Genomic DNA, 72,089 nt, shown 5'->3' with positions numbered 1-72,089 from the left:
AATAGGAATCATGTTTGGGAAAATGGCTTTTAGCAAAATTATGGAGAAGGTATCAACGCAATACGATTGGATTTTCAGAAAGATTTTTGATAAAGCCCCAAGCCTATTGTGCAAATTCGAATCCTATGGGACTGGGGCTAATATATGGTCATGGTTTTAGAATGGGAGAATTGGCAGGAAACAGAGAGTAGGAATAAAACCATGTTTTTTGAATGGAAGGCTTGGAGGATATAACAAGGATCGAGATTTGGCATCCAACTATTCCAAATACACATCATATCTTTGGTTGAGGGGCTCAATTCTAATATTCCCAAGACTGCTGACAGCTCTAAACGATGTCAGCTTGTGAGTGGATGTGGAGGATGTAAAAAAGGCTCCAAATTGATTGAGACAAGTGGAGTGACTGGGCAAATACCTGGCAGATGGAGAGCAATGGCAGAGATGAGAGGTTGTGTACATTGATGGGATCAATTGAATGGCAGCCTATCCTTTGAAAAGGGATTGGTTGAAATTTGTTGATATATAAATGAATTTAAGCTGCATTTTTGTTTATTTCTGCGCAGCATTCCGAGTCCATGTAGGGCAGTGAGTTGTGAACACGGAAGTCAATACTGGGAATGGCATTGGCACGCTGTATACAGTGTACGTAGACCCAGCAAGTAGGGAGCTGTAACATTGAAAAGAATCTGGATCTCCCTGTACACTAGTCTCTGAAAGCAATATTGCAGCAGCAGAAAGCAGGTAGGAAGATAAATGGTTTATTTAACTTCATTTCAGGGTGATTTAGAATACAGGAGTAAGTGTCATTTACTGCAACTGTACGGGGACTTGGTGGGACCCCATATCGAACATTGTGCAGTATTGTGTGCAGTTTTGGTGTCCATACCTAATAAAGGGCAAACCTGACATTGAGGGAGTGCAGTGAAGGATGACCAGACCGATCTCTGGGATGACAGTTAGTTGTGGGAGCAGAGTTTGGGGTGACTGGGCCTGTATTCCATGGGCTTTAGGAAAATGAGTGGAGATCTCAGTGAGATATATAAAACTCTGACAGGGTGTGACAGATTGGAAGCAGGGATGTTAGTTCATTTTCTAGAAAATGGTTCACGAATCACATTGCAGTCAAATCATACTTAATAAACACGTGTTATCAGAGAACTCCCTATATATTGATGGGCCGAAGGCACTATATTTCAATATTGTTTCAACATATTTTGGGATATGAACATTCTGTGGGGAAAACTGCATCGAGGAGATGTTCGGCCATGAAATAGCATGCGGAAAGCTCAATGTGCTACATGACTTCCCCCTCTCCCGATGTTTCTGTTCAGTCTGTGGGAAAGCTCTGTAAATGTTGTCATAAGCTCTCAGATGTTTGGAAGGATGTCTATGCAGGGTCGATAGAACTGTGTTTCTCACTCCCTTTTCTGATAACGAGGTTGATGCTAGATGTTCTGTCAGGTTTTATCCTTTAAGACCTCAGAGTAGTTTAATATTATTGGGTGTCTCACTTGGCCGATTCAGAGACCATGTTTGTGTGTCTGGAGTCACTTTTAGGCCAAGAAAGCACGGGAGTTCACTTGGGGAAGGAGACAGATGTTTACAATCAACATTGGACAGTATTACTGACACCAGATTTTAGGTATCGATATTTTATTAATTATTTTTAACTTCCAACAGCTGCCAGATCATTGGGTTGGACTGGATTCGTAAACCAATGAAATGTCCACTGCAGCACCATCTCCACATGGGGACCTATCAGAAACTACACTGACCCGATTATTTCGGTGCTACCTGACAGCTTTATCGAAAAGTATTCCCACCAATTTGACTGTCGAGATGGGACTGAGGGTGTGGTAATTGGTCAGATTGTAATTATTCTCCTATGCAGGGACTGGATATAGTTGAGTAATTTTCCTCATCGCCAGGGTCATATCAGAGTTGGAGCTGGAATGAAACGTAGGATGGCGTTTTTACAGGGGGCAGGGTGGGAAGAGGTGTAATCTAGGTAGCTGTGGGAGTCAGTCGGTTTATAGTATACGTCCGTGTTGAGTCGGTAATCCGAAATAGAGATGGAGAGGTCTCGGAAGGGGAGGGAGGAGTCTGAGACTCTCCAGATAAATTTGAGGTCTGGGTGGAAGGTGTTCATAAAGTGGATGAACTGTTCAATCTCCTCGTGGGAGCACGAGGTAGCGCCGATACAATCATCAATGTAGTGGAGGAAAAGGTGGGATTATATTCCCAATTCCTTCGCCTTCACCGCATCTGCTCCCAGGAGGACCAATTCCAATACCGAACAATCCACTGGCCTCCTCCTTCAAAGACCGCAATTTCCCCTCAGACGTGATTGATGATGCTCTCCACCGCATCTCCTCCACTTCCCGCTCCTCCGCCCTTGAACCCCGCCCCTCCAATCGCCACCAGGACAAAACCCCACTGGTCCTCACCTACCACTCCACCAACCTTCAGTAACATTGTATCATCCTTCGTCATTTCTGCCACTTCCAAACGGAACCCAACACCAAGGATATATTTCCCTCCCCACCCCTATCAGCGTTCCGGAAAGACCACTCCCTCCGTGACTCCCTTGTCAGATCCACACACTCCACCAACGCAACCTCAACTCCCAGCAACTTCCCCTGCAACTGCAAAAAATGAAAAACTTGCGACCACACCTCCCCCCTCACTTCCCTCCAAGGCCCCAAGGGATCCTTCAATATCCATCAGAAAGTCACCTGCACCTCCACACACATCATTTAGTGCATCCACTGCACCCGATGTGGCCTCCTATACATTGGGGAGACAGGCCACCTACTTGCAGAACGTTTCAGACAACACCTCTGGGACACCAGCACCAACCAACCCAACTCTCCCGTGGCTGAACACTTTAACTCCCCCTCCCACTCCGCCAAGGACATGCAGGTCCTTGGACTCCTCCATCACCAGACCATGGCAACACGACGCCTGGAGGAAGAGCGACTCACCTTCTGCCTAGGAACCCTCCAACCACAAGGGATGAATGCAGATTTCTCCAGCTTCCTCATTTCCCCTCCACCAACCTTTTCTCAGTCCAAACCCTTAGACTCAGCACCGCTTTCTTGACTTGCAATCTTCTTCTCGACCTCTCCGCTCCCACCCCCTCTCCGGCCTATCACCCTCACCTGAACCTCCTTCCACCTATCTCATTCCCAATGCCCCTCTCCCAAGTCCCTCCTCCCTACCTTTTATCTTAGCCTGCTTGGCACACCCTCCTCATTCCTGAACAAGGCCTTATGCCCAGAACGTTGATTCTTCTTCTTTGATGCTGCCTGACCTGCTGCGCTTTTCCAGCAACACATTTTAAAACAACTACCTCATTGTCCACTTTAATTTTAGGAATGTCCGATTCAGAATCCTCTGAAGTTGTTTTTTTCCTTCTGTGCCGTAATCATTAACACCTAGTTCTCTGGCTGTCCTTACCTGTCAAAGTACATTTTGAGCATATTCACATGACATACGCTGTGAGATTTCTGTTTTTTCTGGAGTCCTATCAAGTAGTTACTCTCACTCAATATCCGTTGTGTTTGATAAGGTCTACTAAACCTTGCTTTTCAAGGTTCACCTATAACTGGAAGTAACAGTAAAATCTTATCCCCGATAACAAAATTGCACTTTTTGAAATTTCCTGTCCGCTTCCTGTTTTATTGCATGTTGCATTTCTTTTAAATGCTGTCGAACCAACTCCCCAGCGCTATTAATCGTTCCTTAAATTTTGAGACCGAGTCCAAATGTGTGGCCTTTGAACTCTAATTTACTATTTTCTCCTTAATCAATTTTAATGGTCCCCTCACTTAATGCCCCCAAAATAATTCCAATAGAACAAATTTGCTCTGTTAATCGGGGGCATCCCTGATCACAATAAGTGCAAATGGAATTCCACGACGCTAATCATCTGGACAATCCTGATTATAAACCCTCAACATGGTCTTTAATGTTTAATGTCACCTTTCTCGTGCTCCCTGCAATTGTGGATAGTTTGCAGTAGATTTGAATTGCTTCATTCCTAAGACATTATCGTGATTAATTAGATGTGAACTTTGAACCTTGATCTCACTGTACCTTCATTGGTAGTCCGTATCTATTTTTTATAAAAGAGTAATTCCTTTGCAATTCTTTTAGCTGTGATACTGCACCTTGGGATGGCCTCTGGAAATCTAGTCGATGCATCCATTATTGTTAAAAAAAATACTGATGCCCACTCTTTTGATTGTGGTCTGGGACCGAGCCAATCAATTAGGACTCCTGTAAAAGGTTCCTCAAATGCCGGAATAGTTAAGAAAGGTGCAGGTTTTATTATCGCTTGTGTTTTTCCAATTACCTGACATGTAATTATGACATCTGGCAAAATTCAACTACATCCCGTTGCAGTCCAGGCCAGTAAAATGTCTCTGTATTCAGTCTGTTTTTTTTCCTCACTCCGAACTGACTTCTCGGTGGTAACTCATACACCATTCGCATCACCTCGTTTCTGTACCACATTGGCAATATGATTTGATGAATCTCTTCTCATTTCTCATCTCCTTGAATATATGATCGCCTCCATTTCCTCATTTGGACATTATCTTTAAGGTAATAAAGGTCAGGGATACAGTCAAAATTCCTAACGTATGTGCTTTTTGATACAACTGCTTTAAACTTTTATCTTTCTGATGTGACTCAATTAGTTTAGCTGAGCAAAAATAGTTACATGATCACCTATTTGCTCCTGTTTTGTCTCAACTTTCTGATGGAACAAAGTATCTGCTCATGCCACTTAAGCTTCCTTATCTTTACATTTTTGGTATTTTCTGTTTCAACTGGTAATATTGGGACTTTATTACCCATAATCAGGAAACTTTCCAGGATAAGATTCCTACATTGATTCATTTGTCTGCATATCCACTGGCTTTTCAACGAGAGTAGCAGTTATCCTACCACTGAATCAGCTATATTTTCCGCAAGGACAAATTGTATTCCTGGAGCTGAGAGTTTGTCCAATACCTCTACCACAATTTCTCCACACTTTTCTGGACACGCTATGCTCACTTTACATGATTTTGCACCTTTTGTCTCATGGTGAATTGCCTTTCACTGTACCTTTTCTGGAAATATTCCTTCAGGAGTATATATCTCCTTATCTATTCACAGAGGATCCGGTGTCTCTTAATATTGCATTCTCTTTAACTGCCCTATGTGAATAAACTTTCCCTTTGCAGGTATATTTTATAAGCAGATCTGGTACTCCCTCCGTAACAAACCTCCAATCAGATTATACACTCTGATGCAGCTTTCTAGTTTCCACTGTGCATTCTGTTACCGCTCCATCAAAACTCCCAGATTTATTTCTTTTTCCTACGTCTGTGTTTTTTTCTGAATCCACCAAAACAGTGATTTCACGTGACCTAATTTGTTGCAATGAAAACACCGGAGGCTTTTAAAAAATCTTCTCTGCCTCCTTCAAGTATTGCCTTCACCGAGATCTACGTCTCCCTTTCTACGTGGGGATTTCTCTTTGCCCCAATTTCTATCCATCATCGACTGAAATTGACTCTGGAAGCCAAAACAAGTTTTATAACAATAATCACCAGTCATAATCATCAGCCACTTCAGCTGCCAGCCTTGCCTTTATTACTCTAGTATTTTCCAAATGAGTTTGCACTATGTGAATGCTTAAACCCCTTCAAAGTAATTGTCTCTCTCAGAGCATTGTAGGTTTGCTCTCTTTTTAAAGCTCTTATCCATCCATAAAAATTACTTTGTTTGATTCTTTCAAACTCAATATGGGTTCGAACAGGATCCTTCCTTAAATTCCTCACGTTGTCTGTAGGCTTTTGGCACGTGCTCATATGTACATTTTCCCCTTCTCATACTCCCCGGATCCCTCCTCTGATAGTGTTGTACATACCTCACTAGCTCTACCTACAAGTTTTGTTTGGGTCAACAAAACCTACATGGTCACTGCCCACTGAAATTCTTTCGCCACTTCCCTCCTCATTAATCTAGGCAAGCTGTGAATATACTGAAACACATTTCTCACCAGGCTTTGGACGACCATGGGTTTACCCATCTTCAGTCTGTTCCTCATGAAGCTTACCTTCAACCTTCATCCTTATCCTTTTCAGCTGACTTTCCATTCTAAGTGTCCACCTCGGAAGCTCAAATGCTCCCTCTTTTTCTTTCTCTCCTGCTGAAGCTATTTATTTTTTTCTCTTTCCTCCGTTAAACCTATTCGTTATCTTTCTTCCTCTTCTTTTTATAGTCGTAGCTCAAACTGCTTCACCTCTGCTTCCAACTCAAGCTGCCTCTTTTGCGATTGAAGTTTAGTCATCTCCACAGATCCTGATGGAGTTTCCAGCAAATTGGAATGCTGAGCTACTGCTGCATTCATCTCATCTTTCCTCACACCAGATGGTAGCTTTTACTCCCTTTGTCTACTAACTCCTGTGGCTTGGACTTATGTGCATTTTGTAAAACCCCCAAGGTCACTTTCTCCACCTCCAAAACAAGCTTTGTTCCTGCAGGAACCATTGCTATCTGAAGGTCTGTTTACTCACCTAATCAACACATGAAGTAAGAGACAATATCACCTGCCACTCGCTGTCTAAATTCCGCGAAGGCCCCTAATCTGTTATGGACCAGACCCGAACCCTCAAAACATTTTAAGCAGGTAGCCGGACGATAAATTTGCTACTTGTTGAAGGTTCGTGTATAGCTGATATTCCCAGAGAGAATTAGCTGGTCAGACTGCCGAGTTTTCAACAAATGACATTTATTTGCCAAATTCCCAAATTAAACATAAGGAACCGAAAATAGAATACCTGAATAACGTATCGTATCCGAACCTGACAGGCTATCCCGATTTAAAGATGCTGTTCCAATATACTTGCAACAATCCCAATAAACAAAACCCCTTAGCACCAAGAATAAAACTGACACAACTGCTTACAGGTTATAATGTCGGAAGGGCAGAAGGAGGCAGAGAGCGTCCAGTGACCCTGACTCAACAAACCCCTGAACTGATCCAACCTGTCCACCTAGGGAGCAGGACAGGTCCTCCTGATTATACAGGGTACTTTTTAGAGACTTGAAAGGCTTCTGGATGAGGTATTATCTGTTAGGTATTAACAAAAGGACCCCAAAGAACCTTTCAAAATTCTGACATATTGGAATCTTGGGTCCTTTAGACCCTCTTTCAAAAGAACCAAGGACAACATAACCCTGTAAAAGGACTGGCTTTGTGAGAACATGCCACATTTGGCTTTGGACTGAATTCCAAAACTGTAAGTCTTACCGCTTTGAAGCCAATGTAATGTATTAAGGTGTTTGTTAGTTTACATAAAACAGTGCTCAATCATATTGTGTGTTGAAGATTCAGCATTGTCACGAGTGGAATGTCCAGACATATCCACACTTCCTGTGTATGGTCAGGGCAAATATATCCACTGAGAATCTGTTGCTTGGCGCCTGTTCTAGTAAAGGAGAGACCAGCATGGAAACCACATCTAGATTGTGATTTTTTTTTGTGGATGGTCATGGTGGAGCGTTCAGGTGGTTACAGCATTGCAAATGAATAACACAGCAGAATCATCTAACCCGCGATAAGAAAACGTCAATAATTCTCCCTCACAATTAACTTCACGAGAGCAAATGGAAATGGGAGATTTGACCATTAGCCAGCGATGTCAACATTCAATTCAATCCAGTTGTTATTTTGAACTGAAGGTCGTATTCCAAAAGGAGTAATCTGGGTCTGTTTGTTCAATGACTGTGATTGATGTCACTCTCCATGGATCCTAATTATGTCACTGGATGGTTTTCCTCTTCTATTTGTACGGGGCTTCCTCCAATGCTTTATGCCATTATTGATGCAGATGTATCACCAGCAACACTGACAAGGATCAGCAGTTGCAGCGACAGGGAAAGGAGAGATCAGAATCTGAGAACCATAGACTGGAAAGTTCCAACAATGGGCCAGAATCTGAGAACAGTAGATGGAATGTTTCAACAGTGGATCAGAATCTGAGAGCATTAGACTGGAATATGCCAACAATGGATCAGAATCTGAGAGCATTAGACTGGAATATGCCAACAATGGATCAGAATCTGAGAACAGTCGACTGGAATGACGCAACAATGGACAGGAGTTTATCCTGGGGTCTTTTGTATCTTTCCTGGTATTGGCACATATTACCAGATCGGATATTAGGTGTACTGCTGATTATTCAGGCTGGTTACTATCCCATTCTGGCTATTGTTGGTGTTCCTGGTAAGTCTCCCCATCACTATCGATTTATTAATCCCATGGTGAACTTCTGTGCTATTTCTGTTATCTATATTTAGTAAATACTGAAACTATTGTCTTCAGTTTCAAATGCAAATGCATTCATTACCCACAAATTTCAGAACCACCCACACACTCGCACACATAAACATCTGAAAACAAGACTGTTCACAATCACAATGTACCTATTTTTCCCGAATCGATTTATGTCTTGGTATTCTCTCCATCAGCAAAGCTACCCACTCCCAGCTCCATGGTATCGCCAGACCCCATCTTGACGTCAGTGCGAGTGCTAAATAAACCATTATCTATAGCTTGGTAAAAGTTAGACTTTATGGTTCCTGTTCTCTTCTAATCACTCTTTCCGTTACAAATGTTTCCATCAAAATCTTGTTCTTGTCTGTAAAGTAAATTCATGACAGGGACACGGTGTCAGAGTAGTAATGTCGCTGGCCACGTAATTCAGTGGCCCAGGTAACTACACTGTGGACACTGTTTCAAATCCTATCACAGATGATGACAGAACTTAAATGCAAATGACAGGAACTGGAAATAAAAGTGAATTTTACTAGTATAATCCCACCAGCACTTTGTCAATAAGTTTATCTATTTCACTGTTGTCCTTTGGTGATTAAATCTCACATTATTGCCTGGTCTGAATTAAGACTGACGTCAGACCCAATACCTTAAGGAATGGCCTCACAGTAAAAGGCATTTAGTTAGGTCCACAAATGCTGCTCTGTCAGTGATGCAGACATCCCATGAAAGGTAGAGGAAAAAAATGCCTCTAGAGATCAGAAACAAAAGGAACGAGTAAATGCCAGAGAAACTGAACAGATTTGGCAGCCTCAGGTCTAGAGAAAAATAGAAGTGAAGTTTTGCGTCCAATCACCATATATCAGACTGAATGCAGCTGGGAAATAGTGTGTTTGATGTTGATGACAGGGATGGCTGTTGTGAAAGGGAGAAGGAGTGAGTGGAATAGATAGAGAAAGAGAGAGGTAGAGAGAAAGAAACAAACAGAGGGACTGTTGATGATTAGCTGGAGTCGAAATAATAGTCCAGACTAATCTTATTTATTTTTCTCATGTTCCCATATTACTGAAATGCATGCCCATGTGAGGTGTACATCAAAGTCCCAGTTTGAAGTGAGCTATGTCCCTTTGTCTCTCTTCCTTGAGTGTCATCATCTTCCTTTATTCAGTAATGGGATGTTGGGCCAGTAATTAATTCGTTTCCTGATTGTCCTTGAGAAGGTGTTGGTGAGCCGCCTCCCTGACCCACTGCAGCCTGTGAGCTGTAAGTAGTCAGTGTTGAGGTCCGCCCGGTTTCATTTCTTTGAAAATTTTAGTGAGTGATATAACGGAGCGGCTGGCTTGGCCATTTCAAACTACAGCTGTGTGTTAACCACAGTGCTGTGGTCTGGAGTTGCATGTAAGTCCGACCTGGTGAAGACAGTACATTTCCTACTCTGAAGTGCATTGGTGTTCCACGTAGGACAAACACAATGGTTTCATTAGATTCTCAATTCCTGATATTTTATTGAATGCAAATTCCAACATTTGCCGTGGTGGGATTCGAAACCGGGGTCTCGGTTATCACCTGAGTCTCTGGGTTATTATTCCAGAGAAAATACAGCTAGGCCATCACCTCCGCAGCATCTGCAACCATCTCCAATGGCAATAATGGTGTTGTTGTTGGCGTGGCTGTGCTTAAAGCATGGCGTTTTTCAAGGCAACAAAATGATTTGGCAAAACATACCATCCTTCCCAGTTTGTATTTATGTGAAGGTGAGATGATGGCAAGTGTTCTTGGTGAAAAGGAGGTGGGTGTCCTTGGTCATGAGCCACTGATAGAATTCATACGGAGCAGTAGTAAATGTATAGTGTCCTTCATTGCAAAATGATGGAAGTATAAGTATGAAGACACCTTACTGAATTTCTAAAGTGTTATTGAAACAGTACTTGGGACGCTGTGAACAGATTTTCTCTCCTTTATGAGGAATGATCTCCTTGCCACAATGAGACAGAATACAGTCAATGCGCCAGAGTAATCCCTGCGTTGAAGGTACCACAAGGAGAGTGTGAAGGAAATGAGTGTTTAATCTGTAATGCGAAAAAAGAATAAAATGTGATTGCAATAAAACTTGAGTGTTATGGACCAATATTCATTATTTTCAAAACTACGCATTGACACCATGAAATACTACGTGTTTCCCGCAATTTATGTTTTCTCATTTGGACAAATATATGAAAGGGAATGTTAAGAAGGACATGGGCCAAGTACAGGAAAATGGAGTTAGCATGGATGGACATTTTAGTCTGAATGGTCCAGTTTGGGCTAAAGGGCACGTTGAACTCTATGACTCTGTGATCGTTTACATGTCCCTGTGGAGCCCACATGTTGTTGAGAGACAGTTCCAGGCTCTGACCAAACTCTCTCCGTCTCAACGCAAGGTTGGAGTGAGACCCTGCACTGAGCATCATGTTGTTCACAAACTTCTCAGCAGCCACATTCTGACAGGGTTGGTCATTCTCAAAGGCTTCTGACATCCATACAGAAGACTAGCCCTGTCTTCTCGGAGATGGAAGATGCCTCCTTGAGATGTGCCACAAACCATCCGGTGTGCCTCCTTACCATCAGCAAACCATGTTAATGTAACACGTGTGAAACATTAGCAAAGGAGCCAGGAGGCACAACATGGAGCAATCTGTCTGTGCAGCCTCTGCTTCATTAGTTTGTAGTGTTGCAGCATCAATTACATCCTCCAGTTTCAGTGTAACTGTTTGGACGGGCTGAATGGCTTCTTCTGTTCATTTGTCAATGTCTCGGGTGGCTGAATGTCCTCTTCCTCGTTCCAGGGAAGAGGTCCACTATTGGGTGACGCGTGGCAGCTGCTTACCTGCGTGTTGTGCTGACTAGATTCCTTATCTTCCTGTGTAACATTAAACAAACAGGAGGCTGGAAGAAACAGCAAGCCAGGCCGCATCAGGAGGTGGAGAAGTCAACACTTCAAATATACCCGTTCTTCAGGACTGCGAGTGGGGGTAGGGGGAACTGCAGATAAAGAGGGGATTGAGTGGTTGGAGTGGGGAGAGCAGCAGGATGGTGAGGTAGCAGAAAGGTGGACACAAGTGGTGGGTGCAACCTGGTTGGTCGATGGGAGGGATGAATCCGGTTGGGAGCTAGAAGGTGGGTCATTTGGTGCAATGGAAGGGAGAAGGCGGGGCTGGAAAGGGAGTAGGGCCATGGTTGGGAAGGTTATTCCAAATTGGAGAACCCAATGTTGAGTCCTCCAGGTTGTAGGCTAACCAGGCAGAAGGTAAGATGTTGTTCATCCAATTTGCGGTCTGACTCACTGTGGCAACAGAGGAGGCCAAGGAGGTCATGTTGGAAAGGAATTGGGAAGGGGAATTGAAATGGGTGGTGCCTGGGAGTTCAGGTCGGCCGCTGTGGGCCCTGTCGTGATTCTCGGCGAAATGAGCCCTTAGTTTACGTTGCTCTCCCCGATGTAGAGAAGACCACACCAGGTGCACCTGATGGAGTAATCTAGGTTGAAGGAGAGGCATGTGACCTATGATTAACATGGAAGGACTGTTTGGGGCCTTGGATGAGATGAGGGAGGTGGTGTTCCAGCAGGTGATGCATTATTTTCATCTGCAGGGTCAGTTGCCAGTGAGGATTGGCGGGTTTGGTGGGGAGTGTGGGACGAACCAAAATTAGTGAAGTGATTGGTCCTTGTGGAAGATGTGTCAGGTGATGGGATCCAACCTCGTTAACTGTATCTGGTGCTACTGATGTGGTCTTCTCTATATCAGGGAGACCAAATGTAAACTAAATGGAATGCTTTGCTGAGCATCTCAGCTGGGCCTGTAAGGGCTGATTTGACCTCCCAATCACGTCCGATTTCAATTCCCCCTCCCCCTCCATTTCCGACATGGTCATCCTTGACCTCCTCCATTGCCACAACGAACCAAAGCACATCTGGAGGAACATTGAATATTCCACCGGTGCAGCCTACAGCCCGGGAGACTCAACATTGAGTTTTCCAATTTCTAATAACCTCCCTTCCAATACCCCGACTCCCTTCCCAGCCTCTCCTCCTTCCTTTCCTCTCATCAACCAATCTTCCAGCTGTCAACTGGATTCATTCCTCCCATTGACCAACCCGGTGGTACCCTCTACCTGTGTTTCCCACCTCACCACACCGCCTCCTCCTACTCTTGCACCTCGACTATTTATCTGTACACACCGTTACCCCCACCCCAGTCATGAAGAAAGCTTATGCCCAAGGAGTGGACTTCTTCTCCTGATGCTGCCTGGCCTATTGCGTTCTTCCAGTCTCCTGCATTCCAACATTTGTAGTTTTTTAAAAACTCTTCTTGTGCAATAGGTAAGAGATAGTAAATGGTCTGTGCCTCTTCTTATCCAATAGCTTCAATGGGCTGAATGGTGCTCTCACATTTCTGTGACACCAGATTGAGATACAGAATGAGCTGCTCTTTTTTAGTTCTTTGGAAATGTTCAGGGTCCAGTAGTACTGTTACATTAATGTTACCTAGACGTTAACAGCATGAGCTTGAACGTTGACCAGGTTTTGATGTTTTATGTGATATTTTCTGAGCTTCCTCACTTCTGATCTAATGATGGAGGGTAAGACGTTGATGAACCAGCTGAAGATGTTTGTGCCGAGGAAGCTACCTTGAAGATCGCCAACATAGATATCTAGGGACTGAGAGGATTGATCTGCACCAGCCACATGGTGTCCTGAATGGCCCAACCACTTGGTAGTTTACAACTGATTCCCATTAGGTTCAATGTTATTCAGTTTCCTTGACACATTCCTCAGTCACGCCCTGCCGTGATGTCAGGGCCAGTCACTCTGATACTGTGCTCATATCTTTTGTTCATGTCAAAGGTCAAGGTAAATCCGTGGGGACTGTTTCCTTCTCTCAGAGGGTAGTGACTATTCTGGCCTCTCTATCTCAGACAGCTACATCTCTGAAAGTTTGGGGAGCAGAATGGTGTTAATGGATCTTGACACATCAGGGAGTTAGGGCTACAAAGAATTGGGCAGAGAAGAGAAATTAATGCCGGGAGAGATCAGCCCTGACCTTATTGAAGGCTTTAGAGGCTATATAGCCTGGTGTTATTCCAGTGTACCCCATAGGCCAGTCATTTTGTTGCCTCTTCCATTTCCTGTGTTATTGACTTCAAGTAGCTGAATAGCCTGATCATGTTGCTGCATGATCTAGAATGGGTCTAGTTCTATTGACTTGAGGGCTGATTGGCCTCCTCCTGTAACTGTATATCATACTCCAGGGGCTGAAAAGCCTCATCCTGTTCTGGTGTAACTGAAATCCATATAGTCCAGATCTACCACCGTTGGAGAAAGTGAACACTGCAGATGCTGGAGATCAGAGTTGCAAAGTGTGGCACTGGAAGTGCCTAGCTGGTCAGGCAGCATTCAAGAAGCAGGAGTATCGAAATCTTGGACATTCCTGATGATAGGCATATGCCAAAACATCGATTTTCCTTCCCCTCCAATGCTGCCTGACCTGCTGTTCTTGTCCAGCACCTCACATTTGGACGTCTACTGGCCCGCCCTAGTCAACCTTCCTGGTCATGTCATCAAAGAGAATTAACAAATTCTTCAGGCATGAACTTCCACTCAAAAAGCCATGCTTACTATTCCTAATCAAACTGTTTTCCGAATGCATGTACATCTTATCCTTCAGAATCTTCTCAAGTAATTTACCTACCACAGATGTTAAGCTGACTGGTCTGTATTTCCCATGCTTAATTTTTTCAGTCCTTCTTGATTAAGTGCACATTTGCTATCCTTCAGTCTTCTGGGATCTCATCTGTGATAAGTGATGATCAAAATTATCAGCCACGGCCCCCGCAAATTCTTCTCTAGCCCCTTTCAGTGTTCTTGGATATATCTGGTAAGGACCATGAGATTTCTCCAACTTCAAAGATTCTAGTACATCAATTACCTCCTCTACTGTGATACAGACTGTCTCTAAGATATCACCACTAATTTCCCCAAATTCACATATATTCATATCTTTCTCCACTGTAAATATAGAGGAGAGATATTTGTTGAGGACATCGCCTATCTCTTATGGTACTACACATGCATGTCCACTTTGGTCTTTGAGGGGTCTTATTCTCTCTTTAGTTAATGATTTTCCTTTAATATACTTAAAGTGCCTCTTTTGATTCACCCTGATCTTCTCAGTCAAGGTTATCTCATACCCCCTTTTCGCACTCCTAATTTCCTTCTTCAGTAAACTCCGATATCCCCTGTACAGCTCCAGGGATTTCCGTGATCCAAGCTGCCTCTACCTGAGCCACGCCTCCACAATTTGTTTGGTCAAAGCCTTAACATTTCTTGTTATCCAGTGTTCCTCATTCCTGTCAACGTTCCTTTCATCCTCACAGGAACATATAGATCTTAAGCTCCCGCTTGCTGGAGGTCCCTTTTCTTGCAAACAGACTACTCTGATCAACTCCTGCAAACGCCTGTCTGAGTCTATCAAAATTAACCTTGCCCCAATTTCGAACTTGAATCTATGGACCAATTTCTTCCCTCTCCATAACTTTTTGCAAATTAACAGAACTATGGTCACTGGTCCCAAAGTGCACATCTACTGTCACCTCACTCACCTATCCTGATATATTTCGTAAGAGTAGGTCAAATATTGCCCCTTCCCGATTAGGACCCTCTATATACTGCTGGAGGAAACTTTCCTGACACATCCCATCAAATCGCTTAATGCTCTGGCAGTTCCAGTCTGTGTTATAAAAATTAAAACCCCTATTATGACAACCTGAATGTTCCCTGCAAGTCTCCCCAAACTCGCTAGATAGTTTTGTTACTGTAATTCCTGTCGACAGTTTGGGGGCCTATATTACAACCCCAATAAAGTCACCATCCGCTTCTTATTTCTTAGTTCCACCCACAAAGCATGACTGGATGATTCATCAGTTATTTTATCTCTGATCAGTGCTTTCTACACCCCTTGATTAGAAATGCTACTCACCTCCCACTTTCCACCATCTCTGTCCCTCCTAATGCATTTATCCGTTTACATTAAAGGTCAGTCCTACCCATCCCTCAGCCATGTTTCTGTAATAGCTAGACTATCCAGTGCCGAGTATCTATCCACACCCTGAATTCATTGGCCTTACCTGTCAGCTCTTTCACATTGAAATAAATGCAATTTAATCAACAGGCATTCCTTGCTCCCTATCGTGTTCCAGTCTGGTCTGTCTCCTCAACGTACTATTTCTGAATACTGTATTTCCTTCCAGCCTCACACTTGCCTCCCTGCTCTCGAGGGTCCCACCTCCTGCCAATCTCGTTTAAACACTCCCTTGTCGCACGAGCAAAACTGGCTGCCAAGATATTGGTCCCCCGTCCAGTGCATGTGCCACCAGTCCCTCTTGAACAGGTCAACTCTGTCACAGAAAAGCTCCTAATGATCAAAAAATATGAATCCTACCCCCTGCACCAATTCTTTAGTCACATACGTATCCGCCATATCTCCCTGTTCTTACCTACACTCGCTCATGACAATGGAAGTCATCAGGTGACTGTCAAGGTCCTGTTTTTTAACTTTTCTTCGAGCTCTCAGGAATCACTCTGAAGGACCACATTCCTATGTCTACCTGTGTCATTTGTGCCAACGTGCACAATGACTTCTAACAGTTCACACCACCCCCCACGCCCCCCAACTCCAGCAGACACTCAGAGACATCCTGGACACTGACAACTGAGAAGCAACACACCATCCTGGTTTGCCGTTTGAGGCCACAGAATCTCTTATATCGAAGACCCTGTTTACCTTTATCCTTTCCCATCGCTCCCCAGACCCAGTCGTAATGCAACTATGCTGGCTACTGCTGCTTTCCCCTAAACGGTCATTTCCTAACACCCATTTCCCAACACCACAATGTCAGTATCAAAAATGGTATACTTGTTTTCGAGAGGAATGCCACAGGGGATTCCTGCACTCTCTGCCTACTCCCTTCCCCATTCCTGGTTGTCGTCCAGCTACTTTCTGCCTGGAACACGACAGGAAGCAAGGAACACCTGTTGGATTAAATTGCGTTTATTTAAATGCAACACGGCTGACAGGTAACGATGACGAACTCATGAATTAGATCTTTACATGGGACTGGGATATGACAGTCTTTAAAGAAACACGGCTAAGGGAGGGACTTGGGTGTGACCACCTCACTAAAGCTCTTACCTCTGAAGTGCTCTGTATCTGGATGATCCGGAGAACAGCCAACTCCAGATCCTGAACACTGTCTCCCAGGAACTGCAGCTGGTTGCACTGCCCACACGTGTAGTCATCAGGGACAGTGGGAATCTCCCTGAGCTCCACATCCCGCAGGTGCAACGTGCAACTGCCCTAACTGCCATCTCAACAGCTGTCAAACTAGCGTTAAAAAGACTTTACGTGAGCTTATCTGTACCTTTTGCTGAGCCTATGCTCACCAAAGCCTCTGGAACCAAAGCATTACTACCTATTCTGCCACTAACAGCACGTCAATAGACCACTCCACATTTAGTTTTGGTTAAGACAGGAGGGAAACACTGCAGTGATGCATTGTTTGGGACTTAAGCACCCCTTGACACCAGACCCATACTTGGACTTGGAGAGTGTCTTGCTGAGGTTTTCTTTCTCGTCGTGGTGACTGCGCAGATGCAATGATTCACCCTGACAGCCAATCATCGTTGTCGCAGTCCTCTGATCTTTTCTGTCTATTAATACTGCATTTGTGAATTCCTTGAATCAATTGATTGCTTTCCAAACTGTGTCTCATTCTGGAGGGAGAGATGCTGGTGTTCCAGTGAATACAGGCTATTTGAAAAGGTTTACCATTCGTCATATGAGCGATATAATGCCCATCCGCTCGCTGACTCTATTTTTCCTTTCAATTAGGGTACATTTATTCTGATAACCTTCAATTCAATTTTCCAGCATTTTCCCTGTAACCCTTGTTTAAAACTCTGTCCATCTCAGCCTTGAACATATTTAGTGATCATTCCTCAACAGCTATCTCAATTTTCTACAATTGTTTCCCTCCCACTGATGTGAGACTTGGTGGTCTTTAATCCCATGGCTTTTTTTTCCAGCACTCTGTGTGGAAGTTAAACCTACATTAGATGTTATCATGTTCGATAATACCAACTTTGTGGCCAGAGGCAAAACTAAAAAAAAAAGAAACACAACGGTTAAGAACCTGTAATCTCCTCCCTCATCTTCCACATCAGTCTAAGATACAGTTCATCCGGATCAAGGGATTTGGCCACATTTTATCATACACCAACTTCCAATTCTTCCTCAGCTTCTGTGTCAATTTGCTCAAGATCACACTGTCAGGAACAGACATTGAATACAGTAACTGCTCCTCCAAATTGAAGACCAATATGTAATAGGTCTTTGACATATTCTCTGGCTCGATGCACAGGTTGCCTCCTCGGATCCTAATGCTCCCTATTCTTTCTCTAGTTATCCCTCTTACCCTTAATAAACCGATAAAATGTCTTTGGAGTCTTGAAAATACTGCCCACTAATATTTTTATCACCGCTGCACCCCCACCCTCTTTTTGCTCTTTTACTTACTTTCTTGAGTTTAGACCTTCACGTTCTCTCCTCTTCTGGGACCTCCATTGACCTGCTCCCTTTATGCCTGTTTTAAGCTTCTCTTTCATTGTTAATTCCATTCTGAATATGTGTAGATATCCCAGGCTCTCCGGGCTGGTTTTCCTACATTTCATCTTTGGTGTAACATGTTGTGGTGACACGCTCATCAATTCCATTGTGAGCATGTGATCCCACCCCCCCCCCCCCCCCCACTCACACCTATACGCTGTTCTGTTACAGTTTCACCCAGAAGTAACTGTACTGTGGCCAGATCCTGTCTTTCTCTTGGTAAGATCTGCCTCCATCATCCAAATTACTTTTAATTTTCAAACCTTTTTCTTTTGGTCTTTTCCTTAACAAGCTAAAAATGCTTGAGTCACGGTCACTGGTCCTGCAATGCTCTCCCAAACCTGCCTGGCACCTGACTGGCTTCGCTCCCCACAGTCACGCCTATGCACTGCCCCGCCCATCGTTGTATCTGCTCCATGTTGATATAAGAGTCTCTCTGGAATAAATGTCAAGTCATCTTCCCCTCTTTAAAAAAAATCACTGTCCTAATGAATATTTGGAATTGAAATGTCTAAATATAAAAATCCTATTATTGTTTTTACACACCTCAGTGAATTGGTTATATATCTGCTGCTGTATTTTCTTTTATCTGAGAGTCGGTAATATATCCCCAGCAGTGCATTTGTCATCGTTTTGATCCTAACCTCAACCCACAAAGCGTCATTTGAATACCCTTCCAAGATATGATGCTAGCTAACTGCAGTCATTGACTCCGTAATTAATAAGGCAACGCCACCTTCTCGTTTACCCTTCTCCTGTGCTGTCCATATTTCTTGTACCACAGAATATTGAGTTGTCAGCCCTGACCACCCTCAAACACATCTCTGTGATGGCAAAAATGTCACACTGCAAAAATGTCATCTCATTCGCTTATCACACCTGTCGGTCTGATAATATTCCCAACATTAAGGTAAAGGACATCCAGCCTGGAATATAGCACACGGAATACTCTGTACCTCGCATTCTTCAGTCATTTACTGTTTGTTATCAAACTTCCTTTCCATGAACTAAAACTGTTACTCTGGGACTGAATGAATAATTGTTGAATTGTAATTTCTTTTTTAATTTATGTGTTAATCAAATGCAATGTTCCAGAACTGAACAGTCAGCTCCAAATACCTTACTTTGCTTCGTGTGCAGAGGGGTCAGTAATGGAAAAAGTGAGGACTGCAGATGCTGGAGATCAGAGTCGAAAAGTAAGGTGCTGGTAAAGCGCAGCGAGTCAGGCAGCATCCGAGGAGCAGGAGAGTGAAAACTTTGAGCACAGACCCTTCATCAGGAAGACATTGGTGCATTCACATTTTTTCCATTCCATGGGAAATTTGGAACTGTACTTGCTCAGGAGGGCAGCACTGTATATAGCCCTGAAATGGAAAGCAGTCAGTCAGTTGTTTGGACAGGGGGTAGACAAAGTAAGGTGAGTACAGACTGATTGAAGTACAAACATAAGGATAGATAAGTCCCCTGGACCAGGCAGGAGGCACCCGAGGTTACCAGAGGAAGTGAGGGAAGAGATTGCTGCGCCTTTGGAGATGATCCTTGCGTCCCCACTGTCGACTGAAGTATTGCCTGATGATTGGAGGGTGGCAAAAGTTATTCCCTTGTTCAGGAAAGGCAATAGGGATAATCCTGCGAAATACTGGCCAGTCAGTCTTACTTCTGTATTGGGAAAAGTATTGGAGAGGATTCTGAGAAACAGAATTTATGATTACTTGGAAAGTGATAGTTTGATTAGAGATAGTCAGCATGGCGTTTTGAGGGACAATCATGCCTCAAGGAACTTATTGAATTCTTTCAGGATGGGATCAACCACATTGATGAAGGTAGAGCAGTGGATGTGATGTACATGGATTTTAGCAAGGTGGTTGATAAAGTTACCATAGGATCAGCCCATTCAGAAAGTAAGGAGGCATGGGGTACAAGGAAACGGAAACCTGTGTGTGTGGATACAAATTGTCTGACCTGTAGAAGACTGATGGTGGTAGAACATGGAAAGGATTCATCCTGGAGGTTGGTGACCAGTAGCGTTCTTCAGGAATCGGTTCTGGGACTGCTGTTCTTTGTGATTTTTACAAATGACTTGGATGATAAAGTGAAAGGGTGCTTTAGTAAGTTTTCCAATGTAATAAAGATGTTAGAGTTATGGATATTGTTAAGGGCTGTCTTAGGTTGTAATTGGACATTGACAGGATTGGCTGGTAAATGGAAGATGGAGTTCAACTTGGATAAGTGGAAAGCGATTCATTTTTTAAGGTCGAATTTGAATGCAGCATACAGGTTTAAAGGCAGGATTATTGGTAGACTGGAGAACCATAGGGATAGTGTGGTCCATATCATAGGATGCTCAATGTTGTCACCCATGCTGATAAGGTTGTTAAGATGTCTGGCGTTTAAATTAGCCAGGGATTGCGTTTAAGAGCCGCAATGTTACGCTGCAGCGCCAAGAATCTCTCTTGGGACTACACTTGGAATATTGTATTCAGTTCTAGTCGCCTCATTACTGCAAAGATGTTGAGACTTCGGAGAGGGTGCCGGGGAGATTTACCAGGATGCTTACGAGACTGGATGGCATGTCTTACAAAGGAGGATGTCAGAGGTAGGTTCTTTAAACAGAGAGTGGTGGGTGCTTGGAATGCACTGCCAGCAGCGTTAGTGGAGTCAGCTGCATTACGGATATTTAAGTGACTATTGGATAGACACATGAATGATAGTACAATGAAGGGTATGTCAGTTAATCTGAACTTCGAGTAGGATAAAAGTTCGGCAGGACGTCAAGGCTTGAAGGGTTTGCACTAAGCTGTACTGTTCTGTGTTTTATGTTTCACCCAGCCTCTGGATTCTTTTCAATTGTTGAATGTGTGAGGGAGTGATCTGAGTGAGATTCGGAAGCTGGGGAGGGGCGTTAGCCCAAAACTTCCAGTTATGTTGTTCATTGTTCCATTCACCTGAATGCCAGTGCAATATGTGACGTGTCCTACACCAAACAGGCTCCGTCAAGTTCAGTTATTAACGTAATTCTTGACTTGTCATTTGCTGCTGTTTTCTTCAGATACAATCTGTTGGGTGACCCATGTATTAATCCGATGTTTGCTATGTTTCGTGAATTGTGCAAAAATAAGACGTCAACTATGATTATTCGACTGAACTATAATCTCTGAAAAGAATTAGGCTGATTCTATATTTATGGAACAAAACTATAAACTCCTGTCAAGATTTTCTAACACAGAAATAAAGAATGTACATTTTATTTTGTATCAAACAAACAACATGGACGTAACTCTTTTGGTGATCAGAATTACACACACAATGTCAGGATTCAAAACAATGCATTGTCACTCCAACATTTTGAAAGCGGTTGGCTTCTGAATGATTACATGTTCAGGGTGAGCAAACGATTGAATAATCAAATAGAATTAGCATTCTTATATATTTATATATAATCAATCAGTTCAATTTCTCACTAAAATGTACAAGCTTCAGCTATTTGTCAGCGAATTAGAAATGGCTATAGTTCAAAATGCTCTGTGAATATTAAACTAACAAAATGATTTGTGCTATCAAATTTTAGTGAACGACAATTTGAAAACGTTTAACTTTTAGAAAGAATGTCATTTGATTTGAAATGCAGTGAACAAAAACGATGAGCATATTATTGTGTAACTGAAAAGTCAAACCTTTTCAAAGAGATTTGTGCCAAAGCAATGACAGATTTGTTTTCGTAATTGGAATTCAACATTTCAAATATTCATATTCTGAGTAATAATTAGATTATTTAATGAAGCTGACCTTGCAGTAGTTGCATTTTAAATGCTTATGCTGCACTAAATAATCAGATATTTGTGAGTATTTACAATGGGAAATAATTGGATCCTGACTTTTATTCGCATCAGACACATGATAGATTGCAAAACCTGAAAGTACAGGAGGAGGCCATTGGCCACTGTGTGTGCATCAGTTCCAGGAATGTCTCCCAAGCCCCTCCCATTTGCCAGCCCTATCTCTGCATCCTGTTAAATTCATATTTCCAAATGCATATCCGGTTCTATTTTTTAATGTTCATCCACAACTCTCCCAGGCAGTTCCATTCCAAATCCTAACAACTCTCTCAATAAAGAAGTGTTTCCTTATTTCATTCCTGGCTCTTTTGCTGACAAGCTTGAAATTAGAACTCCTTGATGCTGTAATGCCAACTAACGGAAACAGAGTATTCCTGTTTTACTCTACAACGTTTTTTCATACTTTTGAGCACTGCAATAAGTTCACATATTTGTCTGTTCTGCTCAAGCAAAAATAATCCTTGCAAGAACTGTTACAAGCACTACATCGGAAAAACAGTCAGAAAACTAGCCACCTGGATACATGAACAACAACTGGCCAGAAGAAAATGACATGACCCACTATCACTAGTATCCTTACTTAGAGATGAGGAAGTACACGATTTAGACTGGGTCTGCATATCCATCTAGGACAAGCCAAACAGAGACACGCACGAGAATTCCTAGAAAAATAGCATTCCAACCTGAACTCTATCAACAAACATATCGATTTTGATTCCATCGAACACTCTCTGACAAAAAGAACTGACCATAAAATCACCAATACTGGAAATTACATCACTGACTCAAGGAAACCTAAACACATAAATAGCAAATGGGACATAATACCAGCACTTCACCGAAGGCTCACTGATAATGTTCCCTAGTACAGTGATGAACCATCTGAAAATGAACTCTCCAACTCAGCGAGCAAACTGACATCCAGAAGAAGCGCAATTTCTCTCATCCTCCCTTTAACTAAATACTTCATTCCACTTGTCATTCCGATTATCTTAAGGTTATTTGCATTCTTTTGCAAAGTAATATAGTGTCTTTCTGTGTGTGTTTGAATGTGTGTGTGTATATGATAGAGAGAGAGAGACAGCGAGCGAGAAAGAGAAAGAATAATCCTCTGTAATCCCTGGATTACTCCCCGTGCCATGTGGAAAAGAGAGAAGGATGAGGAAGACACTAAAGCTTAACATGTTGTTAAAAATCTAGTTCAGGGGTGAGAGTTCCAGATTGTTGTATCATTGGGATCTCTTCCAGGACAGGTGGGGACCTGCACAAAAAAGACACATTGTATCTTAACTGTACAAGCACCATCATCCTTGTGGGGATGTTTTCTAGTACAAGTCAGATGGATTTGAATAAACCAGGAGAGTGAGAACCAAAGCAGAATATCAGGAACTGAGCAGAAGGTTAGGTGAATAGGACATCAGGCACGGCCAGTCTAATGACCATGCCGAGAGAAGGAATCAAAACAGTGAGTTGGGAGTTGGAATAAATTATAGAGAGGAGGCGCAGGTTTTTCAGAGATTAACAAGTAAGGATGGAGAGTGTGGGGGATGTGAGGAGTGAGGTGTGTGGGATCAGGGAGACAGTGCACAAGAAAATGTTAAATGGGAAAGAGGTTGGGCTGGGAAATTCCATGATAAACGACTGGCAGCAAAACACAGGAAATCTTGCTGCTTGTAAAAGTGAATACCTGGGAAAGAATTTATTATGCTTCAGATAAAGAACACCCTTATTGCTGGAGGTCTGTATTATAATGGAGGAAAAACTGTCTTCATATTATGACTGTAGCTTTACTAATGGTTGCATACAGCTAGAATAGTGTCAGTGTTGTTGTTAGACAGCATCCACTGAGAATATGAATTCCACTGGATGGTCCCAGAGATGGCTGGGCTGCCTTTGGTTGAGTGAGTGCTGAAGATGCATGATATGATGCTGGTGTGTAATATAACCACTTACTGAGTACAGTCAAAGGAACAAAGCAGCAACTGCCATTGTCAATTGTTTCAGAATATTCCAGAGTGTTCATGGCTGCCACTGCAAAGAATCATGCAATGAAAAACAGGCCTTTCACGTCTGTGCCAGCAAGTGCATATCCAAAGACATTTTAACCGTTTGTGAGGTTACCTGCCTCAACCACCCATCGAGACAAAGCATTCCAGATTCATACCATCCTCTCAGTTCGAAACACATTCCACAAATCCTCTCTCAATCCCCTGACATTCACTTTAAAAGTGTGTCTCTTTGTTTTTGATCCTTTGACGAAGGAAAACAGCTGCTGTCTGTTCATCCCCTCCATACCCCATTTGCTCTTGTGCAGCTGTACCATATTCCCTCCTTAACTTTCCCTGCTGCAAAGAAAAAAGGAGCAAATTTAGCCCTCCTCTTTCATACTCACTTTTCAGTACTCACTTGTCTGGTTACTTCTGACTTGCATCTTCCCAAATTATCGGTGTTAAATTTCATCAGGCCATTGATCTGGCTATCTGAATAATCTGTTTCTGTTCTTCTGTAGCCTAACACCTCCCTCCTGACTGTGATCCACCCAGCCCATCTTTGTGTCATCCACAACATTGATCACCATTTCACTGCTCCCCACCTCCACATTCTCACAATCGTCATTTCTGAATATCACAAACAACCAGTGATTTCCTTCCTGTTCGCCAGATATTATTTAGATGATGATTGGACAATTACAGTCTCTTGCTTTTCCTATTTTGGTGAATTTATGAGTGATGTAGTTAACGCATTTTATGAGGGATCCACTATTAACATTTTCGACACAGATTTGAATTCACCTTTTACACTCCGCCCCTCTGCATGTTTTGTTTATAAACATTGTAAATAATTTAGGATAAACTAGGATTTGGCATTTTGCGTTAGAACATTAGCATTTTGTGTGGCACTGTTCTTTGTAACATTCCCTGCAATAGCCAGAGCTGAAGAAATTTTTCATCTGCAGGATGGACATGCACTCATTCATTGTTTGTTTTAATCAGCGAGTGTGATGAGGATAAATATTCAAATAAATTCTATATTATGGGCAAACTGCAGAAGATCAAATCATATTCTCACATCCACCTTGAATTGGAAGGAAATATATACTGTAAAAATAAAATCAAAAATATTGAAACACCACCGTAGGGGAGAAAGAAACATGTCGTCTGTACTTGATGGAGATATAGAAATATATAGTACATGTACAACCTGAACAAGAATCAAGTGATAGAAGAGAAAGTACAAGAAATCCTTTCTTAATTTTGAATGGAAACCAGATCCCGATTTTCTTGTACAGTGATGTTTTCTCATCCAAACTCACTTCCTCAAAAGCAAGCTTTTCCCTGTCACTAAAACTTCATCTGCCTTTCTTCCTCCTCTGTCTTACTCTTTTCTTACAGTCCTACTTCCCTTGCACTGCCCCTCCTGCTGCTACATTCTCTTCCACTGATGATCTCCCTTCACACTCTTCTTCTGCCACTCCCACTGTAAGTTACACCAATTCCCCAGTTACTCCCACTTTCTCTGGCCATTGCTTCCCCATTTTGCTTTCCAACTGGGATGATGGGAGCCGCTGGCTTCTGGGCTGCTATTGAGCATCAGTGAATGATGAGATTGAGATGATCAATGTCCAATAGGAACTGACAATAGTTGTTTCTGTGACTGTCTGATGCACCGTAAACAGGGTGGTTTTGTTCTCCATGGTACAGAGTGGAGTATCTTTCTGTCTCTCTGTCACAGCGCTTAACCAAACAGCCTCATCACAAATGGGACAAACCTCTCCTCACAGTCAGAAATCCATGCATCAGTTTTACCTTAAACATTGTGAGTAGAGTGAGCACATTGTTCTAACAGGCTGTGTACTGGCCTTTTATTCTTTATTCATTTAACTGATCTTCCAATATCAGTTGACGTGTGATCAGAGTAACTTGCATTGCATCAAAGTAGTATTTGACTCACGTGACATCAGAGATCCTGAGTAAACTGTGGTCACTGGGAATCGCAGGAAATTTTGCGCTGGTAATTTCCTCACTGAACAATAACACCTTCCCCAGAGCTATTGGGAATGCCAAATAAACTCTGCCCTTGCTAGTGCCTTCCAAAACCATTGATAATTTTTTCTTGTTAATAACATCAAGACTTATTATATTTTAAAGTTTGGTCTAAAGTCTCCGAAAAAAATCAGACCTTGCTGCTTGAGTGTCACTCCATTGAAATAAGGATGTTACAATAAGTATACCTTCCCAATTATAGTCAATCATTTACTTTCTGAGGTCTGATCGTGCGATATCAGTACCACTGAGATCAACGTTTTCTCTGTCCAGCAGAATCGCATTATATTGTCGAAAGACTGCACCACTCTACAATTCTAATTTATTCACCGGCTCATTCGTCATGCTAAACAGATGCACTGGGCACACAATTTGCAACAAGGTAGAGATGCCCTTGACCCTCTGGAACCTTCCTCCCCTCTCATACCTGCCCACTGACTCCATGCCCTCCCCCAACTCCACCTCCTATCGTTTATTCACCGTCCCTCCTTAACTTCCACTCTCTGATGCTGAATGTTCTGTACTCAGCAAATATCTGAACATTACCTCTCTGTGCCCCCACTTTAAGGAATTTTAGGCATGACATTTAGTTGAGCTCTTCCGCTGCGTTCGCCTCAGTGCCCATTTCTTTCAGCAATATTCCTCTCCCTGTTCCAAATACGCCGTTACCCAGCTCCAACACTCTCCCTCCACCTGGACTCCTCCCTCTGGCCTTTACCTGAACTAAATCGGTTCGTTGAGAAATCTCAACTTGACATTGGTTGTCTTAATTTCTCTGCACTTGCCTCACTAAATCCATACTATCAATGTCCGAACAGCCTATACTCCATGTGCTTAGGTCCAACTCTGACTGTGTTATTCAGCCTGTGCTGACAAGGGTGGTGCTGCTATAGTCTGGTGAACTGACCTCGACATTGCAAAGGTTGAACGCCCACTCTCAGGTACTGCCTCTAATCTCCCCCTAGACCATGACCCTACCATGGCACATCAGGCAATTGTATCAACTATGATAACTGACCACATTTCATCTGGAGATTTCTGCCCCACTCGCCCCACGCCCCTAACTGCCCCCGAGCTGATAATCCTCTGATAGCAGAGCTCGCTTCTATCTCCTCTCAAAAGTTCACAAACAGAACAGCCCAGGCAGACCCATTGCTTCAGCCTGCTCCTGCCACACGGCAGAAGTGCACGGATACACACTTGGGCCCCAGTTATGCCTGTTTCTTCCTGGGGAACATCGACCATTCCCTGTTCCAGTTCTACTCCAGCACCCATCCACAAATCTTTGTCCGATACACAGATGATATCATCGCTGCTGCATCTCTCTCTTGTCTGGAATTGGAAAAGTTCACCGATTTCACTTGGAATTTGAAACTCTCCATCACTTTCACCTGGTCGATCTCTGGCTCCTTACTTCCTTTCCTCAACATTCTTGCTTCCATTTCTGGGGATAGCCAGGCAACTGATATCCAGTATTAACCCACCGACTCCCACAGGTTCCTGGAGTATTCATCCTCACATCTGGTTTCCTGTTGTAGACTCAATTCCATTCCCCCAGTTCCTCAATCTCCACCGCATTGCTTCTGATGATACTAAATTCAACAAGGAAGCCTTTGAAATGTCCACCTTGTTCCTCAATCAAGGGATTCCCCATCACTGTTGACAACAGGGTCCTCAACTGAGTCTGATCCATCTCCTGCACTTCTAGCCTGCCCCTCCCCTTCCCTCTCGCAACGGAGTTTCCCTTGCACTTGCCTACTATCCCAGCAGCATTCACATGCAGAGGATCATCAGCCCACGTTTCCCCCACCTTCAGCGAGATGCCCCACCTGCACATATTCACCTCTCCTCCATTGTCCACCTTCTAGAGGGATTATTCCCTCCAGGATACACTGGTCTACTCTTTATTCACTCCCACCACAGGTCCACTTCACTTTCCCCTGCCGGAGGTATGACACATTCCCATTTAGATTAGATTAGATTAGATTACTTACAGTGTGGAAACAGGCCCTTCGGGCCAACAAGTCCACACCACCCCGCCGAAGCGTAACCCACCCATACCCCTAGATCTACATCTACCCCTAACCTAACACTACAGGCAATTTAGCATGGCCAATTCACCTGACCTGCACATCTTTGGACTGTGGGAGGAAACCGGAGCACCCGGAGGAAACCCACGCAGACACGGGGAGAACGTGCAAACTCCACACAGTCAGTCGCCTGAGGCGGGAATTGAACCCGGGTCTCTGGTGCTGTGAGGCAGCAGTGCTAACCACTGTGCCACTGTGCCACCGTGCCGCCCATTTACCTCCCTCCTCATTAGTATCAAAGGGCCCAACTATACCTTCGAGGTGAAGCAGTACCTTACCAACATTTCCCACAATCCAGTCTACCTCATGCGCTGCTCACAATGTGGTCTCCTCTACATTGGGGAAATGAAGGGTAGACTGGGTGACCGCTTCACAGAACATCCAAGTTGGACCGCTGCAGATGACTCTGAGCTTTCAGTTGCCTGCCAGTTTAACAGCCCATCCTGTTTCCTGACCAATATCGCTGTGTCAGGCTTGCTGCAGTGTTCCAGGCAAATTCAACGCAAGCTAAAAGAACTACACCTCATTTTCCATGTGCGGACTCTGCAGTCCTTTAGACTCAAAATCAAGTTCAATAATTTTTGGGCCTGAAATCCCCAAAGTCCTAGCCCCCTATCCATACACCAGGCTGAGTTGTCACATAGCCTTCCATTGCTCACACCCTATTGTTAGCTACTAACAGTCTCCATTAAGAGCTATCCAGTCTCTTCTGCATATAAAACAACATTTTCCGTGTTACTATCAGTTCTGAGGAAGGGGCACTGGACCTGAAACGTTAACTCTGATTTCTTTGCACAGATGATGCCAGACCTGCTGAGCGATTACAGCAACTTCTGTTTTGTTTCAACATTTTCATCGCAAGGTCTCACAATGCAATACGTCATCGATATTTAGAGCCCTGTCAAACATAGGAACTTTGTAATTTCTCATTTAAAATCAATAACAAATTACTCGAGATTCAACTAAGATAACAGCTTTGCTGCTATCATTCAGATCAGACACTTTGTCACAGTTCAGAAAGAAGAAAGAAATCAAAAGAGCTGGAGTGAAACTCAGTAAATCTGGCAACATCTGAACAGAGATGCAAAAAATTAACCTTTGATTCTAATAGGACTTTTCAGAACAGTGTCACATCATATTACATATGTTAATTGTGCTGCTCTCTGCAGACACATCCTCACGTTTTTTGTTTATCCAGGATTTTCTGTTTGCATTTCATGTTTCCATTATCACTTTATTGCATGTTTCTTGACAGGTCTACATATTGACCTTGGTAATGTTTGGACAATGTGGTACTTTCATGTTTCTATTGCTGTTGGTGTGTCTGTGATACCTGAATTACAGCCGAAATCTGTCTCTTCTTTAAGATCAAAAGTAAAAAGAAAATCTCAACATCTTGTAAATCTCAGGAAATCTATTTTGTTTGACAATACATTTTAGAGGCAGCTGAACTTCATGAAATAATAGCAATAGATTTTTGATGATGGAACACTTGTGTCCTTCATTGAACAAGCTTGTCTCCCCAATCTCCAAAAGCTTTCAATGCATAACATAGAATTATTACAGCAAAGGTGGTGAAAACTCAGCCCATTGTCTTTTCCAGTTTGGAATGAGCGATATTTCTACAGTCATTCTCTTGTATTGTCACCACACCCCTGTACAGTTTGTTATTAGCATCTGCTTTTAATTGCAAGCATCCTGCCAGATATGAACAACATGATCAATCTCAAACAAAAACAGACGTTGGAGGGAAAGCTCAGCAGGTCTAGCCGTATCTGTGAAGAGACATCAAAGTTAATGCTTCAGATGCGGTGACACTACTCAATCTGTATTCCCAATGATGAAATGGTGTGTATATATAATATAGTTCACTTTATCACATTTACAATTATCCGGTTCACTTCACATTGTCATTGAGCATTACATATCCCAAGCGTTGGCTCGTTCCTTGTTGTGAACTATATTTAATTCTATCTGACGTTAAGAGTGATGATGACTGGGGAATATCATTGTACTCCCCATGCAGTCTCCACAGCCACTATCCCCATTCCGCCCGATCTACTAGGTAAGTCTGACTTATTAATTCATAAGTCTTAATGAATAAGTTCACTTTTGGTTTTGGGCTGAGGGGAAAAAAGGTGAAAAATTATTGCTTTACAGCAAATAAAACTGCATTCAGATGTTTGTCAATTTGTATAAATTAATTACTGAAGCATATTCTATATGGAAGGTCCAACGTTTCTTTATTAGAGCAGTGAGAGGACCATTCAGAGAAGTCCACACTTCCTGTCTATGTTCAGGGCAATTGTGCCCAGTGACAGTCTGTTGGCTGGGGTTTGTTCCCGTGAAGGAGAGATCAGCACAGTAACAACATCCTGACTGTGTTTCTTTATTTTGTGGAGGGGCAGAGATTCCGGGTATGATGACGACAGCATTGCAAACGTACATCAAGGCAGAGTATTCTAGCCTGCGATCAGAAAACTTCCATCATTCTCCCTCACAACTGACTTCACTCGAGGAATTGGCGATGGGAGATGTGACCAATAGCCAGCAATGTCAGAATCCAGTCCAGTCCAGTCCAGTTATATTGTGAACTGAATGTGCTGTATTGAAAGCTAGACCTGTTTGCTCAGTGACCGCGATTGATGTCAGTCTCCATGCATTGTAACTGTGCCCTATTGGTGAGGGGCTTCACTCAGTGCGCTGTCCCAGCCGAGGAGCCAATGCATCAGCTTCAACAGTAACAGAGATCAGCAGCTGGAGAGACGTGGAGAGGACAGATCTGAATCTGCGAATAATGGACTGGATAATTACACAAATGGAGAGGAGGCTTTCCTTGGGTCTTTACAACATTTCCCTCTGTCGGAAATGTTTACCTTATCGGATATTAGTGGTGCTGATTGGGCGGAGTGGAGAGTGTGTTACTCCTGGTGGAGGAGCGACGCTCCGAAATCTAGTGCGCTTCCAATTAAACCTGTTGGACTATAACCTGGTGTTGTGTGATTTTTAACTTTGTACACCCCGGTCTAACAGCGGCATCTCCAAATCATAACCTATTCTCGCTATTGTTGGTGTTCTCTACCTCTGTCCATTCATTAAGCCCATAAACAATTTTGAACTTCATTGCAATTTCTATTATCTATATTTGCCAATGAAAAAAACTTTTATCTTCAATTTCAATTGCAGTTTCCATTCATCTGAATTGCAGACCACTCCCTTACAAACATCTGAGAACAAAACTGTGCACAACCTCGAGATCTCTTATTGCCCTGAACTGATTTATGTATCTTGTTCTCTCTGTCACGAACCCTGTCCACTACCAGGTCATAATATCCCCAGTCTTCATCTCTGCGTCAGTGCTATGGCTGAACAAACCATTGTCTGCTCGTTGGTAAAATTCAGACTTTATGTTTCAAGCTCTCTTCTGGCCACTTTTCCAGTTACAAGTATTTCAATCACAAAATTGTTCTTGTCCCGAACGTTACTTCATGATTAGGACAATGTATCAGAGTAGGAATGTCGCTGGACATAATTCAGGAGCAAAGCTTATTAAACGAAAGACATTGTTTCAAGCGATTTGTTTCAAGTCCTACCACAGCTGATGGCAGAACTAAATAAAAATAATAAGAATTGGAATAAAAGTGAATTTCACGAAAAACAACTATAAAACCACATTTTGTCTGAACATCTTCCTGTTTCACTGATGACCTTCGGTAAAGAAATCTAATGTTACTACCCATCTGGGTTAAGTGTGACTTCAGACCCATATCAATGTGCTTGACTTTCTATTGGCTTGTGGAATGTCGTCAGAGTCAGGACAATTAGTGATGCTTAACAAATGTTGCCCTGGGCAGAGATGCCGACTTCCCATGGAATAAAGAATTTGAAGGTTAAACAAATTTGAAAGATGCTGGAGATCTGAAATTGCATAAATAATGCAAGGAAAAGATCAGAAAGTTCTGGGAAGCTTTTCTGAACTGAAAGCAGCTGGAAAATAGTGTGAACAATGCTGGTGACAGGGAAGTCAGCTTTGAAGGTCAGGAGGAGTGAGTTGAATCGATAGAGAAAGAGAGAGATAGAAGACAAAGAGCAAACAAAGGGAATGATGATCAGCTGGGGTGGAAATAAAATGTGAGAATCACCTCATTTATTTTTAACTTTTCACATCTTCCTGAATATCACTCCCATGCTGCTACACGTATCCCCCGCTTTTAAAAAATTCGCATTTTGCCATTTCCCTTTCCGAAAAACCTCCATTACGTCCTGTTTTCACTAATCAAAAGAAATCCGAAGAGGATTTTCACTTTTAACAAGAAACGTAAATTTTCCCCACATAAATTAATGATACCTCACTTTATGCCATATCAGCTTATGAAAGGCTTTGTCGGAACACTCTACTTTCAGATACCGAGGGCAATCTCTATCTATCTAAGATCATGTTTAAAGTGATTTGATCCGACCTGTCTGTGTTCCCTGAGTGTCGTCATGTTCTTATATTTATTAATGGGATATAGGTATCGCTGGGTGGGCCAGCATTAGTTCACTTTGTTGATTGCCCTTGAGAAGACCTTGAGCCTCACAGGGCACTTACACAGAGTGAGGCGGACAAGGTGACAGCAACACAGGAGCAGTGCGATTCAAGATCGAATTTAGCAAGATTAATATTATTTGAAAAGTTAGAGATGTCAATTCGCCAATGTAATTAGGGTGGGGAAGAAGATGTTCCTGAGCATACTGTTCCATGTTTTCAAGTCTCTGTATCTTCTCCCTTTTGGAAGAGGTTGTGGGAGATCATTACCAGTTTGGGAGAGATATTTGATGTTGCCAGCCATTCGCTGACAATGAGAAGTATAAATGGATGGAAGGTTGTCCTCCATGATAGTATGGGCTGTGCACAAAACCGTCTGTAGTTTCTTCTGGTCCTGGGAAGAGCAGTTACCGTCACACTATTATGCACGTGAATAGAATGCTTTCAGTTGCCAGTATGCAGAGCACTGGGAGAAGGCAGTTCCAAAATATTTAGATGTAACAATTGATTGTTCAATGGAGATCCAAGTTCTGGTTGCTGTTTTGACAACAATTGAAATTTAACCAATAAATTTAAATTATGTTTAAGATACCAAAACATAATTGAATTTATTGTATTGCCAACATCCAACCAAAGAGCCATCACATGCTTCAAAAGAATAGAGAAGCCATCACCATCACAACGAGAGAGAAAGAGATGGACACGTAGAAGGAGAGAGAGAACACAGCGAGGCAAACAGAAGGACAGTCAGTAAAACAGAGAAAGGAAACAAAATAAGAAACAGACATTCACAAGAACAGGGAGAAGGGGAGACAGTAGGTTATGGGAAAGAAACAGAAGACAGATAAAAGGAAAATACAAGGAAACAGACAGTGTGAGAGAAATAGTGAGATACAAAGCACACAGGGAGCTGGGGATAGGGTCATAGTGAGCTGGGGATAGGGTCACAGTGAGCTGGGGATGGGGTCACAGTGAGCTGGGGATGGGGTCACAGTGAGCTGGGGATAGGGTCACAGTGAGCTGGGGATGGGGTCACAGTGAGCTGGGGATAGGGTCACAGTGAGCTGGGGATAGGGTCACAGTGAGCTGGGGATAGGGTCACAGTGAGCTGGGGATGGGGTCACAGTGAGCTGGGGATGGGGTCACAGTGAGCTGGGGATAGGGTCACAGTGAGCTGGGGATAGGGTCACAGTGAGCTGGGGATAGGGTCACAGTGAGCTGAGGATAGGGTCACAGTGAGCTGGGGATGGGGTCACAGTGAGCTGGGGATGGGGTCACAGTGAGCTGGGGATGGGGTCACAGTGAGCTGGGGATGGGGTCACAGTGAGCTGGGGATGGGGTCACAGTGAGCTGGGGATGGGGTCACAGTGAGCTGGGGATAGGGTCACAGTGAGCTGGGGATAGGGTCACAGTGAGCTGGGGATAGGGTCACAGTGAGCTGGGGATAGGGTCACAGTGAGCTGGGGATGGGGTCACAGTGAGCTGGGGATGGGGTCACAGTGAGCTGGGGATAGGGTCACAGTGAGCTGGGGATGGGGTCACAGTGAGCTGGGGATGGGGTCACAGTGAGCTGGGGATGGGGTCACAGTGAGCTGGGGATGGGGTCACAGTGAGCTGGGGATGGGGTCACAGTGAGCTGGGGGTGGGGTCACAGTGAGCTGGGGATGGGGTCACAGTGAGCTGGGGATAGGGTCACAGTGAGCTGGGGATGGGGTCACAGTGAGCTGGGGATAGGGTCACAGTGAGCTGGGGATGGGGTCACAGTGAGCTGGGGATAGGGTCACAGTGAGCTGGGGATAGGGTCACAGTGAGCTGGGGATAGGGTCACAGTGAGCTGGGGATAGGGTCACAGTGAGCTGAGGATGGGGTCACAGTGAGCTGGGGATGGGGTCACAGTGAGCTGGGGATGGGGTCACAGTGAGCTGGGGATAGGGTCACAGTGAGCTGGGGATGGGGTCACAGTGAGCTGGGGATAGGGTCACAGTGAGCTGGGGATGGGGTCACAGTGAGCTGGGGATGGGGTCACAGTGAGCTGGGGATGGGGTCACAGTGAGCTGGGGATAGGGTCACAGTGAGCTGGGGATGGGGTCACAGTGAGCTGGGGATGGGGTCACAGTGAGCTGGGGATGGGGTCACAGTGAGCTGGGGATGGGGTCACAGTGAGCTGGGGATGGGGTCACAGTGAGCTGGGGATAGGGTCACAGTGAGCTGGGGATGGGGTCACAGTGAGCTGGGTATAGGGTCACAGTGAGCTGGGGATGGGGTCACAGTGAGCTGGGGATAGGGTCACAGTGAGCTGGGGATGGGGTCACAGGGAGCTGGGGATAGGGTCACAGTGAGCTGGGGATGGGGTCACAGTGAGCTGGGGATGGGGTCACAGTGAGCTGGGGATAGGGTCACAGTGAGCTGAGGACAGGGTCACAGTGAGCTGGGGATAGGGTCACAGTGAGCTGGGGATGGGGTCACAGTGAGCTGGGGATAGGGTCACAGTGAGCTGGGGATGGGGTCACAGTGAGCTGGGGATGGGGTCACAGTGAGCTGGGGATGGGGTCACAGTGAGCTGGGGATGGGGTCACAGTGAGCTGGGGATAGGGTCACAGTGAGCTGGGGATGGGGTCACAGTGAGCTGGGGTTGGGGTCACAGTGAGCTGAGGATAGGGTCACAGGGAGCTGGGGATGGGGTCACAGTGAGCTGGGGATAGGGTCACAGTGAGCTGGGGATGGGGTCACAGTGAGCTGGGGATAGGGTCACAGTGAGCTGGGGATGGGGTCACAGTGAGCTGGGGGTGGGGTCACAGTGAGCTGGGGATAGGGTCACAGTGAGCTGGGGATGGGGTCACAGTGAGCTGGGGGTGGTGAATGGGAGGTTCTGGGGCTGAGGACCAGAGACAGCTGGAAGTGAGCACTGTAGTAACTGGGGGAAGGGAGGTGAGGATTTACTTTGACCTTTACCAAGAAATGCAGACAAAGCATAGTAAACAATGATGTACAGAACAATGGCTCTAAAATATGTTTGAGAGCCATGCAGGCTACGATGCACAGGGCGTGTGCGAGGCGAGATCAGCAGGAACAAGATCAGCATTATCTGAGAATAGGGAGTCCACTCATGAGTCTAATAACAGTCAGGAAGAAACTGTTCCTGAACCAGCTGCTCAGTGATTTCAAGGTGTGGTACCTTTTAGTCTGAGGGAAGAGGTTGGAGGAGACCATTACTGGGGTCTGATGGGTCATTGCTAATCTTATAACAAAGAACATTCCAGCACAGAAACAGGCCATTCGGTGGTCCGAGACTGCGCCGATCCAAATCCTCTATCTAAACCTGTCGCCTATTTTCTAAGGATCTCTATCCCTTTGTTCCCAGCCCATTCATGTTTCTTTCCAGAAACATCTTAAAATAAACCACTGGTCACAGTTCTCCATTTTGAGAAACTCCCTCCCCTTACTATTCTCTGCCTCCTGTTGCCCAGCCAGTTCTTTATCCACCAGCTCGTGCATCATGTGACTTCACTTTCGACATACCTCGACCATGGGCAAACATACCAAACGCCTTCCTGAAGACCACAACATGACATCTACATTGCCTCCTTCGTCAATCAACTTTGTCACTTCCTCAAAGAAATCTATTGATTTGGTAAGACATGACCTTCTCTGCACAAAACCATGTTACCTATCACTGATAAGACTATTTTCATTCAAATAAGAATAATTCCAATCTCTGGACCCTGTTTTTGTGGAGTTTATTTACAATCTCCCCGTGTCTGCATTGGGAGAATTAACTCTTTTCTCTCTCCACAGTATGTTTCTATGTTTGTTTCAGGTTTCTGCCATCTGCAGTATATTTACTTGTATTTGATGGAGAATTGATGCAAATATGACGGGTTTATTGTAAAAGTGGCACTGGTGCTCGGGCTCCCCGAGTACATGGGAATCTTGCCCAGCTACTGATGTGAGTGCATGTCTCTGATTACCTACTCCGTCTCTCTCGAGCCCTGAGTCCATCCGTTATTGCATGCAGCCTTTCACCGAGCCATCCCGGGGTTCCCCAAACCCCATCGCCTGGCACTGGATGCTCCCTATGCAAGGGGCGCACAAAGACACTGGGCACTTTCTGACACGCTAGGGATCTGGGGTAAAGCCTCAGCCATTAAAAAAGGAACAGAATAGCTAAAATCCAATTGAACAGCAAAGCAAACAGGCTGAATGACAGCCATCTGTTATGACATTTTCAGGTCTTTTAGACTAATTTCTGTTTATCCACGTCCATCTACAAATAGATACTCCATATGTATACCTTGTCACACAGGTTTGGTGAAGGTGTAAGATATCAGATCCTATGGTCATTGCGACTGATTCGTTGGGCTCCACTTTCATAGTTACTGAGATCACACTAAGTTTTTATTGTCAAGTCTATCCATTTCAAAGTAAAGATCGTGCCGGAGTTATGCTGAAAGGATTTTTGAATGTTGGAGAGAATAGATTATGCCACGTGCCAGTGAAGTTAGGAATAGGAAGGCAGTATAGTTAAAAACATGGCCAAAGAGCTGGTAGGGTAGGCAGCACTTGCAATATGTGGATCATTGGGATTCCCGGGTCAGTAGGATATAGACAGGAAGGACTGGATGCATCTGAACTGGCAGCAATCTCCAATATGTGGGTCATTGGGAATCCTGGGTCAGTATGAAATACACAAGAAGGACGGGATGGACGTGAACTGGCAGCAATCTCCTGGCAGGCAGGTTTGTTATTGTCACTCAGGAGGGTTTAAACTAGTGTGGGGGGGGTGGTGGTAGGGGGGGAGTACGTCCACAAGCACATGACTGAAGAGTAGGTGGCAACTAATCCCAGTACAGCTAAGACCAGCAACAAACTGGCAGTGTGGAGTGAACACAATGGGACTGGCAGTCGGAAGTATGCTGATTTTAATATGAGCAGTATGACAGGCAAGACAGATGAGCTTGGAGTTTGGAGTTTGATTGAGTATATATAACTATGATATAACTATTACAGAGATTTGGTTGAGAGAGGGAACAGAAAACTGTCAATCCAATGGGTCAAGAGAGAGTTGAAGAATGTGCATTGAGAGGTTGGAGACTGTTGTTTGAAGCATAATAATTATCCAGTAGTTTATTGGAATTGGACAGTGTGTGATGAAATGTTCATATAGAAGGGACAATGGAGGAAACAGAAATTGTCTGTTTGCAATATTTTCTGCTTTACTGACAGTCTTTTCTAATCTCCTAATACCAGAGAATAGACAACGAGAATTTACATCAGGGAAACACAAACCAAATATCAGGTCAGGATCTGATGGAGTTGGGCTGAAGTGTTTTTATTTCAATGGAAGAATTATTATGGTTAAGACCGATGAACTGACAGCCTGAATCCGTGCATTGGACTATAATGTTGCAGCTTTACAGAGACTTGGTTGAGAGAGGGAAAGGACTGGCCATTTAACATTCCAGGGTTGCATTGTTTTATGCGAGATGGAGAGAAAGGTAAAAGAGGTGGACGAGGTGTTTTACTAATCGGGAGAATGCTCCATCTTTACTTGAAGAGGACATACAGGAGGGACTATCCACTGCAGCAATATGGGTAAAGCTCAAAAATAAGATGGCTGCAAGCACTGCGTTACTATAATCCCTCCAACAGCCACGGAGGGATCGAGGAACAGAAATGTACGTCGATTAAGGAAAGGTGTATTAAAAACAGAGTGGTCATAGTAAGTGACTTTAATATCTCCAATAATGACTGGGAGCCCCTTGGAGCAAGAGGCTTCGACGGGGCAGAATTTATTAACTGCAACAGTTTGTGGATTGTCCAACCAGAGGAAGCGCCATACTGGACCTCGTATCGGCTAATGAGCCTGGCCAGGTGACTGACCTTTCAGTGGGACATAATTTTAGAAACAGTGGTAACAGCTCCTTCAGATTTAAGATAGTTACGAACATGGATAAGTCAGGACATTGTGTGAAGCTACTGAATTGGCGGAAGGCAAATTACGTGAGCATCAGGCAGAGCTAGGCCGTCTCAATTGGGAGGAGCTGCTATCAGGCAAATCCACATTTTGTTTTTTTTATGGGGAAATCAAAATTTTGTATGTGGGATCTGCTTGTTAAATCCTGACAGCATAACCATCTGGTGATCGTCCTCCCGCCTGCACGAATTTCAATCTATTTTGTTTGAACAGATATTTCAAGGCCACTCCACAACAGGTAACAGGAAGAGATAAAGGATAATTCTGCACTGTGTCCTTCGCAGAACCAGCTTGTCTCTCCAGGCACCTGATGTCTTTATTGTGCTGAAGTCTTCATAGTGGTTCAGAGAGCTTCAGAATTAGTAGAGCACTGAACGAAGCCGTTTAGCCAATTGTACAACGATGAGCTCTCCAACATCACAATTTGAAAACAGAGTGAACTGCGTGTGCGTGAGAGAGAGAAAAATTAACAGAGAAAAAGGAAGTGAAGAGAGATAAAAGGAATGGAGGGAAAATGGAGCGACAGAGTGAGTGAGAGCAAGGGGTGTCAGACGAGTATGAAGTTAGATCAGAAGACAGCATGAGGACAAACATACAGAAATTTTATTTAGAAATTCCCACAGACTGCAAGCCCTTTGTCTGGTGCCGTACCCTGTGAGCACTATGCTGTCATCCCAGATCATTTATCGCCAATAATTTCACAGAGCCGGGTTGCTGACGCTGAACAAGTTCCAAAATAACAATAGATTGGTTCCAGGGAGAAGGTGAATTAATTTAAAAATTTTGGGCCAACTAGACAATGTGTGAGACAGGGCGAGAGAGTCTCAGTGAGGTGGATCACTGACTGGGGGGAAATCAGTACCTCAGCTGTGGGTCAAATAATGACCAATAAAGCTTGAATACCTCGTCCGTGGTTTTGTAATTCACATTTCAATTCATATAGCTCCACATCGTAAGTGAATTTTAACAGACTTGTCTCTTTGTATTTTTCATGTTTTGGTATGTGCTGAAACGCTTGTTTTTTGTCCCAGTATTTTGTGTTGAATAAACACATTTTATTGTTGTGGTTCTGTTCGCCAAGCTGGGAATTTATGTTGCAGACGTTTTGTCCCCTGTCTCAGTGATATCCTCAGTGCTTGGGAGCATCCTGTGAAGCGCGTCTGTGATCTTTCCTCTGGCATTTATAGTGGTTTGAATCTGCCGCTTCCGGTTGTCAGTTCCAGCTGTCCATTGCAGTGGTCGGTATATTGGGTCCAGGTCGATGTGCTTATTGTTTGAATCTGTGGATGAGTACCATTCCTCTAGGAATTCCCTGGCTGTTCTCTGTTTGGCTTGTCCTATAATAGTCGTGTTCTCCCAGTCGAATTCATGTTGCTTGTCATCTGCGTGTGTGGCCACTAAGGATAGCTGGTCGTGTGGTTTCGTGGCGAGTTGGTGTTCATGGATGCGGATCGTTAGCTGTCTTCCTGTTTGTCCTATGTAGTGTTTTGTGCAGTCTTTCCATGGGGTTTTGTACACTACATTGGTTTTGCTCATGCTGGGTATCGGGTCCTTCGTCCTGGTGAGTTGTCTGAGAGTGGCTGTTGGTTTGTGTGCTGTTATGAGTCCTAGTGGTCGCAGTAGTCTGGCTGTCAGTTCAGAAATGTTTTTTTATGTATGGTAATGTGGCTAGTCCTTTGGGTTGCGGAATGTCCTCGTTCCGTTGTCTTTCCCCTAGGCATCTGTTGTTGAAATTGGACTGGATCATTAACGCCACACTCTCAGGAATCCGATTCACTAGAGAGGAAGAAAAGGGCAACCAACTCCCATTCCTAGACGTGATGGTACAGAGAACACCAAACGGAGAATTCACCACAAAGGTTTACAGGAAAGACACACACACACAGACCAAGTCCTGAACTACGAAAGCAACCACCCCAACACACACAAAATAAGTTGCATCAAGACACTATTCAAAAGGGCCAGAACACACTGCAGTACACCAGAACTGCAAAAAGAGGAAGAGGAACACTTATACAAGGTATTCGCCAAAAACGGATGCCCCCGCAATTTCATCAACAGATGTCTAAGGGAAAGACAATGGAACGACGACATGTCACGACCCAAAGGAGTAGCCACACTACCATACATCAAGAGCATTTCCGAACTGACAGCCAGACTACTGCGAACACTCGGACTCATAACAGCACACAAACCAACAGCCACTCTCAGACAACAACTCACCAGAACGAAGGACCCGATAGCCAGCATGAGCAAAACCAATGTAGTGTACAAAACCCCATGCAAAGACTGCACAAAACACTACGTAGGACAAAGAGGAAGACAGCTAACGATCCGCATCCATGAACACCAACTAGCCATGAAACGACACGACCAGCTATCCTGAGTAGCCACACACACAGATGACAAGCAACATGAATTCGACTGGGACAACACTACTATTATAGGACAAACCAAACAGAGAGCAGCCAGGGAATTCCAAGAGGCATGGCACTCATCCACAGATTCAATCAATAAGCACATCGACCTGCACCCAATATACCGACCACTGCAATGGACAGCTGGAACTGACAACCGGAAGCGACAGATTCAAACCACTATAAATGCCGAAGGAAACATCACAGAAGCGCTTCACAGGAGGCTCCAAAGCACTGAGAATGTCACCTGGAGAGGCGATGAAACGTCTGCAACACAAATTCCCAGCTCGGCGAACAGAAATACAACAATGAGCACCTGAGCTACAAATCTTCTCACAAACTTTAAACACATTTTATTACTGAGGAAGAAATAACCTGTTCTGATGGGACAGGTTATTAAAATCTTCAGCATAGACGCAAATAGAACAGAGTGTATGGGAAGTGTAAGCAATCAAACTTCAATCACACTGAACAAACAAATGGCAATAGAAGAGGGAACGTTAACACAAGACTGAAGGGTTATATCTGAATGCGAGCAGTATAAGGAATAGGGCATACGAGCTTGTGGCATAGATTGAAATTGGTAGGTGTGACGCAATGGGCATTACAGAGAAGTGGCTGCAAGGGGATCAGGATATTCAAGGACATATATCGTATCGAAAAGATCGAGACAGTGGATTTACATTATTAATAAGAAATGAAATTTAATCAACAATAAGAAAGGGAGTAAGGTCAGATAGTGTGGAATCTGCATGGTAGAATTGAGGAACCACAAAGGTAAGACAACCACAGTTGGAGACTTGCTCAGGCCTCCAAAGAGTAGTCAGGAGCTGGGGCACAAGATACACCAGGAGATAGAAAAGATCTGTAGGAAAGACATCGTTACAGGGATCATGGGGGATTTCAATATGCAAGTGGAATGGGAAACCAAGTTGGTAGTGAATCGCAAGAAAAGGAATTTGAGGAATATCTACGGGATGGCTTTTTGGAGCATCATGTGGTGGAGCCCACTCGGGAACAGATGACACTGGATTTAATGACGCAGGCTTGACAAGGGAGCTTAAGGTGAAGGAAAACTTCAGAAGCATTGATCAGAACATGGTTGAATTTATTTTGAAATTTGAGAGAGAAGATAGAATCAGAGATAACAGTATATCAGCTGAATAAAGGCAACTGGAGAGGCATAAGGGAGAAGCTGGGTAGAATTGACCTGGACAGGCGTCTAGCCGGAAAGACAGGGTAACAGTAATGGCTGGAGATTCCATGATAATTTAAAAGACACTGCAGAGATGCGTGCTGAGTAATAGAGGTATGGTACAGGGAGGATGAGGCAACCAGGGCTGACAAGGGAAGTCAGGGATTGCATATAAGCAAAAGAGCAAGCAGAGTGAAGGGCAGTGGGGAACTGGAGAATTGAGGCCAACAGAAGACAAGAAAAAATAAATAAGGAGGGAGAACATTAAGTATGGGGCTAAGCTAACCAGTAATATAAAGGAAACTGTAAGAGATTCTTTAGATATATAAAATGCAAAAGAGTCATAAATGTGAATATGGACCACTGGGAAATGATGCTGGAGAGACAGTAGTGGGAAGCAAAGGCATGGCTGAGGAATTTTGCATCAGTCTTCACTGTGGAATACACGAGTAATTACCCAAGAATTGAAGAGAGTGAGAGGGCAGTCCTAAATACAGTGGCCATCACCAAGAAGAACATGTTAGAAAACGGAATGGCCTGAATGTGGATAACTCACCTGGACCAGATAGACTACACCCCAGCCTTGTAAGGGAGATCGCTGAAGAGTTAGTACAAGCGAAAGTGGTAATCTTTCAGGAATGACTAAAATCAGGAAAGGGCCAAGTGGCTGTATAATTGCTAACATGACACCCGGTTTTATAAGGGAGTTAGGCAGAAGATGGAAAACTGCAGACTGATTTGCAGACTTGGTTGTGGGTAACATCATGGAATTAATCGTGAAGAATGGGATTTCTGAATACTTGGAGGTCTTTGGTAAAATAGGACAGAGTCAGCATGGTTTCATCAAGGGGAGGTCATGCCTGACAAACCTGCTAGAATACATTGAGGGAGTAATGTGCAGATTTGATGAAGGAGAACCAATAGATGTTATCCATCTGCACCTCAAGAATCCTTTGACAAGGTGTCATGCATGAGGCTATTGAGAAAGATATGCGTCCATGGTGTTAGAGGCAAGGTGGAAGTTGAAGTTTGGCTGTCTGACAGAAAGCAGAGAGTGTGGATTAAAGTGTCCTTCTCAGGATGGCAGCCAGTGACAAGTGGTGTTCCACAAGACTCAGTTTTGGGACCACAACTTTTCACTTTGTGCATTCATTATCTATATGACAGAACTGAGGGCATTTGGGTTAAGCTTTCAAACTGTGCAAAGATAGATATAGGGACAGGTAGCATTGAAGAGGTGGTTTGGCTGCAGGAGGGTGCTCTGGCGCATCTCCTCAACTGCCCAAAACTCCGGCCTTGAGCTTCACCCTTCCAACTACAACAAGTTAGAACCTCTCTGGTGCATGCCTTCCATCCCACCAACCTCAGTATACAACGCATCATCCTCCGCCATTTCTGCCACCAACAGTCAGACCCCACCACCAGAGATATACTTCCCTCCCTACCCCTATCATCATACTGCTGAGACCATTCCCTCACAGCTCCCTCATCAGGTCCACGCAACCCCAACAAGCCACCTTCCACTCCCAGCACTTTCCCTTGCCACTACAACAGGTATGAAACCTGTGCCAACACCTCCCTCCTCACCTCCACCCAAGGCCCCAAAGGATCCTTCCACATCAGCCAGATTGCATCCTGTGCATCCAAATACCTCTTCTAGTGTGTCCATTGCTCCTGGTCTCCACTACATTGGCGAGACAAGACGTCAACTTGCAGAACAGTTCAGGGAACACTCTCAGACACACACACCCAACAACCCCCCTGACCCGTGGCTAAATACTTCAACTCCCCCTCCGATTCCGCCAAGGCTTTGCAGGTTTGTGGCCTCATCCACTGTCAAATTCTAGCCACCTGACGTCTGAAGGAAGAACGCATCATCTTCTGCCTTGGGACCCTTCCAACACACGGTATCAAGGACAATCTTACCAGTTTCCTCATCTCCCCTCCACCTTATCCCAGATCAAACCCTCCAACTCAGAACCGCCCTCTTGAACTGTCCTAGCTGTCCATCTTCCTTCCCATCTAGCCACTCCACCTTCCACTCTGAACTATCACTATCACCACCCACCTTCATCTAGCTGTCACCTTCCAAGCGACCTTCCTCCCAGCACCAGCCCCTCCCATTTATCTCTCTGGCACCATGTTGCTGTCGGAACTTACCTACAGTAACCCACTATCCTCCATATACCTATCCAATGCCCGCTTAAATACCCATAAAGAGGGAGAGTCCACTACTGCTACTGGCAGGGCATTCCATGAGCTTATGACTCGCTGAGTGAAGAACCTACCCCTAACATCAGTCCTATATCTACCACCCCTTAATTTAAAGCTATGCCCCCTTGTAATAGCTGACTCCATACGTGGAAAAAGGTTCTCACTGTCAACCCTATCTAACCCCCTAATCATCTTGTACACCTCTATCAAGTCACCCCTCCTCCCTCACTTTCACCTCGTCTTTCTCTGACTCATCACTTCCTTTCCTCGGTATCTCTGTTTCCATTTCTGGGGATCGACAGGCCACTAATATCCAGTATTAACCAACCGACTGCCACTGCTACCTGGAGTATACACCCTCACAACCTGTTTCTTGCTAATACTCCATTCCATTCCACCAATTTTTCTGTCTCCACCGCATTGCTTCTAATGATGTCAATTTCCAAAATGTCCATCTTCTTCCTCAACTGAGAATATCCCAGCACTGTTTTCGAGAGGGCCCTCAACCAGGTCTGACCCACCTCTTGCATTTCTATTTTCACCGTCTCTCTACCTTCCTGCAACAGCGAGAGAATTCCTCTTGTCCTGGCCGACCATCCCACCTGCATTCACATGAAGTGGATTATCAGCCGCCATTTCCCCCACCTCCAGCAAGATGCCATCACCAGACACATATTTTCCTCCTCAAAATTGTCCACCTTCTGGAGGGACCAGGACACCCTGGTTCACTCTTTATTCACTCCCATTACCCCGCCCTCACCCCCACCAGAGGTCCACTTCACTTGCCCCTGCCGAAAGTGTAACATGTTCGCACTTCTGTCCTCCTTTCTCACTATCCAAGGGCCCAACCACACCGTACCGATGAAGCAGCACCTTACCAACATTTTCCACAATTAGTCTACTCGATTCACTTCTCACAATGTGGTCTTCTCTACATTGGCGAAACTAACGGTAGCCTGGGTGGCCGCTTCTCTGAACATCCAAAGTGTATCTATACAAATGGTCCTGAGCTTCCAGTTCCCTGCCAGTTTAATACCGCATCCTGTTCCCTGACCAATATCTCTATGTCAGGCTTGCTGCAGTGTTCCAGGAAAAGTCTATGCAAACTGACACGACAACACCTCATTTACCGTGTGAGGATCCTACAGCCCTTCAGACTCAAAATCAAGTTCAATAATTTTCGGCCCTGAACTCCACAATGTCCTCGCCCCTGACCAATAATACACCAGGCCTAGTTCTCACATCGCCTTCCATTACACACCCTCTATGTTTAGCCACTAACAATCTCCATTAACAGCTGTCCATCCCCTTCTTCATATCAACCAACATTTTCCTAGCTACCATCATTTCTGATGAAGGGTCACTGAACCCGAAACGTTAACTGTGATTTCTCTTCACAGATTCTGCCAGACCTACTGAGCTTTAAAACCAACTTCAGTTTTTGTTTCAACATTTTCATGGCACGTTTTCACAATCTAATACGTCATCAATATTTAGAGCCTTGTCAAACATAGGAACTTTGTAATTTCTCATTTAATATCAATAACGAATTACTCGAGATCCAAGTGAGACAGGGGCTTTGCTGTTATCGTTCAGATCAGACAATTTGTCACAGTTCAGAAAGAAAAAGAAATTGAAAGAGCTGGAGCAAAACTCAACAAATCTGGCAGAATTTGAGCAGAGTTGCATAGCATTAACCTTTGACTTTTCAGAAATGTCACATCATAATCAATATGTTAACTCTGTTTCTATCTGCAGATACTTCTTCATGTTTTTATTTCGTTTCTCCACCATTTTCAGTTTGTATCTCATGTTTGCATATCATTCTGTCTCATGTTTCTTGACTGGTCCATATGCTGACCTTGGTTGTATGTGGACACTGTGGTCCAATTACAGATGGTGTGTCTGTGACACGTGTATTAAGGCCAAAATCTGTTTCTTTTATAAGATTCAAAGAGAAAAAAAAACGTTTCTGAATATCCTGGAAATCTCAGAAAACCACTTTGTTTTAAAAAACTTTTCATTGCAACTGAACTTTTGACACAATACGAATCGATTTTTGTTGATGGAACAGTCTGTGTCCTTTATTGAACAAGCTTGTCTCACCCCCCCTCCATAGGCTTTAAATACACATCACAGAATTATTAAAGCAAAGGTTGCGGAAACTCAACCCATTGTCTCTTCCAGCTTAGAATGAGCTGTCTCTCTTATTGTTATTCTGTATACTGGCAACCGAAAGCATTCTATTCATGTGACATGGTAATTGCTCTACCCAGGACCATAAGAAACTACAGACGGTTGTGTGCACAGCACAGACCATCACGGAAGGCAACCTTCCATCCATTTATACTTCTTATTGTCACCGAAAGGCTGATAACATTAAAAAAACTCACTGTGACACTCTCTGATCTTATCTGACACTCTCTGAGACACACCGAGACACTCTCTGAAACCCTCTGTGACACTCTCTAACAGACTGTGAAACTCTCTGACACACTCTGCAGCACAATGTGACACACTCTGACAGACTGTGAAACACTGTGACACACTCTGACCCTCTCTGACACTGACTGTGACACTCTCTGACTCTCCCTGACACTCTCTGAGGCACAGCACGACATCTGTGACCCTCTCTGACAGATTTTGACAAACTGTGACACTCTCTGACTCTCTCTGACTCACTCCGAAATATACTGACACCTTCTCTGACAGATTGTGACACACTGTGACACTCTCAGAGACAGACTGTGACACGTTCCGACTCTCTCTGACTCTCTGAAACACGCTGAGACTCTCTCGTAGACACACTGTGACTCTCTCTGACACTCTTGAACACACTGTGACACTCTCTGATATTCTCTGTGGCACACAGTGACACTCTCAAAAACAGACTGTGACTCTCTCTGACTCTCTGAGACACACTGTGACACTCACTGAGACTCACTGAGACTCACTGTGACACTCTCTGACAGACTGTGACTCTATGACTCTCACTGAGACTCTCTTAGACACACTGTGACACTCGCTGACTCTCTCTGACACTTTGAGATACATTGTGACACTCTCTGGTCCTATCTGGAACTCTCTGAAACACAGTGTGACACTCTCTGACGCACTCTGAGACACCCTGTGACTCGATCTGACTCTCTCTGAAACACACTGTGACTCGCTCTGACAGACTCTGACACACTGTGTCACTCTCTGACACTTTCTGAGACACACTGTTACACTTTCTGACTCTCTCTGACTCTCTGGGACACACAGTGACACTCTCTGACCCTCTCTGAGACCGACTGTGTGTCTCTCTCTCTCACTCTCTCTCTGACACTCTCTGAGGCACAGCACGACACACTGTGACACTCGCTGACTTTCTCTGACACGCTCTTAGGCACACTGTGATACTCTCTGATTCTCTCTGACCCTCTCTGAGACACACTGTGACACTCTCTGACTCTCTCTGACACTGTGAGACGCACTGTGACACTCTCTGATCCTAGCTGACACTCTCTGAAACACATTGTGACACTTTCTGATTCTCTCTGAAAGACACTGTGACACTCTCTGACTCACTCTGACTCGCTCTGAAACACACCGTGACACTCTCTGTTCCTATCTGACTCTCTGAAACACACAGTGACACTCTCTAACAGACTGTTACACACTCTGACCCACTCTGAGGCACACTGTGACTCGCTCTGACAGACTGTGACACACTGTGTCACTCTATGACACTTTCTGAGACACACTGTTACACTTTCCGACTCTCTCTGACTCTCTGAGACACTGTGACACTCTCTGAGACACACAGTGACACTCTCTGACCCTCTCTGAGACCGACTGTGCCTCTCTCTCTCTCTCTCTCTCTCTCTCTCTCTCTGAGGCACAGCATGACACTCTCTGACATGCTCTTAGGCACACTGTGATACTCTCTGACTCTCTCTGACCCTCTCTGAGACACATTGTGACTCTTTCTGAGTTATTCTGTCTTTCTCTGAAACACACCATGACACTCTCTCACAGACTGTGACCCTCTCTGAGACAAATGCTGACCCTCTCTGACACTCTCTGAGACAAAGTACGACTCACTGTGACACTCTCTGATTCTCTCTGACAAACTCTGAAATACATGTAACCATTTCTGACGGACTGTGACACTGTGTGACACTCTCTGAAACACACTGTGACACTCTCTGAGACACACTATAACACTCTATGAGACACACTGTGACACTCTCTGAGACACATTATGACACACTGTGACATTCTCTGACGATCTCTGACTCTCCGAGGCACATTGTGACAATGTCTGACCCTCTCTGAGACAGACTGTGACCCTTTCTGAATGAATGTGACATTCTCTGACAGACGGTTACAGCTGGAGTGAACAAGGTCGGGAACGGGACTGAGGTGTTAGTGGGGGAGCACTTTGGAAAGTTACCACAATTGTATTAGTTTGAAAATAGCGATGGAAAGGGACAGGCCTGGTCCACAAGTTCAAGTTATTCAATGGAGCAAGATAGTATTAGACAGGACTTTTTAAAGTAGATCTGGGGAGGATATTTACAGGTAAAGGGAAGTCTGGCAAGTAGGAATATCTTAAAACCGAGATAAAAGGAGCGTTCAGCGCCAGCGTGTTCCTGTTATTGTGCAGCTCAATGCTGACTGAATTAGGAAACACAGGCTGAGTTTCGAGGCTGTGGTCAAGAAAAAAGGGGTCACATGTCAGATATAACTGGCTGACTCAAGGGAATCCCTTCAGGAGCATCCGGTCTGTTGGAATACACTTAGGATGGAAATCAGGAATGTAAAAAGGGGACACGAGATAGCTTTGGCAGAGAAAGTTAAAGAGAATCAAAAGAGACTCTACAAGGGTATTAAGGGCAAAAGAAGAGCTCGGGACAAATCCGGTCTCCTTAATGATCAATGAAGGCAACGATGTGTGAAACGACAAGATCCAAAACAAATATTTCATTTTGGAACTTACTTTGGATAAAGACTGGGGCGCTCAGGGAACTAAACAGTGTTTGGCCCGACTACTATTCGAATACTGTGTGCAATTCTGTTCTCAATGCCACAGGAAGGATGTCGTGAAACATGAAAGGGTTCAGAAAAAATGAACAAGGATGTTGCCAGGATTGGAGGGTTTGCGCGTTAGGGAAATGCTGAATAAGCTGGGGTTGTTTTCACTTGAATATGGGAAGCTGAGAAGTTAATAGATAAAGGTGTTTAAAATCATGATGATCATCGATCGGGTCAATAGACAAGGTTTTTCCCCAGGAGCTGAAAATCTGCATGAATTCATGTAAAACTCCGTTATCTCAATTTTTAGCTTAGAATCAATCTAAACATCATGGCATAGTCAGAGAACACAGGGGGCCAACACTTTCAACATTTTGTTTTGCTATCACCATTGTTCACAGCTCACCTGAGAATGCAACTTTTTTTTAAAAAAAGGTTTTGGGATTTACACATGAAAGAAGTGAAACTATCATGGTATTCTAACAGATGAAAGGCTTAACAGAGAATCAATTTTTCCATGTATAATTTCAGTTACATCATACTGTAAATTTTTGCTCTAAATTCTGTGTTATGATCGAGCCCTCCACTATCACCTGATGAAGGAGCGATGCTCCAAAAGCTAGTGTGCTTCCAATTAAACCCGTTGGACTATAACCTGGTGCTATGTGATTTCTAACTTTGTACACCCCAGTCGCACACCGACATCTCCAAATCAGTACTGTTCTTTGTTCTGTGTTCTATGGAAGTGCTCAATAATACTTGGACATTAAGAAGATTTGAGACTTGGAGCAGGTCAGCCTTGATCTTAGTGAAGGGCAAGGCAGGCTTGGGATGTGAATGCCTTGCCCCTGTTCCTGATGCTCTCCCCTTCTGTTATTGGAAAGTTCGTATGTGTTATTTTCCTGGAAGGTCTTTTATGGAATGTTGCAATCAGGGAGACCCGTGGACTTTGTGAGCCATCACTGGGTGAGATTTGGGGGCTGTATTCACAGTGAATCTGGGTCTACAATATGATCAACAAATGAAGCACAAGATACAGAGAGGGGAAGTTTTGTAAAGAGAAATGAGCAACCTCTTCCATATCCAGCCTGGGTCTTCCAATTACATTTTCCAAATCTCCCAAACCGAGTGGGACAGTCTCCAGGGACCGAACTGACTCCTCTATTTCTGTGCACCATGCTATAACAATAAGTGGACTCTAACTGCTCCTGTCTAGCAGGTTAGAGGGGTTGAATGGAACACAGAAACATGGGAGTGAGGAGCAGGAGTGGGTCATTAGAGAATTTGAGCCTTCTCCACCAGACATTAAGATTGTGGCTGATCAGATTGTGGTCTCAGACTCATCGTCCTGTCTGTGTCCCATTATCTGTGACTCACTTTTCTGTCAAATCTTTTGCTAACTCAGCTGTGAATACTTGTAATCAGAGAGGCACCACAAACTTCCGGGGAAGAGAATTCCCATTCGAATGACCCTTTTAGAATTCTTCCTCATCCCGCTGTGAGAATAAGAGAATCATACAGCGTGGAAAAAGATCCTTTTGTCCAATTTGTCCATGCCGATCAGGCATCTTAATCAGATCTCGTCCCACTTGGCAGCATTTGGCCCACATCACATGATCCATTCCCATTTATGTAACTATCCAGTTACATTTTAAACGTGTAATTGTACCCGCTTTCACTACTTTCTCTGACAGTACACCCACCAGCCTCTGTATGAAAAGGTTTCCCCTCAGGTCCCTTCTCAGTCTTTGCCCTGTCACCTTCACACTATGCCGTCTAGTTCTGGACGCCCCTACTCTGGGAAAAAAGATCTTGTCCAATCAGACTATCCATGCCCCTCAGGACTTTATTAAACCTCTGTCATGTCACCATTCAGTCTCTGACAGTCCAGGGGAAAAAACCTCATCCTGTTCATCAACTCCCTGTAGCTCAAACCCTCAGGTTCCAGATAATCTTTGTAAATCTTTTCTGCACCCTTTCAAGCTTAACAACATCCATCCTTTAAAAGAGTCAACTGATATGTACGCAGTTTTATTAAAGTGGCCTCACCTCCGTCCTGTCCAAGCCCCTCACGCTACCCCGACTCCAATTCTCAATGTTCTGACCGATTAAGACAAGCATGTCAACCACGTTCCTCACTACTCTACCGACCTAAACTCCACTTTCAAGGAACTATGAATCTTCACCCATAGTTCTCTTTGTTAAGCAACATTTCCCAGGGCACTACCCCGCTTTAACTTACCGAAATGTCAAACCTCACCAATATCTAAATTAAACTCCATCTGCCAGTCCTTGGCTCATTGTTGGTCAAGGATCCCGTTATAATCTGAGATAATCTTCTTCACTGTCCACTGAACCAATTCGGTGATGTTATCTGTAAACTTACTAACCATGCCTCCGATAATCACATCAAAGTTGTTTATATCCGTGATGAAAAGCAGTGAGCTCAGCACTGATTCTTTCAGCACACCGCTGGCCACAGGACTTCAGTTTGGAAAACAATCCATTACCTTCAATCCAATTTTGTATCCAATTGGTTAGCTTTTACTAGATTACATATAATCTAATTTTAGTCATCTGTCTACGATGGGGAACCTTATTATATGCCTTGCTGAAATTTATGTAAAAATTGTACACCACAGTGTATTCTTCAATCTTCTTTGTCATCTCTTCATAATACTCAATCACATTAATTAGACATGATTTCACAAATCCATATTGACTATCCCTAATCATTCCTTGTCTTTCTAAATAAATGCAAATTCCATCCCTCAGAATCCCCTCCAAGGAACTCCTCGTCTCTGACCTTGGCTGATTGAGTCGATAATTCCCTGTGTTGTTTTGGCTCACTTCTCCCTTTTCTGGCCCCACTCCTCCACTGCCCACAAAAAATAATTATAACTATGTTGGTGATATGGCCAAAGATATAGTTCTCAGAGTGTGTCAGGGTCAGTGTTCGGAACAAGTCAGGCAGATTTCTTTAATCTACTAAAACAACATGTCTATGACCAAAACAAACTATGATGGAAAGTGGAATGACGAGAGGATATTGCAAATATGTACAGTGATATTTCCCTTTGAAAAATACTGAAAAACACACACACACACACACACACACACAAAGACACACACACATACACACACGCACACACAGACAGACAGACACACACACACACACACATACACACACACACACACACACACACGCACACACACACACACACACACACACACACGTATTGTCGATAACAAACTGAAAAGCAAAATATCTGCAAAGTTAACTTGAAAGAACATTGTCCAAATATGATTTGAACTTATGACCTAAGGAAAAATGAGAGTTTGACCCAAATACTGTTCTATGTGTAGAGTCATCAAGTCCTAGATCATGGAGAGAGGCAGAGAGGCCCTTTGGCTCAAACTCGTCCATGCTGACCCAAATATCCAACCACACTAACCTCATTTCCCAGCACTTGGCCAATAGCATTCTCGTCCTTTCCTGTCCATGTACTTGCCCAAATGCCATTTACGTATCCTTAATATAAATGCATCAACCACTTCTGTTGACAGCTCATTCCCTTTGTGTGCCACTCTCTGTGTAAAACAGTTTCCATCAGTTTCCCTTTTATTCTTTCCCCTCTGACCTTAAACTGATGCTCTCCCCTCCTTGATTCCCCAACTCTAGGAAAAATTTGTTGGGTCCATTCACCCTATCCATGTAAACTTCTATAGGCCCCTCTCCTGTGCTCTAAAGAAAAAAAGTCCTCGCTTGTCCAACCTCTCCCATTAATTCATACTGTTGAGTCCTGGCAACATTTTTATAAATTCCGTCTGCACACATTCCAAATTAAAAACATCCTTCCGATCGCAATGTGACTAAAACTGAACACAACACTACAAGTGCAGCCTCACCAACATCCTGTATGACTATAACATAACTTCCCAACTGCTCTCCTCCATGTCCTGACCGATGCTTGCTAGTGTGGCAAAAGCCTACTTCACTACCATATCTAACTATGACCCCACTTTCAGAGAACGGTGGACCTAAACTCCATGGTCCCTCTGCTCAACTACACTCCTTAAGGTCCTACCAATCAACATGAAACTCCTACCTTGATCTAACGTTGCCAAAATATTCCTCGGCCCACTTCTCCAGTTTGATCAAGGTCCTGCTGCAATTTCTGATATACTTCCTCATTGTCCACGATACCACCTATCTTAGTGTCATCTTCAAGTTTCCTAGCCATGCCTTGCACATTCGCAAGAATATCATTGAAACAGATAACAAATAGCAACGGGCCCAGCAGCGACCCCTGAGGCACTTCATGTGTCACAGGCCTCCAGTCCGAGAGAACCCTTCCACTATTACCCTCTGCTTACTACCATGAAGCCAATTGTATATCTAATTTGCCAGGTCCCTCTGGATTCCTTGCGATTCTAACCTTCCAGACCAGCCTATCAATGGCAACCTTGTCAAAGGCCTTACTGAAAACCACACACTCTACCGCCCTACCCTCATCAACATTCCTGGTCACTTCATCAATGAACTCAAACAAATTTGAGAGGCATGATCTCCCACTCACAAAGCCATGTGATCTTTCCAGTATAAAAACAACTATTAATAATAATTATTAAAATTAATAATATCAAACTAATAAGATATAAAACTAATATCAAACTAATAATAAGATGACACTTTCAGTGGAGAATAAATTAACCATGGTATGTGATATTCGAACGTGCATCATGGGTGAAGGGCAGAATAGATTTTGTCCCTGTGTCATTGAACTGTGTTGAAAAAAAGCAAGGGTGACATGGTAGTTCAGTGGTTAGTACTGCTGCCTCATAATGTCATGGATCCGGGTTTGGTTCCAGCTTCGGGTGTCGCTCTGTATGGAGTTTGCACATTCTCACTGTGTTTGTGTGTGTTTCCTCTGGGTGCTCCATTTTCCTTACACAATCCAAAGATCTATAGGTCAGGTGAATTGGCCATGCTAAGTTACCTATCGTGTTATGTGCATTCGTCAGGGGTAAATATAGGGTAGAGAAATGGAACTGGGTGGGTGACTGTTTGGAGGGTTAGTGTGGTCTTGTTGTGCCAGACGGTCTGTTTCCATACTGTAGGGAATCTGTCAAAAAAACTATTTCTAAACAAACCTTGTATTTCCAAATGCATGCATATCGCACACCTCAGAGTCTTCTCAAGCAACCTTCGTACCACAGATATTAGACTTCCTGGTCTATCGATCCCAGATTTTTCTTTGCTTCCCTTTCTGAATAATGGCACAACATTTGCTAATCTCCAATATTCTGGAACCTAACCTGTTGCTAACGATGATGCAAAAATATCAACCAGGGTCCCCGTAGTTTCTTCTGTAGCCTCTTGCAGTGTTCTTGGATGCATCTGTTTACAACCAGGAGATTTATCCACCTTCATACAGTCTAACGCATCCAACACACATTCTCCTGTGATATTGACTCACCCCAAGATAACACTACGACTTTTGTCAGCCTCCCAAGGTTCATGTATTACTCCACGGTAAAGACAGAGGAGAAATATTCATTGAGAATTTCGCAAATCTTCAGGACATGCACGTCCATTTTGGACTTTGAGGGGTCATATTCTCATTTAGCTATTCTTTTGACTTTAATATACTTAATGAACCTCTTTGGATTCACACTAATCTTATCAGCCAAAGCTATTTTGTGCCCCCTTTTCACCCTCCTGATTTCCTTTTTCAGTAACCTACTGTACCCCGTGTACACCTCCAGGTATTCCCTCGATCCCAGCTGCCTGGACCTGAGCCACGCCTCCTTTTTGCTGGTCTAAGCCTCAATATCTCCTGACATCCGAGGTTCCCTCTTCCTACCAACCTTGACTTTTACCCTCACAGTAACACATAGACCTTGAACTGTCGACATTTCACTTTTAAAGTCCTCCCACTTGCAGGAGGTCCCTTCGCCTGCAAAGAAACCCCTCCAACCAACCCCTACAAGCTCCTGTCTCATTCCATCAAAATTCGCCTTGCCCCAAGTTTGAACTTGAACATGTGGACCAATTTTATCCTTCTGCATAACTATTTAAAAATTAATAGAACTATTTTCGCGGGTCTTAGAGGGCTCCCCCACTATCACCTCAGACACCTGTCCTGCCCTAGATCTTAGAGTCGGTCACGCTTCGTCCCTTCCCGATTTGCACTCTCTACTTACTGCTTGAGGAAACTATTCTGAACACACTTAATAAATTCACCCCATTTTAGTCCTTAATTCTATGTCATTCCCAGTCTATGTTAGGAAAATTAAAATCTCCTACTAATGCAATCCTATTGGCCCTGCTCGTCTCCCCAGTCTGTCGACATATTTTTGTTCCACTAATTCCTCGTTTATTATTTGGGGGCCTATAGTACAATCTAAATCCTATCACCATTCCCTTCTTATTTATTAGCTCCCCAGACAAATCCTCACAGGATGATTCATCAGTTATTTTATCTCTGATTACTGCTGTGTTACTCGCCTGAATCAAAAATGAAACTCTCTGTCCCGTCTTTCCACCATCTCTGTCCCGTATAAAGCACCTGTCCCCTGGTACTTTAAGCTGTCAGTGCTGTCCCTCCCTTATCCATGTTTCAGTAATGGCTATAATGTCCCAGTCTCACGCAGCGATCCATGTCCACAGTTCATCAGCCTTACCTGTCAGCCATCTTGCATTGAAACAGTTGCGATTTAATCCAACAGACATTCCTTGCTCCCTGTCGTTGTCTAGCCTGACCTGTCTCTTCATTTTACTGTTTCTGATTACTGTATCTCCTTCCAGCCTCGCACTTGCCTTCCTGCTGTTGAGGATCTCACCACTCCCCAACCCCAGCCAATCTCGTTGAAACCCTCCCTTTCAGCAGCAGTTGCAAACCTGCCTGCCAGGATACTGGTCCCCTTCCAGCTCAGGTACAACTTGTCCTTCCTGAACACGCCACCTTGCCCCACAAAAGATCCCAGTAATCCAAAAATCTCTGCCCCCTGCACCAATTCTTTAGCCACCCCTTCATCTGCCATATCCTCCTATTCTTACCCTCACTAGCACGGAGAACTGGAAGTAAACTGGATATTACCGTGCATTTTATCCTTTTCCGTAGCTCTCCACAATCACTCTGTAGGATGTCATCACTATTTCTACCTGTGTCATTCTGTCCTTTGTACCAATGTGCACAATGACTTCTGGCTGCTTCCCGCTCCCACCACCCTCCCCCTACTCCCGGTGAGAACGTTCTGCAGCCACTCTGAGACATCCTGGACCCTGGGCATGTGGGAGGCTACACACCATTCCGGATTCCCATTTGCTGCCACAGAATCTCCTGTCTGTTCACTATCGAGTCGAATAATTACTTCTGTTGTTATTCTACTTGCACAGCCTTCTGACAATGGTATTTCTTCATGAAACAGTTGAATTTGGCAGAATTGTTTTGCTTCAGGTAATGGGGAGATTCCAATGAATCCTCACCAGGAATCCTCCATTAGTGGGAAAGACGACTGGGCTTTTTTTCACTCCCACACATTGCTGTGATGAGCGATTGGGAAGCAGAAAGGGAGCAATAGAATGTTTCTCCACAGATAGGCTATATTTTCCATCTGTAAGTTAAATCAGTAACGTTTCCAGTCCCACACTGGACTCTGTGAGCTCTTCTTGAACATTGTCCGAACTATATGACTCCATAACATTCTCGACTCCAGGTCAGTGTGTTATTGCAGAATCAATTCATTCACAATAAATGGTCCTACTTGTTTTGAAGATGTATTACTATGTGCTTGTATAATGTAAAAATAAGCGTTTCATGTCTTCACAAAGTCTGTGTTAAAATGAATATTCTTAAACATGTACAGTAATTGCTGGAAAAGCTCAGCTTGTCCGTCAGAATATGTGGGAAGAGAATTCACAGTTCAATTTTACTGTCCAATGACCTTTCCTTTGAAACTGACTTATTCTTAAATTATTTCCCCAGTTTTATTCTCCCACACCATAAGAAATATCCATCCAGTATTCACCAACTACACTCTTCTCCAGATCTTATATGGTCAATAAAACATCCCTCATTCTCAGGCCGAACTGTTAATTCTTCAAAACGTAATGTCTTCATCCCAAGAATGCATAAAGAGAAACATCTTTGAGACATTTCGAAAGCAATTTTTTTTTCAGTTTAGGCAGTTATAACTACACATTATACAACAGATGTAATCTCAGCAATGCCCTGTACTGATGCAAAAAACATCACTAAGATCATACCCAACACCCCTTGCACGAAACAGGATCATGACATTTACCTTCCAAATCACTTGCTACATCTTCAGGTTAATTTGATATGATTCATGTACTACGACCCACAAATCTCTCTGTAACACTGAGTTCTGCATTCTCCTTGCAGTTAAATAAATTTCTGCTGTTTCGTCTTTTCCACAAAACAGAAAATTTCCATCACATATATATTGTACTGTTTTTGTTTTCTGCTGAAGCTTTGATCACAGCCATCCTCTGTCTTTATGCCATTGCTTATTCTGCCTTCCCCTGTCCGTATCCCATTGCAGATGCTCGGCCCTCCCCCTGTCTGTATCCCATTGCTGATGCTCTGCCCTCCACTGTCTGTATCCCATTGCTGATGCTCTGCCCTCCCCTGTCTGTATCCCATTGCAGATGCTCTGCCCTCCCACTGTCTGTATCCCATTGCAGATGCTCTGCCTCCCCCCGTCTGTATCCCATTGCTGATGCTCTGCCCTCCCCTGTCTGTATCCCATTGCAGATGCTCGGCCCTCCCCCTGTCGTATCACATTGCTAATGCTCTGCCTCCCCGCGTCTGTGTCCCAATGCTGATGCTCTGCCTCCCCCCGTCTGTATCCCATTGCTGATGCTCTGCCCTCCCCTGTCTGTATCCCATTGCAGACGCTCGGCCCTCCCTCTGTCAGTATCACATTGCAGATGCTCTGCCCTCCCCTGTCTGTATCCAATTGCAGACGCTCTAACCTTCCCCGTCTGTATCCCATTACAGACGCACTGCCTTCAACTGTCTGTATCGCATTGTAGATGCTCTCCCCTCCCCTGTCTGGATCCCATTGCAGACGCTCTTCTCTCCCCCTGTCTGTATCCCATTGCAGACGCTCTGCTCTTCCCCTGTCTGGATCCCAATGCAGGTGCTCTGCCCACCCCATCTGTATCCCACTGCAGACGTTATGCCACCCCTGCCTATATCCCACTGCAGAAGCTCTGACCTCACCCATCAGTATCCCATTATAGGCACTCTTCCCTCCCCCTGTCTGTATCCCATTGCAGACGCTCTTCCCTCCCCCGACTGTATCCCATTTCAGACGCTCTGCCCCTGCCCTGTCTCCATCCCATTGCAGACGGTCCGACCTCCCCTGTCTGTATCCCATTGCAGACGCTCTCCCTTCCCCTGTCTGTCTCCCATCGCAGACACTCTGCCCTTCCCCTGTCTGTATCTCATTGCAGACGGTCCGACCTCCCCTGTCTGTATCCCATTGCAGACGCTCTCCCTTCCCCTGTCTGTATCCCATTGCAGACGCTCTACCCTTCCCCTGTCTGTCTCCCATCGCACACGCTCTTCCCTCCCCCAGTCCGTCTCCCATTGCAGACACACTGCCCTTCCTTGTCTGTATCCCATTGTAGACGCACTGCCCTCACTCTGCCCTCCGCTGTCTGTATCCCATTGCAGACAGTCTTCCCTCCACTGTCTGTATCCCATTGCAGACGCTCTGCCCTCTCCCCGTCTGTCTCCAATTGCAGGTGATCTGTCCTTCCACTGTCTGCATTCCCTTGCAGACGCTCTACCCTCCCCCTGTCTGTATCCCATTGCAGACGCTCTGTCTCCATTTGACATCTTATTGAATGATTATCCTGGTGCATGAGCAAATTGAGCTCCATCTCCTTCATCCGGTTCATTAGAATAGATTGTAATTTGTTGATGACCTCATACAGATCCCTGAAGAATTCCACTCGTTACAGCTTTCCAAACACAAAATGAGTAATGATCTATACTCTGCATTTCCTGACAGCTCCCCAGGGCTCACCCTCTTCTGCATAACAGCCTGGGATGGTTATAGGGCGTCCCCCTGTGCGGTAATTTACTGAATACTTCATTCTGTTTGGTGGGGTCTGTTTGGTGCAGCCCATTTTGCCGCAGACGCATTTAGGCACAGAACTATTTCAGCGCAGCTCATATTTATTCCTTTTCAGGCTTAGGTAAAAGCATTAATCAAAGCAATAAAAATAAAAATAATGTTTATTGCCTTTAGTAAAAATGTTAAAAAGACACCTGAGTAAGTATAACATTGACTCAGAGTTTTATTTCAGAGCTAAAATGATAATCGGTCTTGCATTTATTCACATTGAAAACATTCATGAAGCTATTGAACATTTGTCTGATACGCTTCCAGATGAACTGCAACCGCTGCTGGACTGGTTCGAGGATAACTATGGAGGTAGAAGATTACGCAGTGGAAATGGTCGGCGTTCACCGCTTTTTCCAGTTGGAATGTGGAATTTATATGAAAGAACTTTAAACAATGACGACAAAACAGACAATAATGCAGAAGCTGCCCACAGGAGATGACAATGCGAACATGATGTGGAACATCCAGTTATTTGGAAATATATTGACAGTTTACCAAAGGTTCAGAGAGGAAGGGACATTTACTATGAGCATTTGATAGCAGGGCACGATAGTCCGTTGAAATTAAAGAAGCAGATGCTAGATTACAAACACTCGTAAGAAGATTTCGTGAGAGAAATGATGTCGAGTATTTACGAGGATTGCCCATAATTTTGAATGAACGTCATGTTTTAGATTTTTCGGAATGAACTTATATCATTTACTTTTTTTCTTTTTAACATTTTTACTGAAGAGAAGAAACATTATTTTTATTTTTAGTCTTTCATTAATGCTGTTAACTAAGCCTGAAAAGTGAGAGAGATTAGATTGGAACTGCCAGCGAGTTTAAATTGAGAATTGCTCTTTACTGAACATTGATACTTACTTGGTTGGTGGGACGTCGATGTTTCAGAATCTCCACACAAGGTGTCCTGGTCCTCTCTGGCTTTTTGAAGGATCCTCCCCATATGTCGAGGTAGACAGTGAGGGAACGGATATCGGGCCCTCTACTTCGTTACAGCATCTGTAAGCCGCCCTCTCTCTCTCTCTCGCCTCCCTATCCCTCTCTTTCACCCCTCCCTCTCTCTCTCACCCACTCTCTCTCTCGCCCCCTTCACTCTCTCGTCCCCCTCCCTCTCTCTCTCGTCCCCCTCCCTCTCTCACTCGTCCCCCTCCCTCTCTCTCTCGTCACCTCCCTCTCTCTCTTCCGCCCCCTCCCTCTTTCTCTCCCGCCCCCTCCCTCTCTCGTTCCCACCCCCCTCTCTCTCCCGCCCCCTCCCTCTCTCTCTCACCCACTCTCTCTCTCGCCCCCTTCACTCTCTCGTCCCCCTCCCTCTCTCTCTCGTCCCCCTCCCTCTCTCACTCGTCCCCCTCCCTCTCTCTCTCGTCACCTCCCTCTCTCTCTCCCGCCCCCTCCCTCTCTCTCTCTCCCGCCCCCTCCCTCTCTCTCTCGCCCCCTCCCTCTCTCTCTCGCCCCCTCCCTCTCTCTCACCCCATCCCTCTCTCTCACACCCTCTCCCTCTCTCTCACCCCCCTCTCACCCTCCCTCTCTCTCCCTCTCCCGCCCACCTCTCTCTCTCGCCCCCTGCCTCTCTCTGTATCACCCCACCCTCTCTCGTCCCGCACCCCCCTCTCTCTCGCCCCTCACTCTCTCTCTCACCCACCCACCTGTCTCTCATGCCCGCCGCCTCTCTCTCTCACCTTCTCCCTTTCTCTCTCGCACGTCCCTCTCTACCTCGCTCCCCTCCCTCTCTCTTACCTCCTCCTTCTCTCTCTTGCTCCCCCCTCTCTGTCGCCCGCCCTACCTCTCGCTCTCGCTGCTCCCTCTCTCTCTCTCAACCACCCACCTCTCTCTCTCTTGCCCATCCCCTCTCTCTCTCTCTCTCATGTCTCTTCCTTTCTCTCTCGCCCCTCCCTCTCACCTCCACTTAGTGGAGCTGCTGGGGATGGTTTGCAGAAGGTTGTGCTGTGAGCTGCCTCAGATATTTCGGAAAACCTGATGATTTGGTGACGCAACTCTGAATGGAACATGGGTACTGTAGTTACAGCATCTGGGTCTGCAACATGAACAACAAATGGAGCAGAGGCTACAGAGAGGGGAAGCTCTGAAACCACAGAGTGAGTGTGTGTGGGGAAAGGGACATGCCGTATTTGCCTGTGCCTTAGTCTGGACGAGTACACATTCTCACTCTCCCCGTTACATACACTGATGCACACTCTCCCTATCTGCCCCTCACACACATTCACACTGCCCCTCTCTCACGATCCACACATGCACTCCACTCTGTCACACACACGGATGAACACAGACCCGCTCTCTCTCTCCCTCCCCCGCACACACGCACAATCCGCCTCACTCTCTCTCACATACAGAATGGGTGTCTCTCACTCCCCTTCACGCAGACACGCCCTCTCTCTCACACATACACATGCGCGCTACTCCTATTTTGTAAATAAAACCAGTCTGACTCCAGGGCAAGACACAGACAGAGTCCAAACAAGGCCTCAAGCTTAGAATACATTATCTGACCGCAACTGTTACTTCATTTACATCGATAGTACCTGAAGGTGTCTCCAGGCAGTGACTTGAAATAAATTCTGTGATTTGCATTTTAATCAATCAAACCCGCCTCTCCATTCTGACTGATTAAGTACTTAAGAGCCATCTTAGGTGTGTACAATTCATGTGCATGACTTGTACAACCCTTTGATCTTGGATAAAGATGGCTGGAAGTGAAGACTTTGGTGGAACCGTTGATGAACAGTGGAAGGCTTTCAAAACAATTTTTCAACGTTCTCAGCAACAGCATATAATGGTGAAAAGGAAGGACTATAGGAAAAGCGTAATCTGCCATGAATGTCTCAGGAAATAAGGGAGGCTATCAAATTAAAATAAATGGCATAAATAATGGCAACGACCAGTGGGAAAGTAAAAGATTGGGAAAACTTTAAATGTCGAAATAATGTCAAAACCTTTAAATGTCAAAATAAAGCAACAAAAAAGTTATCAAGTCACATCCGATAGGTTACAAGAGTAAACTACCTCAAAATATAAAGACAGATAGCAAAATATTCTATAAATATACAAAACGAAATGAATGGCTAAGGTAAGCAATTGTCCTTTAGAATGTGAGAAGTGGGATCCAGTAATGAGATATGAGGAAATGGACAAGGAATTGAAGAGTTATTTAGTTGGTCTACACAATGAAGGACACTAATAACATGTCAGTAATTGTCAAAGACAGGAAGATAAGTGAGTACCTGGAAACAACCATTCCCAAGAGAGAGATATTGTTGGGCAAGCTCATGGAGCCAAAGGTAGATAAGTCTCCTGGCCCTGATGGAATGTATCCCAAGGTACTAACAGAGGTGATGAGAGAAATAACAAATGCACTTTTGGAAATTTTTCTGATTTCACTGGACTCTGACACAATTCCAGCAAATTGGAAAACAGGAGTACAGACACCACTGTTTAAAAAGGGAGATAGACAACATGACGGGAATTATAGACTGGTTAGCCGAACATCTGTAGGAGAAAATATTTCAATCTATAGTCAAGGAATAAATGGCAATGCATCTTGATAGAAATTGTCCCGTTGGGGAGACACAGTGTTGGTTAATGAAAGGCAGGCCACGTGTAACTAACCTACTGGAATTCTATGAAGACATTACACGGTGGCACAATGGTTAGCACTGCTGCCTCACAGCGCCAGAGACCCGGGTTCAATTCCCGCCTCAGGCGACTGACTGTGTGGAGTTTGCACGTTCTCCCCGTGTCTGCATGGGTTTCCTCCGGGTGCTCCGGTTTCCTCCCACAGTCCAAAGATGTGCAGGCCAGGTGAATTGGCTATGCTAAATTGCCCGTAGTGTTAGGTAAGGGGTAGATGTAGATGTAGATGTAGGGGTATGGGTGGGTTACGCTTCGGCGGGGCGGTGTGGACTTGTTGGGCCGAAGGGCCTGTTTCCACACTGTAAGTAATCTAATCTAATCTAATCTACAGGAGCCCAGTAGGTGTGGTGTACTGAGATTTCCAAAAGACATTCAATATAGTGACGCCAAAAAGGCTGCTGTGTCAGGTGTGGCATTACGGGCAAAGTATTAGCATGGAGAGAGGATTGGTTAACTAACATGAAGCAACGAGTGGGAATACATGATTGTTTTTCTGGTTGCTGATCAGTGACTAGTGGAGTGCCTCAGGGATCGGTGCTGGGACTGCAATTATTCACAGCTTACATGGATAATTTGGAGTAGGGGAGCACGTGTAGTGTCTCAAAGGTTGCAGCCGATACTAACATGACTGGCAGAGTAAAATGTGGAGAGGATGGTTAAACTTTACAAAGGGACATAAAGAGTTGAAGTGAGTGGGTCAAGGTCTGGCAGATGGAGTGCAATTATAATAAATGTAAAATCATCCATTTTGGTAGGACAAATACTAAAGAGGACTCTTATTTGAATTGTTTAAAAATGCAGCATGCTCTTGTGCAGAGGGACCTGGGTGTCCTTGTGCATGAATCACAGAAGCTGGTCTGTAGGGGCAACAGGTAATTAACAAGGCAAATTGAATTTTGTCCTTCATTGCGAAAGGGATTGAGTGTAAAAGTAGGGAGTTATGTTGCAGATTTAAAGGGTGCTGAGGAGACCACACCTGTAGTACGTGCAGTTTTGGTCTCCCCGTCTGAGAAAGGAAATACTCGCACTACAATGTATGCAGAGGAGGCTCGTTAGGTTGGTTACAGAGGTGAGGGGTTTGGTTATGAGGAGAGACTGAATACATTGGAATTATACATTGATTGGAATTTGAAAGATTGAGGGAGGAAGGAATAGAAACATTTATAATTGTGAAGGGAGTAGGTACGATAGAAATATAAAGGATGATTCCAGAAGCATGGGAAATTAGATAACAGGGCAAAGCCTCAAAACTATATGGAGCAGATTTAGGATTGAATTGAGAAGGAACGTCTTGATCAAGAAGCTTGTGAACCTGAAGAATTCTTGAGGATTTGTCATTGAATGTGTTTGAACTCTTATAGATAATTGCTTGAAGATTAAAGGAATGATGGATTATGGTGAGTGGGCGGGTAAGTGGAGCTGTGGCTATGAAATGATCAGCCATTATCTTATTGAATGGTGGCGCAGGCTTGAAGGGCCCGATGGCCTACTCCTGCTCCTAGTTTGTACGTTCTTATGTAATGGGTCAACATGAAATGGGAATTATATTTGACAAACTGACTGGTCGATGCATACAGAAAAGAAATGGATGCAATGCATTTAGATTTTCAGAAAGATCTTGATAAAGACTATGGCTGAGTGTGCAAATTCAAATGTTACGGCATTGGGACTAAAATATGAACATGATTTTAGAATAGGACAACTGACACGAAACAGTGAACAGGAATAAAACAATCTGTTTTGAAGTTGAAGGATCATGGCGTGTCGTAGGGATTAGTGATTGTGACACAGCTATTCTCAATGCTTACCATCATTTAGGTGAGGGAATCAAATGCAATATTTCTCAGTCTGCTGACAGCACGAAATGATGTCGGATTGTTAGTGGGTGAGGAGGATTTTTTAAAAAAAGCTCCAAAGTGATTGAGACAAGTGGAGTGAATGGGCAAATATGTGGCAGATGAAGATCAATGGGGGTGGATGTGATGGTGTGTACTTTGATAGGTACAATAGAACAGCAAACTATCATTTCAAAAGGGATTGTATGAAACATGTTGGTCTTTGAAGGGATTTATGTTCTTTCTTTTTTTTCCTGTTGCGCAGCCCTCCGAAGTCAGTGCAGGGCAGTGAGTTCTGAACCCAGAAGTCAATACTGCGAATGGCATTGACACGCTGACCAGTGTACACAAACCCACCAAGTGGGGAGCTGGAACATTTTAAAGGATCTGTATTTCCTTGTACACCAGTAACTGAAAGCAATATTGCAAGAGCAGAAAGCAGGCAGGAAGATAAATGGTGTGTTGACTTTAATTTCTAGGGGATTGACTGACAGAAGTAAGGGTGTCTTACTGCAGCTGTACAGGGCCTCGGTGAGAGCCCATCTCGAACATTGTGCAGTATGGTGTGCAGTACTGGTCTCCTTACCTAATAAGTGACAAACCTGACATTGAGGGAGTGCAGTGAAGGATGACCAGACTGATCTCTGGAATGACAGGCTTGTTGTGAGAGCAGAGTTTGGGGCGTTTGGGCCTGTGTTCAATGGGCTTCAGGAAAATGAGTGGAGATCTCAGTGAAACATATAAAACTATAACAGTGTGAGACATATTGGAAGATGATAATTCCCCGGCCTGGGACGTCTAGAACAAGAGGCCACCGTATTAGGTACAGATATGCCACTCTGCATTGAGATGAGAATAAATGTCTGCACTCAGTGACTGGTGACTCTGGGAATTTCTCTGCCACATAAGCAGTGGAACACAAGGCACTGAATATGAGTAAGGATTTCTCGACACGAAAGGGAGCGGGAGGCATCTGGAGTATGGCAGTCACAAGCTCTCAGACGTTAGGAAGGAGGCCTCTGCAGGGTCAACAGAAATGTGTTTCCCATTCCCTTTTCCGATACTGAGGCTGGTGCCGGGAATTCTGTCAGTTTTATCCTTACAAACTTCAGAGCAGTTTGATACAATTTTGTTTCCTACTTTGCCGTTTTCGAGACCATTGAAAAGTTTATCACATGCATGTGTGTACAGAGTATCGTTTAGGCCAGACCAGGAATGCATGGAATTCACCAGGCCATAATTCACTTCCTGAATGTACATTGATGAAGCAAATTGGAGTTTGCAATCGGCATTGATTTCAGCATCATCATTACTGATACCAGATTTTAGATCTCGATATGTTGTTAATTGCTTTTCAATTCCATCAGCTATCCAGGGCATTAGCCTGGACCGGATTAGTAACCCAGTGATATTTCCACAACAGCACCATCTCCACGTAGGGACCTATTGGAAACCACACTGAGCTGGTTATTTCTGTGCGGATTGACAGATCTGTCCAAAAGAATTTCTACCAGTTTAACTATCGTGATGGGACTGAGGGGGTGGCAAATGGTCAGATTATAATTATTCTCCGCTTCGCGGACTGGACATAGTTGAGTAATTTTCCACATTGCCAAGAAGATGTCAGAGTTGGAGCTGGAATGAAACAGCTTCTCCCAGGGACACGGTTGTTGTGCAGCACAAGACTTCAGTCCTGTTGCAGGAATCGTGTCAGGGCCCTTTGCCCTTGTCGTATCTACTCTGTTCAGCTGTTTCTTCATTTCACTTGAAGCAAATCGAATTGATTGAAGACTGGCATCTGTGATTCTGTGGGCATCATGGCGAGGATGAGGTGGATCATCCACTCAACACGTCTGGCGGAGTATCTTGCCAAAAATACATCATTATCTTTTACACTGATGTACAGGACTGTTCCATTATTTAGGATGGGGATAATAGTGAGCCCTCTCCTCCATGAAATTGTTTAACCGTCCATCACCATTTATGGCTGGATGTGACAGTACTGTTGGTTTGTTGGTGTTGTGATCATTACACCCTCTCTATCACATGTTATTGCTGCAGTTTGGAATGCAGACAGTTAGTTATGGTAGCTTTAACGGGTTGTCATCAGGTTTAGGTACACACGATTGGGACACTGGCACGTTCACCTATACATCACTAAACCATAGATCAACTTGGTTGGCATGGTAGACTGAGGGATTATCCCAGGAAAAACGTTAATTTAAACAGAATTTAATTCTGTTTCTGCTGCTGCTGTGGTCTGCAGAACCACATCAATATCAGGAATTCTCTATTTCAGAAGGTTTGGAGAGTTAGATCATTTAAAATATCTACAGATGAGCTTTGACCTGGAAATGAATTGAATGCAATTAAAGACTAGTGATGAAGGAGGCGTGAAAAAGTCATAGACTCTTAGAATAATACAATATTCAAACAGACATTTTGGCTCAACTCGTCCATACTCACCTGGTTTCCTAAACTGAATGATTACTATTTTTCTTCTTTAGACGCACACCCCTCCAAACCTTTGGTATTCATGTACACATCCAATTGTCTTTCAAATGTTGTAACTGTACTCCCCAATGCTACTTCCTCTGAAAGCTCGCTACATATACACGCCACCCTCTGTGAGAAACAACTGTCCCTTAGATCTCTTTTAAATGTCTTCACTCTCACCTTAAACCTATCCTGTCTGGTTCTGGACACACCCACCTGGAGGAAATGATCTTGTCTATTTAACCTATCCATGCATCTCATGATGTAATAAAGGTCACCTCTAAGCCTCCAACGCAAAAGGAACAAAATCCCAGCCTATCCTTATATCTTAAAACTTCCCGTCTCTGTCACATAATTTTAAATACTTTTGTCCCCTTCTCAGTTTATAACATTCTTCCAATAACAGGACAACAAGAATTGCTTCAAATGTGGCCTTACCATTCTCTTGTAGAGCCACAACATGATGTGCCAATTCCTATAATCAATCCTCTGACCATTGGAAGTCAGCTTGCCTTACGCCTTATTCACTGTCCTGTCAATCTGCGACTCAACTTTCACGGAACTATGTACCTGGACCCGAGGTTTCCCTGTTTGGCAACACTCCCCCCAGTGCGCTACCATTTTCTGAATAAATCCTACACACTTTTGTCTAACAAAATGCAAAATCTCGCATTTATCTGCATGAAGATCCATCAGCCAATCCTCAGCCCACTTGTCAAGTAGATCAAGATATCTTTGTTCTCTAAGACAGGCTTCTTCACTGTCCACCATAACTCCAATTTTGGGGGTTTCACCTCCAAATTCCTATCCACGGTTCCAATATGCTCATCCAAACCATTTACAAAAACCATGAACAACAGCAGCCTGGTCCTTGTGGCACAACGCTGGACACAGGCCTCCAATTGGAACAGCAGATCTCTCCCAGCACCCTCTGTCTACTACAGTCAAGTCTGTTTGTATCTAAGTGGATCACTCTCCCTGATCTCCTGCGATCTAACCTTATTAAACAAACTACCATGTGGAACCTTGTTGGGCCTTAATAAGGTCCACATAGACAACGTATGTTGCTTTACCTTCATCTATCTTCCTGATCACTTCTTCAAAAACTCCAATCTAGTTTGTGAGACATGGATTCCCAGACAAAAAGACGTGCTGAATATCCCTAATCAGTCCTTGCCTTTCCAAATGCATGTAAATCCTGCCTCCCAGAATCTCCTACAAACACTTATTCACCCTTGACATCAAACTCACTGGTCTGTAGTTCCCTGGGTTTTCTTTGCAGCCAAATTACAAATAATGTAACAACATTAGCTGTCTTCCTGTCCTCCAGGACCTCAACCGTGGCTGTCAATGATACACATAAGAAAGTCAAGAGAACTTCAGATTTCGTAAACCAGAAACTAAGACAGAAATGTGCTGGAAAAGCTCTGCAGGTCTGGCAGCATCTGTGCAGAGAAATCCGATTTAATATGTTACAACACGGGGGAAACCTTCCCCCCCTCCCACCATCTCCACCACCCCACGCTAATTTAAACTTGCAACACAGAAAAGATTTAACCCATGCTGTAATTTGTAAAAATTCGGAAGGCCAATAACCATCCTAAAGGTCACTATTTAAAGCAAGAATTAACATTTTTTTAAAAAATGTCTAACAGGGAATAATTACCTAACAACTTTTTGCAACTCCTTTCTCTGACCAATCTTTTACTTACTCTTCTATAATACTGGTCCGATAATCCCCCCACCCCACCCCTCCCCCAATTAAGATATACCAAAACATTCAAATTTCAGAACCAGCCAGCTGTCGAATCTTCTCTTTGTATCGTCCTCTGTCTTCGCTTCTTCTCCTTAGAGCTTCTGTTTCACAGGTCATTGATAAATAAAGGTACATTTTGGTGACCTATTCTCCGGTCAGTCTGCCGATGTTGGTGCCGTGGCAGTTCTCCCCGAACTGGTCAAATTTCTTTTCAGCTTTCTATCCCAAATCATCGGGTAATATCCTTTTTTTATAATATTGCCAAATGCCAAATGTAAACTCGATTGTAGTTTAGCTTCTTGGGACATAATTTAAATGAATTGATCATATTTGATTTTATTTTTTGTCTCATAGTAACCCAGGTACTGCAAGCTGCTGGACCACATGTTACATTGTAAATTTTCCAGAACTCACTGTGCTTGGAAATCCTTCAACTCTCTTAAAGGTACAATACCCTTTACACATTCATAACCCCTTCTCTCTCAAAAAAGAACAATCATAATGAAAACACGGTCTCATTTGTTTTTCTATTCTTTCAACACATTACCATAACACACCGATAACCTAAATCTAAGTTCACCTTAACTTCTTCCCCTTATCCTATATGTAACATTGGATAATTTCAAATCTCGTCTAATCTTTCAGTTAAATCTGTGAGAACGCATCTGAGATTACATACTTACGACACGCTACGTGTACGATTTTTAAATTAAAAGTCTGTAACATAAGACTCCAATGAAATAGCCTTTAAAGCGTTCAAAAAATGTCAGCAGATTGGGGTCCGTGTACACAACCATCTCCAACACTCTGTTTGTGAGTACACATTAAAATGTTATAACTGTAATACCAAACTCAACAGTCCTTTCTCAATCGTGGAATATTTTCTCTGGTGAATGTTGAGCTTCTTTGAAAAGGACGATCCCATCTCATCACAGTGCAGTTCCAACTCCTATGCCACTCACATTGACGGCAACTTTGAAATGTTTTCAAGCATTTGGTGTAGCTGAAACTGATTTGGTGCTCAATATTTCTTTTTAATGGTCGAATGTCTCCTGGCATTGTTCTGTCATCCAATACTTTGTGTTTTTCTTCAGCAAGTCGGTAAACGGTGCTACTACACTGCTGACATTTGGAACAAACTTCCGATAGAATCCGCTGACTCCGAAGGAGCGAAGCACCTTTTTTCTTCGAGGTTGGCCGTGGAAATTCCTCGGTTGCTTTTGTCTTTGCGTTCCATGGTATCAACCTTCCATGACAGATATTTTGTCCCGAGAACATCATGTCTGCTTTCACAAATTGTGTTTTGTTTAATTTTATCAGCAGTTTTGTTTCTCGTATTCGTTCAAAAAGCTCTGCCAACTGTACCAAGTGATCTTTCCAGGACTTAGTGAAGATCACGACATCGCCTAAACGGACTGCACAGTTTATTAATCAGGCTACAACTCTGTTCATGAGTCTTTGGAATGTGTTGGGTGTGTTCGTCATTCCAAAGGGCATCACTTTGAATTGATACAGACCATTTGCTGTTACAATTCAGAAATTTATTTCACTGTCTCTGATAAAGGTACCTGCCAGAAACCACGCATTAAATCCAACTTCGTGATGTAACTGACTTGTCCAACTTTCTCGATACAGTCCTCCAATGTCGGTATTGGATGTAAGTCTGATTTTGTAACAGTCTCGATCTTCTAATAATCCAAGCAAAATCATTGAGTCCCATCCGGTTTGGGAACTAAGATGATCGGCGAGCTCCACTCGCTCGGGCTTGGTTCGATGATGTCCTCATTGAGCATAACCTCCACCTCCTTCTGGACCTGTCTGGCTTTGAGGGATAAAGCCGATATGGATTGTTTTATCAGAACAGTACTCTCTACAACAACTTCATATACAATAGTGCCCACCATATGATTCTAACATATGTCCTCATATTGCAATAACAAACCTTTCAACTGTGTTCTATGCTCCTGAGACAGATAGTTTACTAATCTACCCCACTGCTCAAGGACTTCTACGTTTTTGACATATTTTGAGGCACATCAAAATCCACGACATTTGGAATTGATTCTTCACTCTGTGGGGGAGTAAATAACACCTGTTTCTCCAATTCTTTCTCTCCTCTACTTTTCAGGAGGGGACCTGCACATTCATTTATAAGTCACATGAAGTGGTCTTCAAATGTGGGAATTGGCAACAGAGGTGCTAGTTTCATTACTGTCCGTGTCCTACCTACCATCTGGCATGAATGACATGTATGCCAAACGTTAACCACATCTTTGTGCATTTCAGGTCAATAAAAATATTTTTGTCCCTTAGCCCGAGTCTTTCGTACCCCTCAGTGACCTCCTTCAGGTAGTTCATATCCTACCTGTAAAACCTCCTGTCTCTATGCTATCAGCATCACAATCTGGTGCACCTCAGCACATTTCTCCTCTGCACTAACCTGATGTGGTCTCTATTTCTGTCTTAAGGTCTATCTTTCAAATAATAACCCTCATGAATATCCTCTGCCTCCTTTTCAGAGTACACATCCACATATATATCTTTTATCGTCTTGTCTGTCTGTTTCAAGTCCTTTAGCCTTTCAGGACAAAACACCTCTGTCTGACCCACTGCCTGTTCAGGTTTTCCCTGCACCATTACGGCAAACAGGGTGTCCATTAACTGAATCTCAACTCCTTCATCTTGGTCTATAGTTTGTCCTTCGTGCTGTGACTTATAATAGTGGAATATGGTTACTGCACAGCCTGGGAAAATACCAGGATATTTCCGATTTAACACTTCCGTTTCTTTGTCTTCCTTGGGCTTCTCCACAACAAGCGATGTCACTCCCAACTTGGA

Source organism: Chiloscyllium punctatum, chromosome 50 (assembly GCF_047496795.1).
Source record: "Chiloscyllium punctatum isolate Juve2018m chromosome 50, sChiPun1.3, whole genome shotgun sequence".
In the NCBI taxonomy this organism is placed as follows: Eukaryota; Metazoa; Chordata; class Chondrichthyes; order Orectolobiformes; family Hemiscylliidae; genus Chiloscyllium; species Chiloscyllium punctatum.
Note: the sequence above shows the minus strand (reverse complement) of the source record.